The sequence below is a fragment of the Caretta caretta genome, chromosome 13 (genome assembly GCF_965140235.1).
Source record: "Caretta caretta isolate rCarCar2 chromosome 13, rCarCar1.hap1, whole genome shotgun sequence".
Taxonomy (NCBI): domain Eukaryota; kingdom Metazoa; phylum Chordata; order Testudines; family Cheloniidae; genus Caretta; species Caretta caretta.
The window spans coordinates 38,111,692-38,179,328 of NC_134218.1; the positions used below are offsets into that span (position 1 = coordinate 38,111,692).

A 67,637-nucleotide genomic window follows, 5' to 3' on the forward strand; every position below is an offset into this window, starting at 1 on the left:
CTGCAGACTCGCCAATGGATTCAGTCATGAGTTGTGTCACGGACTCACGCTCCTCGGCTCCGCACGGTCCCTGGGAGGAAATCCCCTTTAGAGGGACAGCCTTCCATGAAGGTTTCACTCTCACACAGGGGTTAGGCCTTTGTTCCCCCACAGGCTGGAACTGGCTGCTCAGGTCATTGGGGTGCTCTCTCCTCAGGCTTTTGTCCTTCCACTGGCCAGAACCGGCTGCCTTCCAACCTGGGCTGGGCCTCCCGGTCACCAGTTGCTGAGGTACCCCATCTCCAGGCCATTGTCTGGTGTCTTGACTGCTAGGCAAGGTCACCCTTGGTGTGCCACAACAACGCCCCCCCCTTCTCCCACCTCATTAAACACACAGAACACAGGGAAACTGAGGCACACACAGTGTTCATGCAAAACACTAAGAAAATTCCCCACTTCGTCACACTCCCCCCTTCATGTCTGAACTGAGCGGGGTCACTCCAGCCAGTGACCTGGGGAAATTCAGGTACCCCTCTCCAGGACAAAGCATTGCCTGTAACATTTGAACTCCCATCAACATGGACCACTTCCATGTCATAACCCTGGAGGATCAGACTCCATCTCAGGGCTTGAAATTAGCCCCTTTCACTTGGTGCAGCCCTGCCCTGCATCTGAGGCCTCGTTGGACACCCTGAAGGCATGTCCAAGTCTGGGTTTACCTGCCCCAGCCCAAGCATTAGCGCCTCCTTTACCACACAGAGCGCCCTCTGGCACTGCTTGGTCCAGACTTCCTTGTCTGGCTCGACCTCCCTACAGAGCTCTATGATGGGAGCTGAAGTGGGGTACAAACCTCCAATAGTGCCCTGCCACCCCACCAGCGCCTGTTCCTTGTGTGAGGAATGGGCCAATCTCTGCTCACCTCCACCTTGGCCAGCTCTGGCTTTAGACAGCCACTTCTCACCTTGCGGCCCATGTACGGCACCTCTGCCATCACCACCTTACTGTTTCCGGCCTCTATCATCCGTCCTGCATCCTGGAGGTGTCCCAGCCCCCTCCTCACCTGGTCACATGGTCTTTGCAGGTCGGACTGAAGACACAGATATCATCAATATACGCTAGGGCAAAGTCCTCCATCCCCCTTAGTAATTGATCCACCAGGCGCTGGAAGGTGTCAGGTGCCCCATTGAGGCCGACAGGTAGGACCAGGAATCCAAAGAGCCTATAGGGGTGATGAGAGCAGATTCCAACCCGGCATCTAGGTCCAAAGGCACCTGCCAGTAGCCCTTGGTGAGATCCATGGTAGCGAGGTCATGCCCCCCGCCCCAACTTGTCTAGGATCTCATCAGTCCTAGGCATGGGGTAAGGCATCAAATGTGGTGACGGCACTGAGCTTCCGATAGTCCACACAGAGTCAGATCGACCAGTCTTTCTGGGGGACCAGCACCGGGGGCGAGGCCCAGGGCTGGTGGATGGCTGGATCGCCCCTAAAGCCAGCATGTCTCTGACCTCTCTCTCTCTGGGTCCTGGGCTGTTTTCCCGGTGACTGTGAATGGGGAACATCTCCCCTCCCCCCATGGACAGCGCGATTAGTGAGCCCAGGCTGGCTGGCTGGCACCCGGCTGCAGGGACGAACACAGCCCCTCTGATCTCTGCCTGCGGATAGGGGTTAGCTGGTCAGAGAGGGGGATTGATTCCAGCAGGAGGCCAGCTCCTGGCTTAGGGCAGAGGTTTACTTTCCCCTTCTCCTTCCCCTGCCCACGCACATGGCCACAGCAACGTCTCCCTGTCAAAGCATGACCTGGTGCACTCGCCCAATCGGGCAGCCCCAGCACACGACTCACCCCCTTGCGCTGGCTGATGATTTCACAGGGCCCCCCCCCAGGCACCCTTGGCACTGAGCCGAGATCCCTTCTCCTGCTCCCCAGTGCCATAGGAGCCGGCAGACTGTTGTACCAGCTCTTTGGCTTTTCCTGGGCCCCGGCTAGGTTCTTCCTGGCCAAACTCAGGAGTTCAGTGAGCTTTCCCCAGAACGTCCTCCACCACCGGTTTCCCATTCATCTTCCCCTTCCATTCGTCTCCCGTCGAGTCCGGGGGTCATAGAACTGTAGGACTGGAAAGGACCTCGAGAGGTCATCTAGTCCAGTCCCCTGCACTCATGGCAGGACTGAGTATTATCTAGACCATCCCCGACAGGTGTTTGTCCAACCTGCTCTTAAAAACCTCCAATGATGGAGATTCCACAACCTCCCTAAGCAATTTATTCCTGTGCTTAACCACCCTGACAGTTAGGAAGTTTTTACTAACGTCCAACCTAAACCTCCCTGGCTGCAATTGAAGCCCATTGCTTCTTGTCTCATCCTCAGAGGTTAAGAAGAACAATTCTTCTCCCTCCTCCTTGTAACAGTCTTTGATGTACTTGAAAACTGTTATCATGGCCCCTCTCAGTCTTGTCTTCTCCAGACTAAACAAACCCAATTTTTTCAACCTTCCCTCATAGGCCATGTTTTCTAGACCTTTCATCATTTTTGTTGCTCTTCTCTGGACTTTCTCCAGTTTGTCCACATCTTTCCTGAAATGTGGTGCCCAGAACTGGACACAATACTCCAGCTGAAGCCATATCAGCACGGAGTAGAGCAGAATTACTTCTCGTGTCTTGCTTACAACACTCATAGAATCATAGAAATCATACAATATCAGGGTTGGAAGGGACCTCAGGAGGTCATCTAGTCCAACCCCCTGCTCAAGGCAGGTCCAATCCCCAGTTTTTGCCCCAGATCCCAAATGGCTCCCTCCAGGATTGAACTCACAACCCTGGGTTTAGCAGGCCAATGCTCAAACCACTGAGCTATCCCTCCCCCGCAAAACTTCTTCTGGCAGCAATGGGATTCAAACCCACAACCCCAGAGAGACTGGAGCCTAAATCCAGTGCCTTAGACCACTCGGCCACGCTACCACCAGCTACTCCTTCTAGTACATCCCAGAATGATGTTTGCCTTTTTAACAACAGTGTTACACTGTTGACTCATATTTAGCTTGTGGTCCACTATGATCCCCAGATCCCTTTCGGCAGTACTCCTTCCTCGGCAGTCCCCTCACCCTCCTTCCACACAACAACTCAAAAGGGTGGACCCCTGTGAATTCCTGGGGCAGTAAAAGTTCTGCAGAAGACCTCACCTGGTGTGCTTGACCCCTCTAGGGTGACCAGATAGCAAGTGTGAAAAATTGGGACAAGGGGTGAGGGGTACTAGGTGCCTATATAAGGAAAAGCCCCAAATATTGGGACTGTCCCTATAAAAGCAGGACATCTGGCCACCCTCGGGACTTCTGGGGAACCACCAGCTGCCCTCTAAAAACACAAGGTTCAATTTTCCCTCAGGGAGCCTTTTTCTGAGACTGGGTCCCTTCTCTCACATGGATCTTTCCCTGCAATCCTTCCCCAGGATCTTGCAACACTGTGGCCCACAAGGGCCCTCAGCTTCTTCCAGGAGGGATCCTTCTGCTGCTCGGTCTGGAATTCAGCTGCTGGGTTTGGGGCCCAGCCCTCTTGGCTGTGCCTTAGTTTCCCCACCTTGGGACAGGGCCTTAGTCTGAGCCCTGTTAAGTCCTGTCTCTGCTAACTCACTCCCCCCTGTTGGAGGCGTTACATCCCCTATAGGGTAGATCGCTGGTGCCACTGAGGGGATGCCGTCCGGTCCAGTTCTCCAACCCATCCCCCATCAGCACCTCCGCTGATCGGGCACCCAACCTCTTTGGGACCCCCATTTTAGCTGTATCCTCACTACAGACACTTTAACCCGGGGTATCCGAGCACCCCGCCAGGGTTAGGTTTGCACCGAGCACTCCCTGGTCCGGGCCCACCACTTCGGCCATGCCATCATCACCTCAGGGCCCATGTCCCAGTGCCCCTGGACTTCCCTCCCATCTACTTCTGGGGGGGGATGAGGTGGCAATTGCCCCATCGGGCTCCTCCCTGCGATCCTCTTGCCAGCGGAGACCTCCCCGATCCTGCCTGTGTCTGCACGGGGATCTGAGCCAAAGGCAGGGTGAATGGCTTTATATTTGGGAGCCTTCCCCCAAGTTACACGGCCCCTCAGCAGCCGGTGGGGTTGCCCCACACCAACAAGGGTCTCTTGCTCCCAGAATCTCTCCACCCCATGACTGTATCCCCGTTGACTCCCACCTTCCGCTCCCACTGGGGATCAGAGGGGCCTGCACCCAGGAGAGCACAAGAAGACATATCTGCTGGGCTTGGGGTGGACGCCCGTCTGGCATGCCTCCCCTCCCCGGCCAGCCTGCCACCAGGCCCTGCTTCTCCCAGGGGATAAACACACAACTCCCTCTCTGGCCTGCCTTATAGGCTGTCTTCCCTTGGCCACGTTAACCCTTCGAGGGGTCTCCTGGCTGAAGATTCCCTGTGTCTTTGAGTATGGTACCGCAGTAATTACATCTCAGGCCCCATGGAGGTGGTCTGCCTGTTCTGGCATTCATGAGCACCCCCTGCATGGGGCTTGCTAGTCCCCCCTTGCAGAGATATTTCCCCCAGCTGGGTGGTGACCTCTTTGTACGTGATGCCTGGGGGCTTCTCGTACACCCCGAGATCTTTTCCTATCTGCCTCAGGAGTCCATTCAAACTTAAGCGGAAAAGCCTGTTTGAACATTCATAGTCCCCAGCCTCTGCACTGCCCATTTGGCTGAACTCCCCTCCATCATAGAATATCAGGGATGGAAGGGACCCCAGAAGGTCATCTAGTCCAACCCCCTGCTCAAAGCAGGACCAGTCCCCAACTAAATCATCCCAGCCAGGGCTTTGTCAAGCCTGACCTTAAAAACCTCGAAGGAAGGAGATTCCACCACCTCCCTCGGTAACCCACTCCAGTGCTTCACCACCCTCCTAGTGAAATAGGGTTTCCTAATATCCCACCTAGACCTCCCCCACTGCAACTTGAGACCATTACTCCTTGTTCGTCACCTGCCACCACTGAGAACAGTCTAGATCCATCCTCTTTGGAACCCCCTTTCAGGTAGTTGAAAGCAGCTATCAAATCCCCCCTCATTCTTCTCTTCCGCAGACTAAACAATCCCAGTTCCCTCAGCCTCTCCTCATAAGTCATCTGTTCCAGTCCCCTAAACATTTTTGTTGCTCTCCGCTGGGCTCTCTCCAATTTGTCCACATCCCTTCTGAAGTGGAGGGACCAAAACTGGACACAGTACTCCAGATGAGGCCTCACCAGTGCTGAATAAAGGGGAATAATCACGTCCCTCGATTTGCTGGCAATGCCCCTACTAATGCAGCCCAATATGCCGTTGGCCTTCTTGGCATAAGGGCACGCTGCCGACTCATATCCAGCTTCTCGTCCACTGTAACCCCTAGGTCCTTTTCCACAGAACTGCTGCTGAGCCATTCGGTCCCTAGTCTGTAGCGGTGCATGGGATTCTTCCGTCCTAAGTGCAGGACTCTGCACTTGTCCTTGTTGAACCTCATCAGATTTCTTTTGACCCAATCCTCCAATTTGTCTAGGTCACTCTGGACCCTATCCCTACCCTCCAGCATATCTACCTCTCCCCCCAGCTTAGTGTAATCTGTGAATTTGCCGAGGGTGCAATCCATCCCATCCTCCAGATCATTAATGAAGACGTTGAACAAAACCGGCCACGGGACCCAGCCCTGGGGCACCCTGCTTGATACCAGCTGCCAACTAAACGTCGAACCATTGATCACTACCCGTTGAGCCTGACAATCTAGCCAGCTTTCTTGGTCCCTATGGCCTTGGGACCAAGCCGGGGTTTAGACAGCAGAGCCTGTCCGTGGGGTCAACCTGGTTCAGGTCACAGGTCTTCACGCAGGCAGTGAGGTCGGCATCGATATCTCCGCTGGGCACACTTTAGGATCTAGGTTTCCTGCAGAATTGGCATCTTGGGGTCCTTCCCCACTTACCGCATGGCAGGTCCTCTTGGCCCACCTCTCCTCCAACTCCAGTTCGTGTTATCGCTGCTCCAAGCGGTCTGCTAGCCTCCGCTGTTCCAGCTCCATCACTCTTAGCTCCAGTTTCCATCTCTTCACCTCCACCGGGGGGCAGGCAGAGGGGACTCAGCTTGGGAAGTCGCCCTCCTGGCTGGGGAACCGGGTCCCCCTACTACTCCCAGTTTGTCCAGGTGCCCTGCTGGGATCTGGATCTTGCTCCTTGGACTGGTCACTCTCCACCAGCCGGGTAATCAGCTGCCCCTGAGTGAGCCCCCCAATGCGGCTCAGCCTTCTCTCCCTGCACAGGGGTGCAAGGTGCCTGTTAGGGAACTGGTTATAGGCCATTTCCTTGCTGGTTCCTTTAATTTCCTTGTTTTATCGCTGGCAGCCACTCACTGCAAGCCCCTCCGCTCGCAGCCAACTGTCTACAAGGTGCATCCACCAACCATCTTCTGCTGCCAAGTTGTCCTAGACTCACAGGATTCATGCTTCCCAGCTCCGCACAGCTCCTGGGAGTAACCCTCCTTTGGCATGACAGCCTTCCATGAAGGGTGCACTCTCTCTCGCTGGGGTTAGGCCCTTTGGCCCCACCGCCTCCTGGGCCAGACCTCTGAGCCTTAGCACGCCTGTCTCTCGCCATGGGCCCCCTCAGAAAGTCCACACACCCTGGCCCCCGCGGGGCCTCCACGCCCAGAGGGAATAATGCCACCCTGATCTCGAGACTGGAGTGACTCTCAGCCAGCAGAAAACAGGAGGTTTAATGAACGTCTGAACCCAGCACAGGAAACTTTCCGGGCCCTCGGGCCTAGTAACCCTCAGCCCAGTTCATCTAGCTCTCCCCCACATCCAGATGGGCTCTGGCTGCTCTCTCTCCCCCCAGTCCAGCTGCCCCCTCCTTCCTGCCTGTATCCGTGGTTCTCAACTAGGGGCTCACATGCCGTTGGGGGTACGCAGAGCTCTTCCAGGGGGGACATCAACTTATCTAGATATTTGCCTCGTTTTACAACAGGCTGCATATGAGGCATTAGCAAAGTCACCGGCTGGAACCGGCTACTCTGGTCGCTGGGGTCCTCTCTCCTCCGCCCACTATCCTCCCACTGGCCAGGACCGGCTGACTTCCAAGCTGGGCTGGGCCTCCTGGTCATCACTTGCTGGGGTACCCCATCTCCTGGCCGTTGTCTGGGGTCGACTGCTAGGTGAGGTCTCCCCAGTCCTCTGCAACAACAAACTCCCCTCTCCAACCCCCTCGTTACACATGCAGCACATGGGGAAACTGAGGCACACACCGTGTTCCTGCAAAAGACTAAGAAAATCTCCCACTGCGTCACAGGTTGTTAAGCTCGCTAAAGTAGGTGGGTGTAGATGCTGCCTTGTACTCAGGCTCAATGTACAGAAGCCAGCCCACCAGGGTCTTTCCCCTGCAGGGGGTGCCGGCCTTGGCCTGGCCCCAGGGTGGGGAACTGGCTGGCTCCGGGGCAGGGGCTCTTGCATTTCTTACTGCAGGTTGCAGTTACAATGAGCTGCCGTCACCAACACGTCCTCCCAGATCAGGAACCCAATTTCGCCTTACCTCTATGCTCACGATGGCCATGTAGGATCTGGTGTGAGGCCGGGTTTCCTGTCCCCCGATGATCTCCCCTGGCAGATCCCCCAAGAGAAGGAGTTAGTTCGGGCCCTTGATCCAGCCAGCTGGTGAAACCCACCCCTGACCGAGATCAGGGCCCCTGGGGCTGGGCACATTTGGAGCACTGATGCCCCCCCCCCCGCCCCCACTCACCAGCCTGAGCCCCTGGAGCAGCAGTAGGAGCAGCACTGTCAGGGCCCAGCTGGGAGGGAGGGGGGCATCTGTCTGGAAGGTGGGTTCCAGGCCTGGCTGTGCAGCGGGGATGCAAGGCGGGAAACCTCAGGGCCATGCGCTCTAGGGCGTGAGTGGGGGGATCTGCCGTCTTAGCACTTGGCCCGCTCACCACACCAGCTGGGTCCATCCTGGTGGGGCCATGGGCATCTCAGTGCTGCGCTCACCCTGGGCAGTGCCCTGCAGCCCTGCTGAGTGGGGAGAAGTGGCTCAGACGCTCAGAGGAGGGGCCCAGTTTGAGGCCCAGGCTGTGGTTAACTCGGTCTCATCTCAGTGTCTCTCTGCACCGGGAGGGCTCCTGTGTCCTGCTGGGACCTTCACAAGCCGCAGGCTCACAGACTCGCTGGCCTGCTGTCCGGCAAAGCAACGCCACCCCCGCCCCCTCCCGCTTCCCGGCCAGGTGAAAGAGCAGGAGGAAGGTTCCCCTGCAGCCAGGCGCCCTCCACAGCTGGGGCTGGGGCACATCTGGGCACTGGCCCAGTCTGGAGCCGTGCACATCTGGGGTGGAGCTGAGCCCTGATGCACCTTGCACAGCCCCCCTCACCCCACTGCTCCATGCACTTGCCTGGTGGGGTGTGGGGCTAGGGCTGAATCAACTGCCAGGATCGGAGCAGAGATGGGGGTGGGGGGATGTGATGTTTCCACCCGGCAGGTGGGATCTCGGCCATTTCCGTTTCTGGAAACCCCACCACACAGTCTCGGGGGCGGGGGGGAAGATCAGGCCCAGCTGGGTCATGGCCCCCCCACGGCTCTGCCCAGATGGGGGCTGCCCGCTCCGAGGCCAGGCAAAGCTGGGGACAGACCTATCTGGGACCCCTCCGTGCCCCCGGCAGCCATGCACCACTGGGTATCATTCACCCCTGAAGCGGAGCTGGGGGAGGGGGCTCAGCACCTCTGCAAATCCCCTCTTGCCCCACCAGGCAGCATTACAGCCCCTCGATGGAGATGGGGGAGAACAGGAGCAAAGCCGAAGGAGGTTGGAGGGATTCTCCCCGGCCTGGGCCCGCCCTGCTCTGCGGGGCCCTGGGGTCAGGGAGCAGCCGGTGCAGGGCTCAGCAGCAGGAAGGAAATCTGGAGCCATGGGTCTGCACCAGCTCGGGGCGTGGGCGCTTATCGGCCAGCCAGGCCCTTCCTGTGACGTATGGGAAACTGGCAGGGGAATCAGGGACCGGGTGGGACCCTCACTCCCAACCCGCAGCCCCCTGCCAGCCCAGCCCTGCCCCCCCACCCCCAGCTCTGCCGGTGCCCCTCACTCCCAACCCGCAGCCCCTGCTAGTGGGCACAGTACCAGCCCCGGCGGCTTGGCAGACACTGGCTGCGATTCCCAGGGGGCAGGGGTGGAAGCAGTGAGAGAGTGGGAGTGGCAGGCGAGGGCCAGGAGGGGCCACGGGGGAGGGGGGTTCTGGGGACGTGGCCTCCATGGGGGACCCCTATCCCGCTGTAAGAGGGGATGCAGGGAAGAGTTGGGAGTGGAGGAACGGGGGGGAGGTGGGGCCCATGGGGTGAGAAGGGAGGGGGTTTGCTCCCGGCGCTGAGCTAAGGGGAACCAGCCCAACCAGCTTTTCAGCTCTGGATCAGCTTCTTCTCAGTCCCACTCCCCCCCCGCCCCCAGGCCTTCCTCCAACTACCCCACTCTGACCACTAGACCCCACTCCCCTCCCAGAGCCAGGGAGAGAACCCTGGAGTCCTGGTGCCCAGCCCCCCCCCCGCTCTAACCACTAGACCCCACTCCCCTCCCAGAGCCAGGGAGAGAACCCCGGAGTCCTGGCGCCCAAACCCCCTGCTCTGAGCACTAGGCCCCACTCCAGGCCAGGTTACCCAGCCAATTGGTCTACCCAGTACAATGGCCTTGTGGCCATGTAGGGGGCGGGGCCTGGGTGAACAAAGACGCCCCCTGGGGGTTAAATGGGGAAGAGGCGCTTTGCTGTGTCTGTGTCAGGAATTGGACTCCATTAGAGGATTCCTGGTGGGGCGGTGAATTTCCAGGAAACCATTATAGCCCAGTGGCTGCCTCCCCTAAGTGGGGAGTGGATCACGCTGATGGGCTAATCTACTCCGAGCCGCAGAGAGACAAATGAGTCTGCTGGGCCTTGGCCAACCTGCTGGAGGATGGGAGAATCTGGCTGCGGGTCGGGAGTGAGGGGTGTCGGCAGGGCTGGGCTTGCAGGGGGGCTGCAGGTCGGGAGTGAGGGGCATTGGCAGAGCTGGGGGGAGCCCAGGGCTGGGCTAGCAGGGGGCTGATGTTCCCCCTGGGGGTTCAGGCTGCAGGTCATTAGCCCACACGACCCATCCCAGCACCTTCTCTTCCTACAGTGACTCTTCCCCTTGGCCAATCTCCCAGCCCCATTCAGGCTGGAGGGGCTCTGGGGCCCAAGGGGGTTAGGCACCCAGCTCCCATTTATTTTAATGAGATTTTGGTTTCTGGTTCCCCTGAGGCCTTTTATCCCCATCATCATAAAGGGAAACAGAGGCACTTAAAGCGGTAGGGACTGGCCCAGTGTGACAGTATCCCCCCCGCTCTAACCACTAGACACCACTCTCCTTCCGGGAGCTGGGGCTAGAACCCAGGAGTCCTGGGTGCCAGCCCCCCTGCTCTAAGCACTAGACACCACTCTCCTTCCAGGAGCTGGGGTAGAACCCAGGAGTCCTGGGTGCCAGCCCCCCTGCTCTAAGCACTAGACACCACTCTCCTTCCAGGAGCTGGGGTAGAACCCAGGAGTCCTGGGTGCCAGCCCCCCTGCTCTAAGCACTAGACCCCCACTTTCGAGTTAGGAGACCAGCTGCCAGGTATCCCCGGCTCTGGGAAGGGAGTTTCATTGGGTGAACACGAACCCAGCTTTGGTCTGTGAGTGTCCTGGGCTGTTGGGGGGACGGGTGCGTCTCGGAGCTGTGTGGGGCAGGTGACCTGTGTGTGGGTCTAGCTGCGGGTGTGGGTGTTGTGTACCTGTGACTGGGGGGGCGGGGGGCTCTCTCTCTGTGAGTGATTCTGGGCATATTCCCGGCAGGGCTGGGCTAGCAGGGGGCTGCGGGTCAGGTGTGAGGGGCACCCGCGGGGCTGGGGAGGTCGCTGGGACTAGCCCCCCGCCCCCCTCTCTTTTGTCTCCCCCCCCCCCTTACCTGACTCTTGGTCCTGCAGGGAACAGCCAGTTGGGGGGAGGGGCGGATAATTTCCGCCCCTCCCCCAATCAGTTAACCCCACGGAGCCTGGGTCACAGCTCGCCGTCCCAAGCGAAGGTGGGGTGAGCATTGCCACCCCGGACTCCTGGGTCCAATTCCCCATCTTCGCTTCCCCTCCTCCTGAGATCTGAGGGGGTTGCGGAGGCTCCCTCCTGGACACCTGCGTCCAATTCCTGCTGGGAGCCGAGAGCTATGGGGCCCCTCCCGGACTCCTGGGACCCCTTCCTTCTCTTGGTTTCTTCCCCAGAAAACCCGGACTCCTGGGTCCTCTTCCCGGTCTTCCTTTCTCCCCCATGACATCTGAGGGAGTTCTGGGGGCTCCCTTCCGGACGCCTGGGTCCCCTTCCCCATGCCGGTCTCTTCCCCAGCTGACCCGGACGCCTGGGTCCCCTTCCCCATGCCGGTCTCTCCGCCCCGGCCGTGAAAGCGTTAAGGCGGAGGGATGAGGGGGAGGGAGGTGTGGGAGGGGATCCCAGCTCCTGCGGGCAGGGCGGAGAAGCGACAATCTCGGTCTTCCCCGAGCTGGAGCCGCCAGGTGAGGGGGCAGGAGATCTGGGCCGGGGTGCCCCATAGGGGAGCAGGGGTGTGTGTGGGGGGGTATAATCTATGGGGGAACGTCTCTTTAAATGGGGGGGGGCTGAGCCTATGCACCCCCCAAGCTTAACCCGCCCCCCCATCTGGGCAGCCTCCCGGAGAGACAGAGAAGGGTCCACGGTCCCCATTGTGAAAGTGGGGAAACTGAGGCGGGGGGGGGGGAATCTGGGAACCGAAGCCAGGTCACTGCTTTCTAACCACTGGCCATCCTTCCCCTTAGACAGACAGACAGACGGGTGCAGGGGGATGGAAAGATAGATAGAGCGTGTAGCCAAAATGGGGATATCTGTCTCCTAGGGCTTTAGAGAGACATTGTGGGGCAAAGGTGATGGGGGGCAGCCCTGGGCTGGCAGGAGCTGCGGGTCTGGAGGGAGGGGCACCGGCAGAGCTGGGGGGGGGCGGGGCTGGGCTATCGGGGCTGCGGGTCGGGTGTGAGGGGCCCCGGCAGGGCGGAGGGACGGGGGGAGCCCAGGGCTGGGCTGTGTGGGGTTTAGGCTGCGGGTCAGGCTTGACATTAACCCTTTCCTTTCCTTCCCCAGACTGGCGAAGATCCCCTCCCCCTCGCCGAGTGTCCTGAAGACCCCCCCTTTCTGCAACCCCAAAATTCCCTAGGAGGGGCCCCTCCCCCTTTGCCGCATTGGCCCCCCGGATAGAGGGAGGGGAGCCAGTTAACCCTTTCACGCGCGGGGTGGGGGAGCCCCCCAGGGAGGGAAGGGGGCGATCCCTCGGGGGATGCGCAGGGGGGGCCCCGAGCGGTGAGGCTGGGGCAGCCCAGAGGGGCGCGGGCTGGGGAAGGGGGGGGTCTCCCCGCGGCAGGATGGGCTGGCGGCGGCGCCCCCCGGCCCAGCGGGAAGAGCGTTTCTACGAGACCTATTACAGCCTGAGCCAGCTGTACCCGCTGCTGCTGCTGCTGCTGCTGCTGCTGGGCACCTGCCTGGCGCTCCTCGCCGCCCACCTGGCCAGCGGCAGGGTGAGGGGCCGGCCGGGGGGGCAGGAAGGGGGCCCGGGAAGGGATGGGGCACTGCCCCCCCCAGTGACCCACGGTGGAGTGTCCGCTACCGGGCCCCAGTCACGCCCCCTCCCCTTTGCTGCCCCGCTGGGACATGCTGCTCCCCCCCCTCGCTTCATCCCCACTGCCCCCCCCCAGCTTCCCCAATCCAGCCCACGCCGGCCCCTGCCCCTCTTTTCCCCACTGCCCCCACCATGCTCTCCCCGCTCCCCCCCCATCAACCCTTTCTCCACTCAAAGCACTGGTGGCCTCCGGATCCCAGAGCCCTCTTCCCCGTCCCCCCGCTGTCCCCGGCCCATGACCCGTCCCCCCGCTGTCCCCAGACCTCGGAGCCATCCTCCAGGATCCCCGTCCCTTCCACACCTCTTCTCCCCCTCCCCCGGCCCCCAACCGCGCCTCCCGCCCCTTCCCCCCCCTCCCCGGGCCCCCGACCGCGCCTCCCGCTCCTCCCCCCCTCCCCGGGCCCCCAACCGCGCCTCCCGCCCCTCTCCCCCCTCCCCGGCCCCCAACCGCGCCTCCCGCCCCTCTCCCCCCTCCCCGGGCCCCCAACCGCGCCTCCCGCCCCTCTCCCGGCCCCCAACCGCGCCTCCCGCCCCTCCCCCCCTCCCCAGGCCCCCAACCGCACCCCCCGCCCCTCCCCCCCTCCCCGGGCCCCCAACCGCGCCTCCCGCCCCTCTCCCGGCCCCCAACCGCGCCTCCCGCCCCTCCCCCCCTCCCCGGGCCCCCAACCGCACCCCCCGCCCCTCCCCCCTCCCCGGGCCCCCAACCGCGCCTCCCGCCCCTCTCCCGGCCCCCAACCGCGCCTCCCGCCCCTCCCCCCCTCCCCAGGCCCCCAACCGCACCCCCCGCCCCTCCCCCCCTCCCCGGGCCCCCAACCGCGCCTCCCGCCCCTCTCCCGGCCCCCAACCGCGCCTCCCGCCCCTCCCCCCCTCCCCGGGCCCCCAACCGCACCCCCCGCCCCTCCCCCCTCCCCGGCCCCCAACCGCGCCTCCCGCCCCTCTCCCCCCTCCCCGGGCCCCCAACCGCGCCTCCCGCCCCTCCCCCCCCTCCCCGGGCCCCCAACCGCGCCTCCCGCCCCTCCCCCCCTCCCCGGGCCCCCAACCGCGCCTCCCGCCCCTCCCCCGGCCCCCAACCGCACCCCCCCGCCCATCCCCCTTCCCCGGGCCCCCAACCGCGCCTCCCGCCCCTCTCCCCCCTCCCCCGGCCCCCAACCGCGCCTCCCGCCCCTCCCCCGGCCCCCAACCGCACCCCCCGCCCATCCCCCTTCCCCGGGCCCCCAACCGCGCCCCCCGCCCCTCACCCCCTCCCCGGGCCCCCAACCGCGCCTCTCGCCCCTCTCCCCCCTCCCCGGGCCCCCAACCGCGCCTCCCGCCCCTCCCCGGGCCCCCAACCGCGCCTCCCGCCCCTCCCCCCCTCCCCGGGCCCCCAACCGCGCCTCTCGACCCTCTCCCCCCTCCCCGGGCCCCCAACCGCCCCTCCCGCCCCTCCCCGGGCCCCCAACCGCGCCTCCCGCCCCTCCCCCGGCCCCCAACCGCACCCTCCCGCCCATCCCCCTTCCCCCGGCCCCCAACCGCGCCCCCCGCCCCTCCCCCGGCCCCCAACCGCGCCCCCCACCCCTCCCGCCCCTCTCCCGGCCCCCAACCGCGCCTCCCGCCCCCTCCCCCCTCCCCGGGCCCCCAACCGCGCCTCCCGCCCCTCCCCCCCTCCCCGGGCCCCCAACCGCGCCTCCCGCCCCTCCCTGGGCCCCCAACCGCACCCCCCCGCCCATCCCCCTTCCCCCAGCCCCCAACCGCGCCTCCCGCCCCTCCCCCCCTCCCCCGGCCCCCAACCGCGCCCCCCGCCCCCAGTCCATCCTCTGAGCTTGCAGGTGCCAGGGGAGGCAGAGGTTGAGGGGGACTGGGGGAGAGGGAGCCAGGTGACCTGGTCAGGCTGGTTAAAAGCCGACCAAGTTGGGGGGCCAGGGGTTTGTCTTCCCCTAGGCTGCCAGCCCCCAGAAATCTTTAGCTGCTCCCCAAAGGGTTAAGAGACCAACACCACCACCCAATGGCCAAAGACTGCAGCTGCACACCCTGCGGCTCAGTGTCCCCTAGTGAGCCCCCAGCAGCGCGGTGACCCCCTGTGCCCCAAAAGGGCGTTGTGGTGGCTGGAATTTCACTCCGCCATGGGTCTGATCCCCAGGAATTCTCCTCCAACCTGAGCTTCCTCATCACCTTATTCGTGGCCCTGGCTGTTTTCTCCCTCATCCTCATCCTGGTCTGCATCGAGAGCATCTTCCAGGAATGCACACGGGTCTTCTCGGCCATCATCTGGGCTTGCCTCCTAGCCATGGGCTACATCTTTGTATTCACCAGCGGCGTGGTCAGTGCCTGGGACCAGGTGAGACCTAGGGGCGGCTGTACTGTACAATGGGCACTAGGGGGCAGCAGAGGGTGGGGGTGGGGAAGGGGCGGCTATATGGTATAATGGGCACTAGGGGGCAGCAGAGGGTGGGGGTGGGGAAGGGGCGGCTATATGGTATAATGGGCACCAGGGGGCAGCAGAGGGTGGGGGTGGGGAAGGGGCGGCTATATGGTATAATGGACACCAGGGGGCAGCAGAGGGTGGGGGCGGGGAAGGGGCGGCTATACTGTATAATGGGCACTAGGGGGCAGCAGAGGGTGGGGGTGGGGAAGGGGCGGCTATATGGTATAATGGGCACCAGGGGGCAGCAGAGGGTGGGGGTGGGGAAGGGGCAGCTATATGGAAATAGGGCTCCATGCTGAGACCTGCCTGGCCTGACTCCCCCCTCTAGGTCTCATTCTTCCTCTTCATCATCTTTACTGTCTACACCATGCTGCCCGTGTGCATGCGGGATGCCGTGGTCGCTGGCCTCGCCTCCTCCCTCTCCCACATCATTGTTTTGGGTGTCTACCTGTCAGCTGGGCGGGGGTCGCGGGCTGAGCTGGCTGTGCAGGTGAGAGCCCCCTACCCGCTGCTCCCCTGCGGTCCTTTGTTCCCCCACAGCAACACCTTCCCTCTCTGCCCTGCTTCCCCCTTTCCTTGATTCCCTTCACTGCCCCCTCCCGACCCTTAGCCCAGCTCCTACCCACCCCATGTCCTATTGGTGTCCTGCATTTCCCAGAACCCCCCTTGTCTCCTGACCCCCTCCTTCTAGCTTCCCTGTCTCCCCATATTGACCCCTTTCCTAGCTGCGTCCCATCCCCTGTCTCCCACCAATTGTCCTGTAGAGGCTGCCCCCCCACACACCCTCATCCCCATCTCCATCGCCTCTCCCATCCATCCACCCCCAGTTGCCCCATAGATTCCCAAAGCCATCTCCCTTTTCATGCTCACCTCTGAGCCCCATCTCATCCTCCTCTCTACCCCCACCCCGCACAGCTGCTGGCCAACGCCGTGATCTTCATCTGTGGAAACCTGGTGGGGGCCTATCACAAGCACCTGATGGAGGTGGCTTTGCAGGAGACCTTCCAGGAGACCTTCAAACTTATCCAGTCCCGAGTCAAGCTGGAGTCTGAGAAACGGCACCAGGTGAGGACGGGGGATACCTGCATATTTGTCCCTCTGTCTCACCTTCGCATACCCACTCTGTCCTTCCATCTATCTGATTTCCACATAACCCCTCCATCCATCCACTGATATACCAGACACAGCCCTTCCATCTCTCCCCCTTCTTCATCCATCCCATCTCCAGATTCATACCTTGCAAGCCCAGAAGGGATCACTGTGACCATCTCGTTTGAGCTTCTGTACAACACATGCCAGAGACCGATTCCAAAATAATTCCTAGAGCGGATCATCTAGAAGAAACATCCCATCTTGATTTTAAAATTTTCACTGATGGAGAGTCCACCATGCCCCTCGGTCAATTACTCTCACCTTTGAAAATCTGCACCTGATTTCCAGTCTGAATTTATCTAGCTTCAACATCCAGCCATTGGATCGTGTTAGACCTTTGCTAGTCTGAAGAGCCCATTATTAAGTGTTTGTTCCCCACGTAAGTACTGAAAGACTGTGACCGTGTCACCCCTGAACTTTCTCTTTGTTAAACTCAATAGATTGAGCTCCTTGAGTCTATCAATCAAAGGCAGGTTTTCCAACCTTTGAATCATTCTTGTGGCTCTTCTCTGAGGCCTCTCCAACTTATCACCATCCTTCTTGAATGGTGGGCATCAGAAGTGGACACAGGATCCCAGTAACGGTCGCACCAGGGCCAAATCCCAAGGTAAAATTACCTCTCTGCTCCGACTCGAGATTCCCCTGTTGATGCCTCCCAGGGTCCCATTAGCTCTTTTGGCCGCAGGTGTCAGCTGACTATCCACCACAATTCTTAAATCCTTCTCCGAGTCAAATCTGTGTATCCATGCGTCCAGCCTCCATGCACTGCCCTTCCTCCCCACCCCCATCCGTGCACCCACCCACCCACCCATAGCTTTCCTTCCGTCCATCCGTCCCCATACTCAATGGTCTATCTAATCTCCATACATACCCCTCCCTCCCTCCGCCAGCCCATACACATCCATCACTCCCTCCCTCCTTCCCCATATCCACTCACCCACCTTCCCATCCATCCCTCCCCATCCCCATGCCCATCCATCCACCCACGCATATCTCTCCTTCCCTCCCTCCCTCCATATACACACCCATCTATCCATCAAACCCCATCTCCATAAATATATATCCATCCATCCATCCATCCATCCCCACCCCTGATGCCTCTCACTCATTCTCTACACCTTCCCTCCCCCCCACCCAGGAGCACCTCCTTCTCTCCATCCTACCCGCGTACATCGCCATGGAGATGAAGGCCGAGATCATCGAGCGACTGCGGGACGGGGGGCGGCAGGAAAGCGCAAACAACTTCCACAACCTCTACGTCAAGCACCACAAGAACGTCAGGTACCAAACCCCCCATCCCCACCCCACGCTACGAGGGGACAGCAGGGCGCAGGGGGGATGGGTGTTGTGAACCCATGATCCCCTTTTATAAGCACCCTATTCTCTGAGGGCTGCCAGGGCGGTGGAGCAGGGTTAGGACATGTCTCCCCAACTCTCAACGCTGCACCCAGGACCCTGATGCTGTTTCCCCGCTTCCTAACTCCCCCCACAGCATCCTGTATGCCGACATCGTGGGGTTCACAAGACTGGCCAGCGAGTGCTCCCCAAAAGAGCTGGTCCTGATGCTCAACGAACTTTTTGGCAAGTTTGACCAGATCGCCAAGGTAAGACAGCCGGATCTCCCCCCTCATCCCCCCCCCCCCCCCCAAAAAAAACCTCCAGCCTCCCAGAAGCTCCCTACACCTCTGCACCCCTCATCAGTAGACCTCTGACCCCGGCACCTCCCTGGGACCTCTCCACCCCACTGGGGGGCCCTTCCTGCGTCCTGTGGGACCCCCACCCCCAGCACCTCCAGAGACACCCCCCTGAGCTCCCTATGGATCCACCTCCTACACCGTCCCAGAGATCAGGCCCCTTCTGTGCCATCCCTACCCTCCTTCACTCCACAGGGTGCCCTTGCACCCCCATGGAAACACCTCCACTCCCTCCCCCAAGGGGGAGATGGGGACCCCTGCCTCCCAGAGATCCACTGTCTCAGACTGAGACCCCTTAGGGACTCCACACCACCTCCAGCTCAAAGACCTCCTACTTTCTCCCGGGGGCCTCCAGGGGACCCCCTCTCCCCTGCACGAAACCCAGATCTCCAAGGATCAGCCAGGGGTCGCAGGAGGGAGGGATTTCACATCTCTGTCATAGACTTGAAGGCCAGAAGGGACCATTGTGATCTAGTCGGACCTCCTGCACACCTCTGTCGTGGCTCAGAGCCCTCCCCGTCTCCAGACATTGGAGATATTTACTATTAGCCGACATGGATGAGGCCGTATGCCTTCGGACGCAACCTTGTCAGACCATCCCCTCCAGAAACTTATCCAGCTCAGTCTTGAAGCCAGTTAGGTCTTTGGCCCTACTGCTCCCCTTGGGAGTCTGTTCCAGAACTTCACTCCTCTGATGGTGAGAAACCTTCATCTAATTTCAAGCCTAACCTTGCTGGTGGCCAGTTTAGATCCATTTGTTTCTTGTGCCAACTTTGCTCCTGAACGTCAGTAACACCTCTCCCTCACCTGGTGTGTTTCTCTCGTGAGCGCTGGCAGAGCAGACCAGCAACTCAGCATGGATTCCCAGTGCAATGCTGGGGCAAACCAAGAGAACGTGATCCTTGGACGTATAGCAGAGGAGCGGCGAGTGTGGGAATGGAGGTGATTTTTGCCTCACTGGGAAGACTACCACGGGGACACTGCATCCAGTTCTGGTGCCCACCTCTTACAAAGGACATTGGGAGCTTGGACCGGGGGTAGAGAAGAGCCACAAAATAATTTCGGTGGCTGGAGAAAATGCCAGAGACATAAAGAGCTCATTCTGTTGAGCTTGGCAACAAGAAGCCTGAGAGATGTGCAAGGACCTCCCTGGGGAGCAAATGTGAGGTACTAAACCCCTGTTTAATCTACCAGGGAAGGAACAAGAACCAACGGCTGGAAGCTAAAGATGGAGAAATTCAAACTAGAAATAAGGTCTGAATTTCTAAGAGTGGAGGTGATTAACCAATGGAACAAACTCCCAAGGGAGGTGGTGAGGGGCTTCCCCACCTCTTGAAGGTTTCTGATCCAGGCTGGAAGCAACTCTGTTTTGGCCAAACCCAAGTGACTGGGTCACTGCAGGGGGAACTGGGTGAAAGTCCCTGGGTATACAGGAGATCAGACTGGGTTATCCTATGGTTGCTTCTCTCCTTGAACTCTGAATTTGGGAGGAGAGGACCAGAATTGCCTTGCTATGAAGGACAGACCCTCTCTTCCCCCTCTCTCTAGGACAATGAGTGCATGCGCATCAAGATCTTGGGTGACTGCTACTACTGCGTCTCGGGGCTGCCGGTCTCGCTCCCCAACCACGCACGCAACTGCGTCAAGATGGGATTGGATATGTGCCAGGCTATCAAGTGAGTACGGATGGCTGCCAAGAGAGATCCACACCTCTGAGAGTATGCTGTGCGGGTGGCCCAGCCCTTGGTTGCTGTGATGGGCTTCAGAGCCTGCTCCAATGGGCTGCAACCACTCCACTGGGAAGAGTGGTAGATACGTTGGAGGGGAGGGATAGGATACAGAGGGACCTAGACAAATTGGAGGATTGGGCCAAAAGAAATCTGATGAGGTTCAATAAGGATAAGTGCAGGGTCCTGCACTTAGGACGGAAGAACCCAATGCACAGCTACAGACTAGGGACCGAATGGCTAGGCAGCAGTTCTGCGGAAAAGGACCTAGGGGTGACAGTGGACGAGAAGCTGGATATGAGTCAGCAGTGTGCCCTTGTTGCCAAGAAGGCCAATGGCATTTTGGGATGTATAAGTAGGGGCATAGCGAGCAGATCGAGGGACGTGATCGTCCCCCTCTATTCGACATTGGTGAGGCCTCATCTGGAGTACTGTGTCCAGTTTTGGGCCCCACGCTACAAGAAGGATGTGGATAAATTGGAGAGAGTCCAGCGAAGGGCAACAAAAATGATTAGGGGTCTGGAACACATGACTTATGAGGAGAGGCTGAGGAAACTGGGATTGTTTAGTCTGCAGAAGAGAAGAATGAGGGGGGATTTGATAGCTGCTTTCAGCTACCTGAGAGGTGGTTCCGGAGAGGATGGTTCTAGACTATTCTCTGTGGTAGAAGAGGACAGGACAAGGAGTAATGGTCTCAAGTTGCAGTGGGGGAGGTTTAGGTTGGATATTAGGAAAAACTTTTTCACTAGGAGGGTGGTGAAACACTGGAATGCGTTACCTAGGGAGGTGGTAGAATCTCCTTCCTTAGAAGTTTTTAAGGTCAGGCTTGACAAAGCCCTGGCTGGGATGATTTAATTGGGGATTAGTCCTGCTTTGAGCAGGGGGTTGGACTAGATGACCTCCTGAGGTCCCTTCCAACCCTGATATTCTATGATTCTATGATCTCTTGTCCTCCCCCAGGAAGCTACGGGATGCCACTGGTGTGGACATCAACATGAGGGTCGGGGTGCACTCGGGGAACGTGCTGTGCGGTGTCATAGGGCTCCAGAAGTGGCAGTATGATGTCTGGTCCCACGATGTGACACTGGCTAACCACATGGAGGCTGGAGGAGTGCCAGGGTGAGAGAGGGGCATGGGGGTGCCCCCTAATGATGCACAATGCATGGAGGAACGCGTGTGTTTGTGAGTGTTGGGCCGCCACTAGATGGTGAATGGAGGTACTCCATATAGCATGTGTTTGTGTGTGTTTAATGCTGTCCCTGGTGGTGAATGGAGGAACTGCATATCGGTGTATGTTGTGTCATGCTGCCCCCTTATGAGGAATGGAGAAAGTCCATGTAGTGTGTTGTGTTATGTTGTGCTGACACCTAATGGTGCATGGAGGAACTGCATATCCATATGGCGCTGCCCCCAAGTGGCACGTGGAGGAACTATATGCCGCTGCGCTGCCGCCCTCTCTTGGTGATGGAAGGACTATCCTGCGTCTCTGCGGGGGGTGCTGCCCCCTGAAGGGGAAAGTGGGAATTATGCCGGGAATTTTCAAAGCCTCCCCAGGAGAAACGAGGCATCAGCTTGGAAAAATCACAGCCTGCATAAGTGTGTGTGTGTGTGGCAGGCTGCCCCCTACTGGTGCACAGAGGAATTGCATGCCCTCTCTTCCACAGGAGGGTGCATATAACCGAGGCCACCTTGTCTCACCTGGGAGGGGTCTATGCTGTGGAGGAAACCTGTCGCTGGCAGCGTGACCCCTTCCTGAAGGAGAACAAAGTAAAGACTTTCCTGGTCATTGACCCTTGGGTGAGTCGATGGCGACGACAGGACACTTAACTGGTGCTGATGCAAAGATTAGCGCACAAAGGGTTAATGGGGGTGGGGGTGGGATAGGGAGCCTTTCCCCTCTAGGGGGTGCTGGTTCCCATCCAGCCCCTGGGATGGGGGATGGGTTGGTTCAGGGGGGCAGGGAATGGGACACAGAGCCTGTCCCCTCGAGAGGGTGCTGGTTCCCATCCGGGCCCAGGATTGGGGACTGGTTGGCGCATGGGGGGCAGGGAATGGGATAGGGGGTGAGCGTGTCTCTCTCTGGCTGTTCTGTTGTTCTCCATGGCACCAGGTGGGAGCAGAAAGCTGCAACAACACCCTGTCCCCGGTGCCTGGGGAGGGCCAGAAGATGAGGGCGTCTGTCCGTATGACCCGCTACCTGGAGTCCTGGGGGGCTGCCAAGCCGTTTGCCAACCTCAAGCACCTCGATACCATCCCAGCCGATCAGCCAGGATTCACCAGGAACAACCATTCGGTGCGTCCAGCAGGGGGAGGTGTTTGATACGGAGTGAGCCGTGCTGAGCCGCCTCCACACCCCAGCCTTGCTCTCTGCGGCACGGCATCCCCCCAGCGACCCCCTTGGTGCCACTCCCTGCAGCCCGGCGCCCCCCTCCTGAGCCCCCCCCCCCCACCGCACTCCCTGCAGAGCGGCGCCCCCCTACCGAGCCCCCCCACCGCACTCCCTGCAGAGCAGCGCCCCCCTACCGAGCCACCCCCACCGCAGTCCCTGCAGCCCGGGGCCCCCCCCCCCACCGCAGTCCCTGCAGCCCGGCGCCCCCCTCCTGAGCCCCCCCACCGCACTCCCTGCAGAGCAGCGCCCCCCTACCGAGCCACCCCCACCGCAGTCCCTGCAGCCCGGAGCCCCCCCCCCCCCCGCAGTCCCTGCAGCCCGGCGCCCCCCTGCCGAGCCCCCCCCCACCGCACTCCCTGCAGAGCGGCGCCCCCCTACCGAGCCACCCCCACCGCAGTCCCTGCAGCCCGGAGCCCCCCCCCCCCCACCGCAGTCCCTGCAGCCCGGAGCCCCCCTGCCGAGCCCCCCCCCACCGCACTCCCTGCAGAGCGGCGCCCCCCTCCTGAGCCCCCCCACCGCACTCCCTGCAGAGCCAAGCCCCCACCCACCACACTCCCTGCAGCCCGGCGGCCCCCTCCTAAGCCCCCCCACCGCACTCCCTGCAGAGCGGCACCCCCCTCCTAAGCCCCCCCCCCACAGCACTCCCTGCAGAGCGGAGCCTCCCCCACCACACTCCCTGCAGCCCGGCGCCCCCCTGCCAAGCCCCCCCCCGCACACACTATTTAACCAACCAGTTCTCAGTTCCTTCACACATCACTAGGGGGCAGCAGCAGAGACTGAGACATGCCGTGCTTTAAAGGGGTAGCACAAGTGGGAGCTGTCTTACACTGAGTCCCCCTATAGGGGCAGCACAACACCCCATAAATCTGACCCCCCACCTTCCCTTTTCTCTCCACAGGAGAGCTCTCTGGGGTCCCTGACCCAGTCGAAGACAGTGGAGCGGTAAGGTGTATCTCCTTCCTGTCCCTTAAAATTTCAGGGGGGCATGACTATCCTGGGGGAGGCAATGAGGGGTGGACTCCTTGTTTGGCCCACAGACGCCTCCCCCTCTGAATCAGCGAACCCCAAACTGTGATGCTCATTCTTCTTCCCCCTCCTTGGCGGATTTGGGGGTCTTGGTTCCAACGGGTAGAGACGGGGGTGATTGTGGGGGGGTTGAGCCTGTCTGGGGTTCAGTGGGGATTGGAGGGTCAGTGCGGAGGTCACTTTAGGGGTCAGGCTGTGGGGAAGTGAGGAATTGGGGGTCAGTGTAGAGGCTGAATTTGGGGGGCTCAGGCTGGGGAAAGCTGGCGAATTGGGGCAGTGTGGGGGAGATATTAAGGAGTTTAGACTTGGGGCACAGTGGGCATTTTTAGGGGGTCAGTGTTGGGGTGATTTTGGAGGTAGTGGGCTGAGTTTGGGGGTTCCCTGGCACTGGTCCCCTATGGCGTATTGGGGCGACCCCCACTACGGCCTCCTGGGGTCACTGTCCCTTACAGCGGGGGTTTTCAATGTTCTGAGGCCCCCCACAACAGGGGGGGAGGGGGAACTCTGGGTCAGGGGGTGAGGTAGGGGTCAGCGGGCTTAAGCCAGCTGCCCCTGGCAGGGTCCAAGGAGGGAGCGCCACCTCCCCACCCTGACTCACCTCAGCAGGCCCCGCAGCCTATCTGGGTTGGGGTGGGGAGGGCTCAGCTCAACCAAACATTATAACGGAAAGGTTGGGGGGCTCAGCTCAAAAAGGTTGAAAACAGCTCAGGGTGCAGGCGGGAGGTTGCTAGGGGCTGTGTGTGGGCGGGGGGTAGCTCAGGGTGCAGGCGGGAGTTGCTAGGGGCTGTGTGTGGGCGGGGGGTAGCTCAGGGTGCAGGCGGGGGGTAGCTGGGAGCTGTGTGTGGGCGGAGGGTAGCTCAGGGCTGTGTATGGATGGGAGGTAGCTCAGGGTGCAGGGAGGGGGTAGGTTGGGGGCAGGGAGGGGGATAGTTAGGGGCTGTGTGCGGACAGGGGGTAGCTCAGGGTGAAGACAGGGCAGGTAGCTCAGGGTGCAGGGAGGGGCGAGCTAGGGTGTAACCGTGCCTTTGTGGGTCACAACTAAGATGCCAAATCCAGGACGAACTGCTGAGAAATAGGGCAAACGCAACCCAAAACTGATGGTTATTCTTTTATAAGATAGACCAGACCAGCCACACAAGTAAACTCCTCTTTCCCCACACTGGCTAACAGGAGAACATAACGGCAGTTTCCTCAGGCATTCCAGCTCTTACATCCCCACCAAAAGTCCTGGATTCAGAGATGAGTGGTTCTTTGCCACCAGGCTCCTCAAACAATCGGTTCTCCAGATCCCAAAGGACCAGCCACACACCCAGGTCAATCTATAATTTTGATCTTACCCAGAAATCACGCTCATGCCAGTCCTTTAGCATCTAACATTTTTAAAGGTTTATTCCTCAAAAGAACGAAAAATGAGAGTTCAAGTTGGTTGAAGGGATCCATGACACCCAGTCCTGGCCAAGTTCCTGGTTCAGGCTTGTAGCCGTGATGGGCTAAACTGCCGGCCGAAGTCAAGTCTCCATAGTGCGTCCACAGCTGGGGTGGGTCATTCAGGCCTTTGTTCCGAGCTTCCGGTTGTAGCAAAGTCCCCCCAGTGGTTGAAGCAGGACTGAAGACAAAGTGGAGAAGATGCAGCTGCCCTGTATAGTCTCTTGCCGTGCGGCCTCTGCTTCCTTTGTTTCCAACACAAGCTGGCCCGCACCTGGCTGGGAAGCCTGAGCTCTCTCCATGGGCAGGCCCCTGCAGGCCTGGCTGAGTCCCCAGGCCTGTCTGCCTTCTCTCAATGGGTCGATTGGGGAGGTGTGGTCCTCAGTGGGCATCCGGCAGGCTAGGCAGAGCTGACGCCAGCTTGTCTGGGGGTGTCACCCAGAAGCACAGCCCAAGTTTGAAACACAGACGTACCGCCATGTCTATAACTTCTAGGGCAACGGTGGTACAAACATGTAAGCTAGAGTATCATATCTGGCAAATGAGAACCTTTTTGCAGATATCTTACATGGCCTATCGGGCTGTGACAGGTGTCCCAGTGGCGGTCATTCAATTAGGGGGAACTGCCAAGAATGGGGCAGATAATCCCCATAAAGCTGGTGGGTATTCCAATACTTAGAACGTCACATACAAAAATGATACATGCATGCAGATGGCGTAGTCATAACCAGCGAATCAAACCCTGTTCACAGACACCTCTCTTGACAGCCTTTGTCCAGTATTTGCTGCAAATATAGAACAGTGGTTGCAACAATGATCTGTATGCTCGTATTCTAATCGGATAACATCACCTAGGTAGCTCAGGGTGCAGGGAGGGGGTAGCTGGGGCTTTGTATGGATGGGGGGTAGCTCAGAGTGCAGGGAGGGGGTACCTAGGGGCTGTGTATGGGCAGGGGGTGTAGCTCAGGGTGCAGGGAGGGGGTAGCTCAGGGCTGTATATGGAGGATGGTAGCTCAGGGTGCAGGGAGGGGGTAGCTGGGGCTGTGTATGGATGGGGGGTAGCTCAGGGTGCAGGGAGGGGGTACCTAGGGGCTGTGTATGGGCAGGGGGACGTAGCTCAGGGTGCAGGGAGGGGGTAGCTCAGGGCTGTGTATGGAGGCGGGTAGCTCAGGGTGCAGGGAGGGGGTACCTAGGGGCTGTGTATGGACGGGGGGGGTGTAGCTCGGGGCTGTGTATGGACGGGGCGGGGGTGTAGCTCAGGGCTATGTGCCAGGAGGGCTCCCCTGCAATCCCTCTTCCCCAAGGGCTCTGCCAGCCAGGGAGCTGGGTCCCCCACCCCAGTGGCTCTTATGGGCTGCGGGAGCAAAGGGGGCTGGGAGCTGAGGAGCAGCCTCAAAGCCCACCAGCGGTAGCTGAGGGAACGCGGCTGCCTGCCCCATGGCACCAGCCAGAGCAGCAGCTGCCCCACACTGCCCAGCTGTGGCTTCCCGCCTCTGACCGGGCCAGGGAGCGGGGTGAGAAGGAGGTGGACCAGGGGCATGGAGCTGCCTTGCTCTTGCACGGTAGCCTGGTGGGGGGCATCGCCCCCGTGTCTCCCCAACTCTGCCCATGGGCTCGGGGCTCCAGAATTCAGTCCAGCTGCTCCCGCCTCCCACCCCATGGATCCTGGCTTCAGCCCGGTGGGAGGTGCTGGGGCTCGGGCTCTGGATTCTAGCCGCGGGCCCCACGGGACCCCTGTTGAGAACTGCTGTCTTACAGGGTGCTCTCTCCCCTCCCCCACGTCTCCCTCCCCCACCCCCCGTTCTATTTTCAGGGTTCGTTCCCCCAAGGGGCCGGATGAGGAGCTCGATGGGGTAGATGAGAAATTTTTCCAGGTGTTGGAACAGCTCAACTCTCAGAAGTAGGGTCCTGGGGTGTGGAGGGGGGACCTTGGGGTAGATGGGGAGAAAAGGGTGCGGAGGGGAGAGGGAGGAGGGTCTGGGGTATTGGGGAACTGGGAAGCGGGGAGAAAGAGGGAGCAGGTGGGACATAAGAGAAGGTGCCATGGGGGGCAGGACACAGGGGGTGAGGAATCAGTGCAGGGGAAAGGCAGAGGGGGAAGGGTGCATGGGGCGGGAGGGAAGAGAGGAGCAGCGAGGAAGAGGATGGGGGCAGAGGCTGGGATTGGGTGCTGGGGCTGGGGTATGTGTGTATCTGGGGGGCGGAGGCAGGGGGGAGTCCCAGACCCCGCCCACTCCCCTCTCTCCACCCTGTTTCAGGCAGTGGAAGAAGTCGGAGGATTTTAACCGCATTACCCTGTACTTCAAGGAGAAACTCATGGAGAAGGAGGTGAGCTGGGCTTCCCGATGGGCGAGGGGGCACTGCCAGGGTGGAAGCTCGCAGCCCCCAGGGCAAGCAGGGCACCAACCCCGTGTGACGGCTGACTTGGGATGCTCTGCCCCATGGGCCCCCTGATGGCCAGTGTCCCTCCTGCAGCTCTCTCGCCCCCCCCCCCCCCCGCCGCAGGACCCACTCTCTGCCCCATGGCCCCCCTGGTGGCCACTGTCCCTCACTGCAGCTCTCTCTTTCTCACCATGTAGTATCGACTCTCAGCTCTGCCTGCCTTCAAGTACTACACGGCCTGCACCTTCCTGGTCTTCCTCTCCAACTTCCTCATCCAGATGCTGGTGGCCCACAAGTGAGGATGAGAGAGGGGTTGGGATCCCCTCAATCCTGACCTGCAGCCCCTTGCAAGCCCAGCCCTGGGCTCCCCCACCATTGCACATGGATTGTCTGAGCCAACCGGAGTCATGTCCCAGCCCTGAGCCAAGGAACCGCAGAGTCATAAATCATCCAACTGGTGCTAATGGGACAGAAATGCCTCCTGAACTTGTCATCACCAGGGCTTCCCTCTCTAACCCCCCTCCACAGCTCTGCCGGTGCCCCTCAATCCCGACCCAGAGCCCCCTGATAGCCCAACCCTGGGCTCTTCCCCCCACAGCTCTGCCAGTGCCCCTCACTCCTGACCTGCAGTCCCTGCTAGCCCAGCCCGGGGGTCCCTATTATTTCTAGTTTGTCTTCTGTTCTCCTCCAGGACCCCAGCTCTAGGAATCTCCTACGGCATCTCCTTCTTCCTTTTCATCCTCCTCCTCTTCACCTGTTTCGCTGGGAACCTGGCGGTAAGTGAGATGAGCAGGTCACTGCTGTGGGGAAGCTCACAGCTCCAGAGTTGCCCTTGTATTCTCCCCCCTCCCAACATGCCCCAGCTAGGGAAATCCCTCGTCCCTTCAGCTCCTGGCTGGGGGCTATCTAACCCTCCCCTCTCCCCGCACTCTCCCATCTGCCTGCTCTCCCAGAAGTGCTTCCAGAAAGGCCCCAAGATGCTGTACTGGGTGCCCTCCCTCTCCACGGCCGTCTGCACCCAGCCCTGGCTCCGGGTCACCCTGGGCGTCACCACCATCCTGGTCGTCCTCACCATGGCTATGTTCAACTTCGTGAGTAACCAAAGGAGGGGGCGTTCTCTCCCCAGCTCTGGGAGAGGAGTGGGGTCTAGTAGAGCAGAGGGGCTGGGCTCCAGGACTCCTGGGTTCTATCCCCGGCTCTGGGAGGGGAGTAGGGTCTAGTGGTTAGATTGGGGTGGGGATGGGAGCCAGGTCTCCTGGGTTCTATCCCCAGCTGTATCCCTCTTGCTGCTTACGATTACCTCCTCCTCTTTGAGCAGTTCTTCATACCCACGCCCTGGTGTCCTCCACCATCCCACAATCCCGCGGTGCCGGTGAACGCCACGCGGGAATCTCCCTCAACCGATTCCTTATTCAGCATTCCGGTAAGCTTCACGCCCCAGTGGGATGCTGTCGCTCTTGAAGGTGGACTTGGGAAGGTCTTTAACTCACCACCCCCTTTCTCCCTTGCCCTGCCCCCTTCCCTGTGCCCCACCCCTTCCCCCCATGCCCCTCCCCCTTGCCTCCACAGTACTACGTTTACTGTTGCATCCTGGGACTCCTCTCCTGCTCCCTCTTCCTCCACATGAATTTTGAACTCAAGCTCCTGATGCTGACGCTTTGCCTGGTGATCTACAACGTCCTCTTTCTCCACAGCCACGCCTGGCTCTCCGACTGCTACGTCGGGCGCCTCTACCCCAACCAGACCGTGCTCCGGTAACTGCTGGGGCGGTGCCCCTGCAGCGCCCCCTAGGGCAAGCACTGACCGTTGCGGGAGAGCGCCCCCAACTGCGCCCCCACCCTGCTCCCTGCAGCACAGCACCCCCTAGGGCCAGCACTGACTGTGTGGAGGGAGCGCCCTCTACTGAGTCTCCACCCCCAGCTCCCTGAAGCGCAGCGCCCCCTAGTGTCTCACTGGGGCCAGCACTGATGGCCAGGGTAGAGCGCCCCCTACATAGCCCCTGCCCCAGCAGAACCCAGAAGTCTTCCACTCAAACGCAACGCAGTCCTGCTTAGCCAGTCCGAGCTGGGCCCAGGTCTGCTCTCCGCTTAGGGTTACCAGATGTCCAGTTTTCTACCAGAAAGATGTACTGACCGGACACTACAAGTCCGGTAACCCGTGGCGGGAGGCAAGGAGGGAAGGCACCAGGTCGTCAACCCGTGCCATCCCCTGCTCAGCCACGGCCACCTCCTATGGCTTGTGAGCAGGCAGGCAGGCTCTGCACCAGACTGCAGCTCCGGAGCAGAGGGAGCCCAGGGCGGGGAGGTGGCGGAGAGGATCTGGCTAGGAGGAAGTGGGAGGAGAGAGAGGAGCGAGCAGGGCCTTGGGGGAAGAGACAGAGAAGTGGGCAGGGCTTTGAGGGAAGAAGCTGTGCGAGGGGCATGGCTGGGGTCTCGAGGAAACACATGGAGCAGGGTCAGGGCCTCGAGGGAAGAGGCGGGGCATGGGTACAGCATGGGGTACTGGTTGTCAGCAATTAGAAAGTTTGGCAACGCTCTCTCTGCTACCTGGTCTCTCTCCTTCTGCCCACAGGCCAGGGGTCCTGAAGGAACCCAAGCTGATGGGAGCCGTTTCCTTCTTTGTCTTCTTCTTCACCCTGCTGGCCCTGGCTAGACAAGTGAGTCACAGCGCCCCCTAGGGGTGGGGCACTGCCACCCCAGACACCTGGGTCCTATTCCCCTCCCAGTTTCTCCCCCTGTGGGGCTGAGAGCTGCAGGGCCCACTGGGGACCTCCCCTGGGTTCCCTTCTCTATCCTAGTTTGTCCTGCTGCGGTGCCCCTGGGGTGAGCACCTGGTACTGCAATCCAGGACACCTGGGTCCAGTCTCCCATCCCAGTCTGTTGTGGTGCAAGCCGCCTAGAAGAAAGTCTCCTGTACTGCTGTCCCGGACACCTGGGTCCCACTCTCTCCCTGGGTGCTGGGAGCTGCAGTGCCCCTACAGGTGAGTGCCCTGCACTTCCGTCCCTGGGGCCTGGGTCCCATTCCTTGTCCCAGGCTCCCCCCCCCCCCCCAGGTGCTGGGAGTTGAATGCTATCCTGGATGCCTGGGGCCCCTCCCAGTCGCTCCTACTGGGTGCTGGGAAGTGCAGGGCCCATTAGGGTGAGAACCGCCCCTCTCCGGGACTGAGGGGCCTGATGGGCCCGGCCCCTTTGTCTCTCTCTCTCGAAGAACGAGTATTATTGCCGTCTTGACTTCTTGTGGAAGAAGAAGTTCAAGAAGGAGCGTGAGGAGATCGAGACCATGGAGAACCTGAACCGTGTCCTGCTGGAGAATGTGCTTCCGGCCGACGTGGCACAGCAATTCATCGGCCAGAACCGGCGTAACGAGGTCAGCCCGGCTGCGCGCCTCCCCTTTAACGGGGGAATTTCTGACTGCCACCATTCAATTCTCCAATGCTGCCACCCGGTGGCCAAGCTGGGTACTGCAGCCAGAAGGAAGTGGGCTAATGATTCATAGAATTTCCCCAAGTTTAAGGCCGGAAGGGACTGTTAGGTCAGCTAGTCTGACTTCCTGTGGAACATAAGTCACTGATCTTCACCCAGGTACCACTGTACTGAGCCCAGCTTGGGTTAGACCAAAGTGTTTCAGTCCTTGGGAGGCTAAACTGTTGTGGCCACTGGAGAGATTGAGGTACTGCCAATGCCCGAGGACCCTGCAATGGCAGGAATTTGATTTGGTAACATGAGCCGAGGTGATGCCGGCAGGCATCCCACGCCCTATGCTTCAGAGGAAGGTGAAAACTCGCCCCAGATCCTTGCCAATCTGACCTGGAGGGAGGTTCCTTCCCCACCACAAATCTGGTGACCCAGAGCATGTGCTCCAGACTAACCAGCCAGGCATCTAGACCCAGGGTTCTCTGAACCACCTCAGAGCCCTGGTCCACCCCATCCAATGTCCCATCTGCAGCTGTGGCCAATCCCTGATACTTCAGAGAAAGGTGAAAAAATACCATGGAATGCATCTGGCTAATTATGCATTGAGGGGGGAAAAGAATCTGACCTCTGCATTCCCCATCCTGGTCCCGTCTCCCTGGGGCTGAGAGCTGCGGGTCCCATAGGGATGTCACTTTGGATGTCAGGGTCCCATTCTCCATCACACTCCCCCTGTGGGGCTGAAAGCTGTGGGACCCATGGGGATGTTGTCCCAGATCTCTGGGTCCCATTCCCCATGCTACTCCCTCACCTGTGGTGCTGAGAACAGCAGGGCCCATAGGAGAACTCTCCTGGATGCCTGGGTCTCATTCCTGAGATCCTGACATGACGTGTGTCCATATAAATTTGCCAACATATGGACACTCAGTTCCTATTGAAATTATTGGGATTTAGGACCGTAGGACTGGAAAAGGCCTCCTGGGTCACCAAATGCAGGTCCTGCTACCTCAGATAGCCCTGTCTTCCCTATTGAGCACCATCCTCACACTACTATAGGGTTTCCCCACCACCACCAGTCCTATCAGAGGCTGTTCCAGAACCTTCTTTGTCTGATGGTCAGAAACCTTCTCATCTTCTCCAGCCTCAGTTGCTCCCTTGTTAGTTTATCCCATTTGTTCTTGTGTCAGCATTGTCTTTTAGTTTCATTAGCTCTTCCCCGGCCCTGGTGTTTCCCCCGATGCATTTACAGAGAGCAATGTTTCAAGCTAAATAAACCCAGCTCTTTTTCCTCTTGTCAGACTGGCTCTCCATTCCCCCGATCATCCTTGCCGCCCTTCTCTGCATCTGGTCTAACTTGAATGAGTTTGAGCTAGCGAATCATGCTGGCTGGTTTGAGCATCTCAACAGCTGCTGTTGAATTGCTCTTGTGGGGTCTGTGTGTGGTGGTGTAGTGGAATCTTTTTGGTGTGATGTTGTTGAGTGGGGCAGTGGTTGCGTTGGGTGGGTCATAATACTGGTTGTGTTGGGTTTTGTTTCATGCGAGGTGATGGATAGGTTCAGGAGGCTATGGTGGTCTGGTGGGGTTTTGCTTTGGGTTGTGGTGTAGCAGGGGGCTGGTTGGTTGGTGGTTGGGTTTAGCGATGGGTGGGTTGTCTGGGTTTGGTGGGTAGTGTTGGTTGGGGCTGGTTGGGTTTCACTGACTGTGTTGGTTCGCTGTGGTGCACTGTGTCAGTTGGTGGTGTTTGGGTTTGATTGGTTGTGACGGTAGGTGTGTTCACTGGAGCCGGGTCGCTGGAGTGGGCTCTGCTGGCTGACTGGGATGGGCTGCGTTTGGATTAGTTGGATGGGTTTGGTGGCTGCTGTGTGTGTTGAGAATGTTTGGGTTTGGTTGGCTTTGGTGCAGTGCGTGTGTTGGGGGTGTTTGGGTTTGGCTGGCTGTGGTGAGGGGTGTGTTGCTGGAGTTGGCTAACTGTGGTGGGTTGTGTTGACTGGGGTGGTTGGGTACATGCTGGTGGCTGTGTCCGCTGGGGATGTTTGGCTTTGATTGGCTGTGGTGATCAATACGTTGGTTGAGTTTGGATAGCTGTGTTGGTTGGTGGTGGGGTCTACAATGGACGGTGGGGGTGTGGTTTGATAGGCTGTATTGTTTGGGAGTGGCTGGGTTTGTATGGCTGTGCTGCTTGGAGCTGGCTGGTCGTGGTGGGCTCTGGCTGGCTCAGGTGGGCGGTATTGATCATGGTGGCTGAGTGTACTGCCAGGGTATGATGGTTGGGGTTGGTGGACTATATTGGCTGTACTGATTGTGGTGGTTGGATAGGTTTAGTGAGGTCTGTGTTGGTTGGGGGTGGTTGCGTTTGGTTGGTGGTAGGATTGGCTGTGGTAGGTGGGTTTTGGCTGTGGTTTGATTTGCGTCTATCTGCCCTGTCCACGCTCTGTGTGAAGTTATCAGAAAGTGATGCACTGTCTCTCTCTCCCACCCACCCTCCCTTCCAGGACCTTTACCATCAATCCTATGACTGTGTCTGCGTCCTCTTCGCCTCCATCCCTGACTTCAAGGAGTTCTATTCTGAGTCCAATGTCAACCATGAAGGACTGGAGTGCTTGCGGCTGCTCAACGAGATCATTGCAGATTTTGATGAGGTCCGAGGCGGTTCAGATGAGATCTGGGCACTGAAAGTGGGCAGCATCTCAGCACATAGTTAATGGGTCATGGGGCCGATCTGGGGCAGAGGGCTTCTGTCTCGATAGAGCTGGTTGGGCTGAGGATCCAATCCAGGGGAAGTAGGGAGAGTGAGATGGGGCTGAATGGACCAATGACTTGGTTATTTCCAATCCTGCAGCTGCTCTCGAAGCCAAAATTCAGTGGCGTGGAGAAGATCAAGACCATTGGCAGCACCTACATGGCAGCTACAGGATTAAATGCCACTTCTGGCCAGGACAATCAGCAGGTACCTCCTTTTTCTCTCCTTTCCAGAGCTCCAGCCAAGTGTTCCCCAGTTTCCCAGAACCCCTTGGGGCTGGGTGACAGCTCCTGAGCTTCCCCTGTGTCCCATCTCTCTCAGACCCTTGCTCATCTCCTGGACATATGCTCTGATGGTGGGTTGACTGTTTTCTCATTGGTTGTGGGTGGGGTTAGGCATTGGTTCCCTGATTGTGATTGGTGGATTTTCCTCCTCCTCCCACTGTGGTGGTGGTGGGGTTTACCCTTCAGGATGCCGAGAGGAGCTACACCCATCTGGGCATCATGGTGGAGTTCGCGGTGGCCCTGATAGCCAAGCTGGATATCATCAATAAACACTCCTTCAACACCTTCAAACTCCGTGTGGGTGAGTCCCCTCCAACCTAGATCAGGAACTATCTCCCCCAGGCTCTGCAACCTTTGCTGTCCATTGGATGTGGCCAGCATTGGCATGGCCAACGTTGACCCTGCTGGTTGACCATGGCTGACGGCCAATGTTGGGCCTGTTGGTTGGCCTTGCAGGTTGGGCACACCAACTATGGCCAATGTTGACCTCACTCAACTGGCCGTGCTTCCCCTGTTTCCAGTGATGACCCAATCCACTTGACCACATGCGCAATGACCAGTGTTGACCCTTCTCAGATGGCTGATTTGGGGATATGTGACTGGGGAGGAACAATGTAGGGATTTGGGGAAATGTGTTTGGTATTTGGGTGTCAGGATTTCAACATTGGGTGCTGGAATGTTGATGTTCGGTGCTGGGATTTCAGAGGTGTTCCAACAGACTGTCATCCTAGATAATTTTTGAGGCTCTCATGAAATGTTCACGTGGTCTCACCCTGCACAAATCTTACTAGCTGTGTCCCCCATCCTCCTACATTTGTCTCTCTCCCACCTTCCCACATCCTTTCCAGGTATAAACCATGGCCCAGTGGTGGCTGGTGTGATTGGAGCCCAGAAACCACAGTATGACATTTGGGGAAACACCGTGAATGTGGCGAGTCGCATGGAGAGCACCGGAGTGCTGGGGAAGATCCAGGTCTGAGGAATGATGCAGTGTTGCCTACTTAGCAACTTAGTGACTTTTTAGTTTCCCTAGCGAGAAAATAAGTGTCAAAGTGACCAGTGACAAATCTAGTGACTTTCACTGCCCATTGCAGTGACATTCAGAGAAAGACGTCACCAATGTGTGTAGTCACAAAATCATTCACAAGCAGCTCGATAGTGTTAATCAAATCCATTCCATGCTCTTCTTACTACATTCTATTGCACACCAGGTCAATGTCATCAGGTCTCAGCTGAGCATGTCCTCGGAAGGAATCACATTCCAGGGCTATCAAGGTTCCTTCTCCACTCTGAACTCTAGGGTACAGATGTGGGGACCTGCATGAAAACCTCCTAAGCTTACTTTTACCAGCTTAAGTTAAAACTTCCCCAAGGTACAAACTATTTTACCTTTTGCCCTTGGACTTTCGCTGCCACCACCAAATGTCTAACCGGGTTTATTATTGGGAAAGAGTTGTTTGGACACGTCTTTCCCCCAAAATCCTACCAAAACCTTGCACCCCCCTTCCTGGGGAAGGTTTGATAAAAATCCTTACCAATTTGCATAGGTGACCACAGACCCTAACCCTTGGATCTTAAGAACAATGAAAAAGCAATCAGTTTCTTACAAGAAGAATTTTAATAGAAGAAAAAGTAAAAAGAATCATAGATTCATAGATATTTAGGTCAGAAGGGACCATTATGATCATCTAGTCTGACCTCCTGCACAACGCAGGCCACAGGATTTCACCCACCTCTGTAAAATCAGGATGGTAAATACCTTACAGGGTAATTAGATTCAAAACATAGAGAATCCCTCCAGGCAAAACCTTAAGTTACAAAAAGACACAAAAACAGGAATATCCATTCCATTCAGCACAGCTTATTTTCTCAGCCATTTAAAGAAATCATAATCTAACGCATCTCTAGCTAGATTACTTACTAAATTCTCAGACTCCATTCCTGTTCTGTCCCTGGCAAAAGCATCACCCAGACAGACCCAGACCCTTTGTTTCTCCCCCCTCCAGCTTTGAAAGTATCTTGTCTCCTCATTGGTCATTTTTCAGAGTAAGAGCCATGTTAGTCTGTATTCGCAAAAAGAAAAGGAGGACTTGTGGCACCTTAGAGACTAACCAATTTATTTGAGCATAAGCTTTCGTGAACTACAGCTCACTGAATACATCCGATGAAGTGAGCTGTAGCTCACGAAAGCTCATGCTCAAATAAATTGGTTAGTCTCTAAGGTGCCACAAGTCCTCCTTTTCTCATTGGTCATTGTGGTCAGGTGCCAGCGAGGTTATCCTAGCTTCTTAACCCTTTCCAGGTGAAAAGGTTTTTCCTCTGGCCAGGAGGGATTTTAAAGGTGTTTACCCTTCCCTTTATACTTATGACAAGGGCGTCTTGGGCTGAGATCATTATAATCTTCAGGCGAGGAACAGAAGTTCGTGGAGGCTAATTAAATACTTTGCTAAAGCCAGGGGCACTTTGGTGAGAGCAGCACATTTGCCAGGGCCTGTGTGTTCTTTCTCCCTGCTCCGTAGTAGGTAGCCCAGCCTGTGTGATGCAGGGAAAGCCGGCTAATGAAGCGAGCTGGGCGGGCGAGGCAGGTTAGCCAGCAAGGAGAGCTGCACGGATGGAAGATGGGGTGGGATGAGATGGGGCCATGTGCCCCAATGGGGCAGGGGGCACCGTTGCCTTCAGGGATGAAGCCCTTACTACAGGGTCAAAAGTGGAGCTAGCTTGATTTTGGTTCCTCTTTACTCCTTCCCTTGGCATGGCCTGGGTTTAGTGGCCCAGCTGTTTTCAGAAACGAAACCCCGGCAGTGGGGGGAAGGGGTCCGGCTAGCAGACTTTTTTGTTTTTAAATCTACTTTCTTGGCTCCCTACAGTGCTGAGCTCAGGTCAGGCAAATGCCCTCTTCCCCCTGGCTCTGGGCCCTCCCTTTCACTCACCTGCTGGCTCAAATCCAGGCTGGCAAGACGAGGCTCAGCTGAAATGAACCAACCCCAGCCGCCCTGGCTGCAGTGTACAGAGAGCTCTTCCCAATGCGCAGAGGTCTGCGGTTTCCTTCCCAATGCACAGAGGGCGCCCTCCTGATGACGACTGTACTGGTGTAGTTGCTTCTGGTGTGCAACAGAATGTAGTAAGAAGAGCCTGCAATGGATTTGATTAACACTATCAAGCTGGTTGTGAATGATTGTGTGACTATACTCACCTGTGTGTGTGTGTGATTCTCTGTTGAATTCTCTGGAAATCTGGTTCGGTGACATTTTTGACCCCTTTTGAGTGCTTCAACAGCTGCATCTAGCGACTTCTCAGGGTTTGTCTGGTGCCTTCCTGCTATATGGAGTTGGCAGCACTGTCGTGGGGGGCACTGCTGTGGGGTAGCTCACCGCACTAGGGTCCCTCGCTGGGCATGCAGTGGGGAAGCTCACACCGGAGGGAAGAAAGTGGGGGGAGCAGGGTGGAAGTGTGGTCCCCAACCTCACCTAGACCCTACCTGTCATGACCTACTCAGGGACCATGGCATCGCTGTGGGGAAGCTTGCAGCACCAGAATCCCTCCAACCTGGGAGCTCGGAGAGATGCTGAAATTACAAGGCTAATTTTCTCCCTTCCCTCCTTTACTCCTCCTCCCCCCAGGTCACAGAAGAGACAGCCAGGGCCCTGGAGACCCTGGGTTACACCTGCTACCTCCGTGGGATTATCAAGGTCAAGGGCAAAGGCCAGCTACGGACATACTACGTCTGCACCGACCTGTCCCGCTCTGGCCTGCAGGCCCCCATGCTCAGCTGAGAGCTTCCCTCCCTCTCCCTCCCCCGGACAAATGGACACAGCACGGCCTACAGAGGGCTGGTGTCCTTCTGTCCCACTGCAGTACTTCCTCTCCACCACTGGGGGGAGCTGGCACAGGAGCCTGATGGCTTTGCATTCATCCCACTCATGTCATGACTTGATGCCTGGACTCAGTCTTTCACAATGAGACAAGCGAAGGGCTGCGGGAGACTTTGGGGGCAGCTCACAGGGCGATGAACCCCACCTGAAGGAGGCATGGAAGGGGGGCTGTTTTGAGGTGGATGGGGTTCAGAAGGGAATGACACCCCTGAAGAGCTGGGTGAGAGAACATGGGGGTACAGGGAGAGTTCGGAATAACACGATCCCCCTCAGTGAGGGGCTGGGGGAGCCAGATGAGGAGAGTCCCCCCTCTTCCCCTTTAATCCCTCTTCCTTGAAGCCGGCCCACCCCCACCCCCCAGGCCCCAGATGTGCTGTGGTCTCAGCCTCATCTGTGTATGTGCTTCCTGTTACCCAAGATCAGTGGCAGGAAACCGCGGCTTCCGGAGAGACCAGAACTGGCTTCCCCGGGAAGATCATCCTTCCCCAGGGTGTGCCAGGGCCTGCAGGGCAGGGGAGGTTTAAGTGGGGATTGTGTGTGCAGAGTAGGGAGGGAGTGTGTGTGAGTGTGAGTGTGTAGGGGGAATTTCCTATAGCTTTAGTATAGGCAGGGCCATTAGTCAGCCTGATTGCCTGGCAGCCTGCCACTATAAGACCCCAGTTTCTGATGATCTTGCTGAACTCACGCTGAAATTTCCCACACCGGGCTGATTTTATTTTATTTTATTTTTTTTCTGGAAAGTTTCAGCCCACTAAGTTCAGCCGTTTCGGAGAACGAGGCGAGTGAAAAATCTACTCTGGCGAGCTTTTCTTTCAGCCGCCCTAGTGCCCCCTTGCTTCAGAGCAGGAACTTGGAAATTTGGCAGCTAAGAGCCTCTGCCCATTCGGTCTGTACCTGAGGCTCAGCAGGGTTTTCCCGGCAGTTGCAGCTCTGGGCCAAGATGATGCTGAGGACAAGCACTGGGAGCAGGGCTCCTGTCTCACTTCTGCGCTCAACGCGCCCCTGCCGGGCCCAGGAGACGGAAGCTGCCCGAGTTGAATGAAGAGGGGAGAAAATTGGGTGAGGGGAGTTAGGCAAGGGGAATGAGGCGCCAGGAGGGGAGGGAAGGGGGAACAGCTTGGAGGCGGGCAGAGTATGGCACTAGGAGCTTAGAAAGGGGACTGGGACTGGTTGGGCAAGGAGACTGGGACCAAGAGGGGAGACTGGGACTGGCTGGGCAATGAGACTGGAAGCTGAGAAGAGACAGTGGGACTGGGAGCTGCTGGGGTGGGGGATTTTTAGGTCAGAAGTGGGCAATAGATCATTTAGTCTGACTTCAGAAGACACTGGGGCTGTCTGGGCAACAAGACTAGGGCTGTCTGGGTGGGGAGCCTGGGACTGGCTGGACAAGGAGGCTGGGACTGGAAGCCAGGGAGACAAGTGGAAAATGGCAGATAGGGGAAAGGGGGCTGGGAGCCAGGAGGTGCTGGTGTGGGGAGACTGTGTGCAGACAAGGCACTGGTATGGGAGCAAACAGGTGTGCAACCAACGCTTGTCCCCCTCTAGTGCAGGCCCACATAGAGGATGACTGCCTGCTACTGCTACCCGTTATTCTGCCGATCTCTGTGCAGGGGATCCAATGATTCCAGCCCTGCTGATGGGCCACGTGCGTGCCAATAGGATGCCACAGGAGGGGATTTCTGTGCAGGGTTTTTTTTTGTTTGTTTTTTCAGTTTCCTTTTGTAAAAACCCAGGAAATCACCCACAAAAGCTACATTAAAAGAATATTATTAAGGTTCCAAAACTGAGCATGCCCAAATAAGGAAATGCCCAAAGTCAGGGGCCCTGTGCAAAATTGACTGCGGTAATGTCTTTTAACTTAGTTTTTTGTGGATGTAATTATTATATTTAAGGTCATGTAGGAATACACAGCATTACTGATTTGTAAACGGTGTCTCTGTGGCTATCTGTTACTCGCCGCACACACATTAAGCAATTTTTTCCCCCTGAGCAGGGGCTGGCAGGGACACACACACTGCAGGTCTGATCCCCTGCAGCAGGGGGACACACACACATCACACAGCAGGGCTCATTTCCTCCAGCAGGGGGCAGCAGCAGGGGCTAGTGGGTCAAAGGGCTAACGCCAACGGAACCGACCAGAATGCTAGCGCAGGTGTGAAGGAGGCACGACCTCCCAGGGCCAGCGGTGGTAACAGACTACAAAGAAACTTTCCTTTAATTAAGCAAATTAACACAGAGGGTGAATTCACAGGCTGAGGGGCTGGGTTGGAGTCAGCGCCCCCTGGCAGGGATAGGCCGTGTGTCCCATTCCCCACCCGCTAAGCCAGCCGGTCGCCCCCCCGCCACGTTGGGGCTGGATCTGAGCTGGCGCCCCCTAGGGGGGATGAATCGCATACTTACTACCCTGGTTTTAAGCAGGTGCCAGAGTTAAAAATAGCTGCTTTTAGGCGCGTCTCTACGGAACGATGGCTTGCAGTACCCGAGCTGGCCACTGGGAGCAGCCAACCTTACATCTCCGCTCAGACGGGAGACAGGAAAGCTCCCTGGTGAAATCCCAGACTCCCTTTTTATCTGGCTGTGAAAATAGACTTAGGGGAAGGATGCTTTTGTGGTTCAGGCCCCTGGACTGGGTCCCCAGACACCTGCATTCTATTCCTTGTTCTGCCACAGACTCCCTATATCACCTTTGACAAGTCGCTGCACCTCCCACGTGCCTCAGTTTCCCCATTTGCAAACTAGGGACGATAATCCTGTCTTTGCCCATTTAGACTGGAATTCCTAGAAGCAGGGGCTGTTTCACTGTGGGTTTGTGCAGTGCCTGGCACAACGGGGGCCCTGCTCCTGAATGGGGCCAGTGTAGCCTCAAGCGCCTCTTGTAACTTCCTGAAGACGTGGACTCGCCCAGCCTCAGCCTCTCAACGTTCCCTCCGTCCCTCTCGCCCTCACCCTGTTTCTCGCTGCCTCTTCCCCCTCCACCTGCCTCTGTCCCTCAGCCATTCTCCTCTACCCCTCAACTTTCACTTCCCTGCCACTTGAACAGACGGGGTGCGTCCTCTCCACAGAACAATGGCAGCGCCTTCCCTCCCTAAATCATATATCCCCACTCAGACTTGAGTCCCTGTTCCGTATTTACACAAAGTCTAATTATTCTCCTGGGTAGCTGGGCCAGTCCCTGTTGGGGTCAAGGTGGAGATATTGGAGTCTGGGTTTGATCCCGCAAAGTCACAGCTGGTGAGAAACGGGGAAATGGGTGTTGCGGGAAGGTTGTTCAGACCAGGTCAACCCCCAAATAAGAAGCAAACGAACACTCTCCCAGCAAATTCTTGACAGTTTCACCATCACTCCATGAAGGTGGGAGGGATAGCTCAGTGGTTTGAGCATTGACCTGCTAAACCCAGGGTTGTGAGTTCAATCCTTGAGGGGGCCATTTAGGGATCTGGGGCAAAAATTGGGGCTTGGCCCTGGGGTTGGACTAGATGACCTGAGGTCACTTCCAAGCCGGATATCCTATGAAGGAGCCAGTTGGAAGATTTTTTCCGTTCTTGTTCCACACGGACACAGGACTAGCCCAAGGTGTTGATGGATGAGGTGGGATTGTTAGGAGTTCCCATCCCACATGCCCTAGTGCTAGTCCAGAGTGATGGTGGATGTGCTGGGATTAGTGGTGCTCCAGTCCCACATGGCCCCAGGTCTAGTCCAGGGTGTTGCTGGATGAGGTGGGATTGTCGAAGTGGCTGTCCCACGTGGCTGAGGGCTATTCCAGGGGGTTGGTGGAAACAGTGATGCTCTCTGGGTTCCCATCCTGCAGCATCTCCAACTTGGCCTCCTCGCGCCGCTGGATGGTCCGCCCCGTCCCCTGCCGCGTGCTGGACATCTCTGAGGCCGTCCCCTCAAAGAGCTTGGCCATGAAGCCTATGCCGGCCGACTTAATCAAGGCACCGCCGGTGAAGGTATAGAGGATGGGGTTGACACTGCTGCTGAAGAAAGCCAGGGCCGTCAGGGTGGGCCGGGCCAACTTCCCGGCCATGATGAGACCCTTGGAGTGGCTCAGAGCCCCAGCCACATCTAGGATGTTCACCACGTGGAAGGGTAGCCAGAAGAGGGCGAAGGCAGCCACAATCAGCACAATGAGCCGGTTGGTGCGGCGCTTCCTCCGGAAGCGGGTCTCCTGCAGCCTGCGCCCGATGACGCAGTAGCTCCAGATGATGGCAGTGAAGGGCAGCACAAAGCCGGTCAGGGTCTCAAAAAGGTTGTGGAAGACAAGGTGGCCAGTGGCGGGATGGGACAGGTCGCAGAGCAGGTGCCTGCCCCTGTGCACCAGCTTGCGGTAGAAAATGACGGGCAAGGCAAGGAGGAAAGAGACCATCCAGATGGCCAGGACCAAGGACCTGACCACCAGGGCGGTCCGGATCTTCTGGGAGATGAAGGGCTTGGTGACAGCTAAGCAGCGGTCCAGACTCATGAGGGTGATGAGGAAGATGCTGGCGTACATGCTGACGCCGCAGACATAGTGGCACAACTGGCAGACCACAGGGCCGAACTCCCACTTTCCGACGCTCAGGAGCCGAAGGAAGAACGGGGAAGTGAGCAGCACGGCGCAGTCGGCCAAGGCCAGGTGGAGGATGAGGAGGCAGGTGACCGTGCGCTTCTGGACACGGCAGAGAGCACTCCACACCACGAAGACGTTGCCCGGGAAGCCCAGGATGAAGGCCAAGGAGAGCACGGTCAGCCCCAGCTTGGCGCCGGGCAACGGGGGCAGCGCACCTGGCTGGGCAGTGGCGTTGAAGGTGGCGTTGGTCATCGGGGCGAGAGAAGGGTCTGGAGGATAGGAAGGTGAGTGAGAACTACAGTAAGGACTCTGTACTGCATCTCCTGCCTCAGTTTCCATAATCCCAAATACAGCCCTCCATCCCCCTCCACCGCTCCACCCGTCCCCATACGCACCCCTCCATCCCCCCTCATTCCCCCCTCCATTCACCTATACACCCCTCCATCCCCCCACATACACCGCCCTATCCTCCCACTCCTCTGTCTATACATCCCCGTATGCACCCCTCCATCCACCTATACCCCCCTCCGTCCCCCAACATGCACACATCCACCCGCCCACTCCTCTGTCTATCTATCCCCATTCACAACCCTCCATCCCCCACCTATGCCCCTCCATTTCCCCACACTCCTGTCTATCCATCGCCATACACACCTCTCCATCCCCCATGCTGCTGTATCCAGCCCCATAAGCACCCCTGCCTATCCATCCCCATATGCACCCCCTCCAGCCCCCACATACACCACTCCACCCCCCATACTCCTCTGTCTATCCATCTCCATATGTACCTATCTATACCCCCATACACACCCCTCCATCCCTCCACATGCCTCGTTCTATCCATCCCTCCCACACCCATCCATCTCCCCACTTCCCTCTGTCTATCCATCCCTATGCACATCCATCCACGCCGCCATCTACTCCATACATATCCATCCCCACATAACCCCGTCTATCTCCACATCCACTCCTCCATGCACCCCACCCCATTGTCTATCCATCCTCATGTACATGTCTCCACCTCCAGCCACACCCCTCCAGCCACCCCCACTCGTCTATTTATCCCCATAGACATCCACCCCCTCTGCCTATCTGTCTACCCACCCCCGTACGTCCCCTGCATCCATCCCCCCATTCATCCCCATACACCCACCATCTACCTGTCTTCAGCCCCCCTTTGCTCCGTGGCAGTGGTGGGGGTAGGGGAGGGGTGGACGGGTGGCTCTCAAGGCGGGAAGAGGTGTATGGTTTCCTGAGGACAGTGTGGGCTGCTGATGGGGCAACTTCCTCCCTGCGCTTACACGGTGCTAATTCCACCGTCATTTCACAGCAAAAGGGGGGTAGATTGTGGGAAGGAGGAGAGGGAGACACCTCCCCGTGAAAGAGCCGACCAGGGCACTGGAGGGCAATGGGGAGGGCAGGAGTTTGGCAGCACCCCAGGACCCAGGGACCCGACTGCCCTCCACCCCCACTGACTTAGATGATGTGGTTCCCCCACATACACCCCCCCAGCTCTGCCACCGACCCGCAGCCCCCTGCTGGCCCAGCCCAGCCCCCACCCCCAGCTCTGCCAGTGCCCCTCACAGCCAAACCGCAGCCCCCTGCTAGCCCAGCCCTGGGCTCCCCCCAGTTCTACCGGTGGCCCTCACTCCCGACCCGCAGCCCCCTGCTAGCCCAGCCCTGGGCTCCCCCCAGTTCTACCGGTGGCCCTCACTCCCGACCCGCAGCCCCCTGCTAGCCCAGCCCTGGGCTCCCCCCAGGTCTGCTGGTGCCCCTCACTCCCGACCCGCAGCCCCCTGCTGGCCCAGCCCTGGGCTCCCCCCAGGTCTGCTGGTGCCCCTCACTCCCAACGCACAGACTCCTGCTAGCCCAGCCCGGTCATCCCCACAGCTCGGCATGAACTGAATGCTTACAGCTAATCCTTAGGACCTTCTTGCCCTAGTCAAAGCTTCCTCCAGCCGCATCAGCTGTGGGGCGTCTCTCAGAGCCACCCCAGCCCGTCTGGCTGCTCCGAGGTGGATGAGTCAGCGGGTACGAGCATCTAGCGGAAGCTTCAGCAGCATTGGGTAACCCACAGGCAGATCCGCCCCGCTGAGAGCTGGGTGTCTCGGGGGAGGTGACCTAAAAGCAAGTGGGGAAAATGGGGTCACTTTTTTTTCAGGGTTGGGAGGGGATAGTTGCATGTCGAAGACAAAGCTCCCTACTGTCAGGACATCGGGTCACCCTCGGGGGAGGGGAGAAGGGACCATGCTTCTTGGGACCCAGGCGTCCGGCTCTGCTTCCTCTCCCCCCTTCCCCAGAGTGGAGCCCATTGGGAGGGAGGCGAAAGGAAAGCTGGAAACCTCTATCCCCCTTCCCCCCTACCCCCACCTCCCCGGAGCCCTGGACTGGATCGGTGAGTGAAGTGACCCCCGCCCTGATGCTGGAGAACAGGTTCCCACATGAGGATCACGCCTTGTGTCGAGTCACACCCCCTGCAACGACTGTGGGGGGAGAGCGCCCCCGATGAGCCCCCTCCCCGCAGCACAGCGCCCCCTAGCACCACACAGGGGTCAGCACTGACTGTGGGGAGAGCGCCCCCTACTGAGCCCCCACTCCCTGCAGCACAGCGCCCCCTAGCGACGCACTGACAGTGGGGGGAGAGCGCCCCACTGAGCCCCCGCCCCTCCTCACTCCCTGCAGCACAGCGCCCCCTAGCGACGCACTGACAGTGGGGGGAGAGCACCCCACTGAGCCCCCGCCCCCCCTCACTCCCTGCAGCACAGCGCCCCCTAGCGACGCACTGACAGTGGGGGGAGAGCACCCCACTGAGCCCCCGCCCCCCTCACTCCCTGCAACACATCGCTCCCTAGCGACGCACTGACAGTGGGGGGAGAGCACCCCACTGAGCCCCCGCCCCCCTCACTCCCTGCAGCACAGCGCCCCCTAGCGACGCACTGACAGTGGGGGGAGAGCACCCCACTGAGCCCCCGCCCCTCCTCACTCCCTGCAGCACAGCGCCCCCTAGCGACGCACTGGGGTTAGCACTGACTGCAAGCTCTGAATCAGCTCAATGAGTCTGGTGGCACCTTACAGACTAACAGATTTTTGCGGGCATAAGCTTCTGTGGGTAAAAAAACCCACTTCTTCCGATGCATCAGCGCTGTCACTTCCCGATCTACTTCATACTGTTTGCTCGTGTGGGCTGAGGAGAGCCCAGCCCTACACATTTAAAGAAGCATAGAAATGTGGAGCGGGGAGGGACCTTGAGAGGTCACCGAATCCAGCCTCTGCATTGAAGTTTGTGATGCCTCAAAAGCAGATTGGCACCCTGACTCACAGCCTCCCCACCCCCCACAACCACTCGACCCAACTCCCCAAGCGAGCCAGGATAGACCCCCAGAGCCCTGACTCTCAGCCTCCCTACCACCACCACTAGATCCAACTCCCAAAGTGAGCCAGGATAGAACCCAGGAGTCCTGGTTCCCAGCCCCCCTCCCTGCTCTAACCACGAGACCCCACTCCCTGAGCCACAATAGAACTCAGGAGTCCTGGTTCCCGGCCCCCCCTACGCGGTCTAACCACTAGACCCCACTCCCTGAGCCCTGGGCCCCCCACGCACAACCCACTAGACCCCACTCCTCTCCCAGAGGCTGGGATCGACTCCACCTTTAATTGACCCAACCCAACTAGTAAAAGTCTGAAAGCTTTTCATGACTTCCTGAAGTTGAACAGGAACTCTGGGTGTCAGGTGAATTTTCAATACCTATGAAGTAGTTTATTACAGTTAGTTCAATGTAACATAAACATGGGCTCTTAACACACCAATGATCGATTTATCTACAGATCTACTGACCAAAGAATGAGTTTGATGTATGTAACCCTCAACCCATCACCTCATGTGGGTGTTGTTTGAGCAAAGAACTTGTTGCCCTGTGGTTCAGAGACAAGATGGTATCGGTCCATGAATTCAAAGCATGATATTTTTAGTACTGTCAGCACAAACCTGAGTCAGATCAGGCCTTCCTGTTGTGGCAGGTGCTGCAGAGATCCCCACCGAGATCAGGGCCCAGATTGTGCCAGGTGCTGCCCAGACCCCTGACTGAGATCGGGGGGCCCTCCCTTGTGTCGGGGGTTGCACAGACTCAGAAGGACAGCCAACTCCTGCCTTATTTACAAACTAAATAGACAAGGGATGGGAGGAGAAACTGAGGCAGAGAGAGAGGACGTTTCTTGCCTAAGGACTCATAGCAGATCAGTGGCAGAGCCAGGGATGGAACCCAGGAGTCCTGATGCCCAGCCCTCAATGTTCTAACCCACCACACCCCACTCCTCTCCCAGAGCCAGGGATAGAACCCAGGAGTCCTGGCTCTCAGCCACCACTGCTCTAACCACTAGACACCACTCCCCTCCCAGAGCGGGGGATAGACCCCAGGAACATTGACTGGGTAGTGCTATCCTTATAACAACCTTTGTATTACGTCAGGTGAGTAGCTGGCCTGGCCTGTCTTCTGCACGGCCTGTGGGATAAGAGGCAGTTATTGGGCAGAACGGGTGCTGCTCTGTATTCACGGCACCTACAGGTGGTAACCGCATGAGTCCATGGGGCAAGGGACAGCAGCATGTGCCCTGGGCCGCACCCGGCAGAGTCATGGAGCCAGTCTGGGAGCAGGGCAGTTCCTATGTCTTTCTCGTCTATGACCTGGAGTCGCAATGCCCACATTTCACCACAAGGAGGCAGCAGTTTGCTCCCATTAATACAACATGGGAATGGGAGTCCAGCACAAAGACATTCCCCTTTAAATGCCCCTTAAAGGGGAAGTGACCCTGAAATTTGGACTCTGGCAGTGAGAAACGGTGTCCTTAAAGGGGACATCTCCCTGAGGAGCAGAGTCTGGCAATGAGAAATTCCACTCTTAAAGGGAAAGTCTCCATGCTGATGGAGTCTGGCAGGGATAAACTGTGCCTGTGAAGGGCGTGTCCCATGACACAGGAGGGGCACAAGAACCTAAGGCAGCAGTGTTTGGCAGTAAGAAATTTCCCTTTAAGAGCAAATTAAAGGGGAAGCATCTATGAGGGCCAGAATCTGGCAGTGAGAAATGTTTGGCACAACTTCCCTTTAAAAGCAAATTAAAGGGGAAGTGTCCATGAAGACAAGTATCCAGTAGTGAGAAATGTCTGGCAGCGAGAAACTCTCCTTTAAGAGCAAATTAAAGGGGAGGTGTCCTTGAGGACCTGCTCTTAAAGGGAAAGTGTCCATGAGAAATCATGTCCAGCAGAGAGAAACTTCACCCTTAAAGGGAAAGCACCCGCAAGGGCAGTGAACAAGTAGGACTGCATAAGGGAGGGCTAAGGGGCTGCAGCTTGGTGTGGATCCTGTCCAGGGGGTGTCAACTGCCCTATGGTCCCACCCTGCTTGGCCCCCTCCCCCCATGCCTGCAGCTGCCCTATCTCCATGCCTTCCCTTGCCACTGTGTCCTTGTCTAGGTCCCTCTGGGAGGGCGACTTCTTGTGCACCTCCCCGGAGGCCCCCTCGAAGAACTGGGCAATGAACTTGGCCCCTGAGGTCTTGATCAGGTCCCCGGCGGCGAAGACGTAGAGGACGGGGTTAATGCTGCTGCTGAGGAAGGCCAGGGCGGTGGCCCCCGCCCGGCCAGCCTTCCACGCATGGCCCAGGCTCTCCGCCACCCTCCCTGAGGCCACGTTGGAGGCCACCTGCAGCACATTGACCACGTGGTAGGGCACCCAGAGGGCAGCAAAGCAGAGCACCACGGCGGCTATGAGCTTCCCCGTCCGTGCTCCCCGGCGGTGCCACCGCCGGCCCCGCAGCCGCACCAAGATGGCGGAGTAGCAGCCCACAATGACTGCAAAGGGCACCACAAAGGCCACCACCGTCTCCATGGTGAAGTGGAAGACAGCCAGGCCTGGTGTGGCATGGCACGGCTCGCAGATCAGCCACCGCCCTGACTGGTCTGACAGCAGCTGCCGGTACACAAAGGCCGGGACAGCCAACAAGACAGCCGCTGCCCAGAGGGCGGCCAAGATCTTGACCACCAGGTGCTTCTTGCGGATGGCTTGGGAGAGGTAGGGCCGGCTGACGGCCAAGCAGCGGTCCACACTCATGAGTGTGATGATGAAGATGCTGGCGTACATGTTGACGCAACAAAGGTAGTAGACGCCTTTGCAGACGGCAAGGCCGAAGAACCAGGTCTTGAAAGTGAGGAAGAGGATGAAGAAGGGCGTGAGCAGGAGGACGGCCCCGTCGGCCATGGCCAGGTTGAGGACCAGCAGGCAGGTGACTGAGCGGCAGCTGGGCTTCATCTTCCACAGGATGCTCCACACCACAAACAGGTTGCCCGGCAGCCCGATCAGAGCAGCCAGGAGGAGGAAAACGATTCCGGTCACGCTGGAGACCGAGGACGTCAGGAGGGTGACGTTGCTGGAGGTGTGCAGGCAGCTGTTCATGGTGGCATCGGGCATGGGGCCAGGACAGATTTCCCTGTGGGGGAGGGAGGAGATGAGGTTAGAAGGGTTGAGATACAACAGAGATGGAGGGGGTGGCATCTAGTGAGAGAGAGAGAGAGAGAGAGAGAGCGGGTGTATGGAGATAGATAGCTAGATTAGCTAGATAGAGGGTACGGGGATGGATGGATGGATGGATGACAAGAAAGAGATACAGGTGTTTATGGGGATAGACCAATGGATAGATGGAAGAACACAGGAGGTTCGTATGGGGAGATAGATTAGAAAAAGAAAGTGCATTAGAAAGAAAGAAAGAAAGAAAGAAAGAAAGAAAGAAAGAAAGAAAGAAAGAAAGAAAAAGAAACCCACACTCTGTCAGTACCCCTTAATCCTGACATGCAGCCCCCTTCTATCCCAGCCCTGTGCTCCCCCCCGAACTCTGCCGGTGCCCCTCACTCCCAACCCACAGCCCCCTGCTAGCCCAGCTCTGCCCCCCCCCGCCAGTGCCCCTCACTCCCGACCCAGCGTACCCCACTGAGAGGCCTCCAATCCAGGCGGGCGTGTCCTGTCCTCTCCTAGCCCAGTCCCTCCATGGCCGGGTGGGGGCTGGCTGGAAGCTCGGCACGTCTGGACTGGAGCCGCTGAGTAATGGGGCCCCAGAGCATGGGGCTGGGCCGAGGAGCAGCCAGGCGGGTTGGCAGGATCCCTCCAGCCACTTCTGTAGGCTCCCAGGGAGGGAAGGTTCGGGTGGGGGCACACCTCGGAGCGCCAGGGCTGGAAGAAGTGGCTTCTGGAGACTCTGTCATTCCTCCTGTCCCCGCCCCGCTCCCGACACCCACAGGGAAAAGATGACAGCGCAGGATGGGTGCTGGGGGCTGATAAGGTCCCCGGAGCCCTCTGCGAGAGAAAACCTGGAGGGCTCTGAGAGCTTTCACACGCCTCTGCCCCTCACTCCTGACCCGCAGCCCCTGCTAGCCCAGCCCCGGGACCCCCCCTGCCCTGCTGGTGCCCCTCCCTCCCAACCCGCAGTCCCTGCTAGCCCAGCCCTGGGACCCCCCCTGCCCTGCCGGTGCCCCTCCCTCCCAACCCGCAGCCCCTGCTAGCCCAGCCCCGGGACCCCCCCTGCCCTGCCGGTGCCCCTCCCTCCCGACCCGCAGTCCCTGCTAGCCCAGCCCCGGGACCCCCCCTGCCCTGCCGGTGCCCCTCCCTCCCGACCCGCAGCCCCTGCTAGCCCAGCCCTGGGACCCCCCCTGCCCTGCCGGTGCCCCTCCCTCCCGACCCGCAGCCCCCTGCCAGCCCAGCCCTGTCCCGCCCACAGCTTATGGGAAATGATCCCATTAAAGTGGTTTCTCTCAGAGATCCCAGGCCTCTCTGCCAACATGGTATTTCAAAAATAAGAGACTGTTTTCCAAGCACCCCCACCCCACCCTCCTCCTGATATTAATATTATTATTGCCATTATTATTAGTAACACTAATGAGCAGGACTCACCTGCATTCACCAGGGGTGTTTCCTGCTGCTGTTTGGAGCACTCGGCAACCCCTGATCTTGTTGCACAGAGATGAAAACAGAAGGGAGGCGTCTTGCAATAAGGCCACCCTGTAACATTTGCATCCGTAACTATTCAGCTGAGACTCCTTTGGGGAACCGAGGAGCCCTGGCTAACGTGCTCCAGCGGGGCCGGCGGGAGATTCCCTGGCCGGCCCGTCGAATGTGGGGCCCACCGATGTTCCAGAATGAGACTCCACACCTGGCTACTCCACCTACGCACGCCTCCGTCCTCAGCCCGGGTTGGGCGCTTCAGGGAATGTCTGTTCCCTTGTCAACTCCCCTGCCAGGCGTGCTGAGACTGGAGCTGGAAGAAAACCCCGGATTCCTGCTGGCCTGATCTCATCCTTAAAATCTTCACCACGCCCTGAGCTGGGGAGAGAACCCAGAAGTCCTGGCTCCCAGCCCCCCTTGCTCTAACTCACTAGACCCCACTCCCCTCCCAGAAGCGGCAGTAGAACCCAGGTGTCCTGGACCCCAGCTCTAACCCACTACACCCCTTTTCCTCCCCTCCCGGAGCTGGGGATACAACCCAGGAGTCCTGGCTTCCTGTTTTGTTGTGTGATTGCAGTACTGGAAAAGAGGCCCCCAGGGTGCTGAGTCACCTGCCTGCTCCCTGCACCACAGCATCCCCAGGTGCCGATGCTAATTGCGAGGGGAGAGCGCCCCCTACTGAGCCTCCCACCCAACTCCCAGCAGCACAGCGCCCCCTAGTGCTGCCCCAGGGCCAGCACTGACTCATCTCCGTCACTTCCTGTAGCATTCACTGACCTCCCTCACCCTGGTTTGCTGGGTAGGTTGAGGACAGCTCGGCCCCGCATGCAGGGCTGGGAGGGACCCTGAGAGATCACCAAGGTCAGCCCCTGCACTGAAGTGTGGGATGCCTCAGAATCCCAGCCCCTCTGCTCTAACCACTAGTCCCTACTCCCCTCCCAGAGCTAGAAGAAAACCCCGGCCTGCAGAGTTTTAGCGACAGAGAGAGGGAGAATGGGTGCCCCGCTCGGTGTGCGTGTGTGCGTGTGTGTGTCTATGCCTCCTGCTGCTGTAGTGACCACACGACAGCGAGTGTCTAGCTGTGTTCTAACACGGCCATGACCCATCTGGACTTCCTTTTGCCCAATCCCCACCGCCTCCCCGCTTGGTCATTGCCCGCCCCCTCCCTGCTGCCAGAATCCATCCCAAATACCCATCCCCAGCCTGTACTCCCCCACACAGCACCCACCTCACCTGCCACCAGGGTCCCACCCTGATCCCCTGCTCAGTCTGAGCTCTCCACTCCACCCTCCTCGCTCGTCACCGGGATCCCATCCTGATCCCCCCCATCCATGGCACTCCTGGTCTCATCAAGGGTTGCTGCTGGCCTAAGAGTGGCCAAACACCTGGGTTCTCTGCCCCTGACCCCCAATGTCTGTCCTGGGGAGGGGGTAAACACACCATCTCACAGCTAGGAAGGTCAGAGAGGCTGGGGGGCTGGCAGGGGGGCTGCAATAGAGACACTGAGACATAGAGACATACTTTTCTGGAATATCATCTGATGGTACCCAAGTATATAACACAGGGAGCTGCTCCCCCAGAGTATAATCTGATAATACTCAAGGACAGCACGATGCACGGAGATGTGTCCCTGGACCAGCTTCACCTCAGGATCTCATAGTGCTACTGAAGACGATAGTACTGTAGTATGGAAATAGTATTAAATGCAGAAAGATACTTCCCTGGAGTATCATCTGATAATACCTCATTATAGCACAGTACCACGAAGAAACCTATGCTAAGAATAACCTATGCCAGGAATAATATTGAATGCACTCAGATACCTCCCTGGAGCAACACCGACTCCGCGGTGTAATATTTGCAGTGCCGGTGCAGCTGTGTTGAATAGTAGAGCGACAAGGCAGGTGAGGCAATATCTCATATTGGACCAACTTCCGCTGGGGGATGAGACAAGCTTTCAAGCTTGCACGGAGCTGAAGGAGAGTTGGTCCAATAAAAGATATCACCTCACCTACCTTGACACTAACAAGAACATGAGAACGGCCAGACGGGGTCAGACCCAAGGTCCATCTAGCCCAGTGTCCTGTCTTCCAATGGTGGCCAATGCCAGGTGCCCCAGAGGGAATGAACAGAACAAGGAATCATCACGTGATCCATCCCCTGTCGCCCATTCCTAGCTTCTGGCAAACAGAGGCTAGTGACACCATCCCTGCCCATCCTAGCTGATAGCCACTGATGGGCTTATTCTCCATCCAGGCTGCTTTTGAACACATCAAGAGATGGAGAATCTATCACTTCCCCTAGGAGTTTGTCCCACTGGTTAATCACCCTCCCAGTTAGAAATTTGTGCCTTATTTCTAATTTGAATGTGTCCAGCTTCAACTTCCAGCTATTAGTTCTCATGCTGCCTTTCTCCCCTCGATTACCGAGGACTTCAGTAGCCAGGATTTTCTCTTATACACCGTAATCAGCTCACCTCTTTGTTTGGATGGGCCCAATTGACCATCCGTCTCCCTCCATAGAACTGCCCTAGCCTCATCCCCATTGTCCGGTCCTCCAATCTTTGTGTCCTCTGCAAATTTCGTCAGCAGTGATTTCATAGTGACTTCCAGGCCATTGTTGACACCGTTGAGTAGCGTCAGGGGACCCCACTGGAAACACCTCCTTTCACTGATGATGATTCCCCAGTGAGGACTACGTGACAACAATCTATCAATCAGCTATTCCTTAGTCCACTACCGTGTGCTCCATTGGTGTGATAAGCTGTGCTGTGCTAGGTCAAATACCTCACCAAAGCCTGTGTCTGTTACATCTACGCAGTGAACTTTACCAACCACACTTGTGATTTCACCAAACTTCTCATCAAGGAATTAAACCAGGTTTGTTTGACAAGAGCTACTTTCCATAACACCATGTTGACTGAGTTCTTGTGTGCTTGATTGGGGAATGACCCACCCACCTATCTCCACCCTTTAGCTCCTCTTTCATTCTATGCTCCTAGATGGGCAACCTCCAAGTTGTATGAGGTCTTTAAGATGTAGGATGTAGAAGGCGGTGGCAGAACCTCATCTGGAAGGCTGAGTCCAGTTTTGGCTGGAGAAAGAGGAATTCCAGCTGGAGCAGGTGCAGAGAATGGCTCCTGGGATGATCCCGGGACTGGAGAGCCAGTCTCATGAGAGGAGAATTAAAGGGAGCCTAAAATGAAAGCCAAGAGGTGGTGTTATTTCTCTCTATGAATAGAGCAGTGGCGAAACACCAGGGAGGCCGAAGAACTAGTGAAGGTAGCGGACAATGAAGGCTTGTGACCACCAGAGGAGGGAGGTTCTGGGACAGCCTCCAACAGTAGCACTGAGAGGGCAAATGACCTAACCAAAGTGAAGATGGCACTTGATAGGTTTATGAATGGAATTATGAGATGGGGCTGCATCCAATAGCAAGGGAGTGGACTCCACGGCCCAGGCAACCTTTTCCAGTTCTACGATCCTTAAGGAGATGGGGAGGACACCTTAGACCCCTCCCAGGAGATCTGATTTCCAGGTCACCAAATCAAGGCCTTTAAAATCTAGACCATTTAACTCAAGATGGGATATTTTCCTAGCTCTACCAGGGACGGATTCAGATTTGATCCGGTGTCTCAGCTGTCGGCAGCTTGTCCTGACAGACTGAGGGAATGCCTCGGGGGTCCATCTGTACCCCAGCTATAGTCCCCAGAGTTCATTGCTTCACCCCCCCCGGTGGCTTTTGTTTTTTCCCTCCATCCTGTGTCATCCACGGATTTGCTCAGACCGCCAACGGCCGTTCAGTGTGAACGATACAAGACTCCGTCAGCCAGAGTGAGATACGCATCTCCTTCCTCCCTGCTGCCACGGGTATGTGACTCAGAGAACATAATTTTCAGCATAGCTACATAACTCTCTCCATATTTTCCATACACACGTGTTGCAAAGATTACAATGACCAATGCGACACGGGCATTCACTAGATACCTCATGTGAGGTTCTTGGGTGAACCCATGGGATCCCTCTGTCAGCTGGCATCACGAGGTCTTTGGGTCCCAGCATGGGCACCATGGGGGGAAGGTTTCATCAGCTCTGATGGAAAACAGGAGAGGGGAAATGCGTGAAACAGCTACGCCACCAAGCAGAGAGGAAGCCGTAGATAACATCAGTGCACTGGCAGCAAGATGGTGCCGATACCACTAGAATGATGAGCTAGTCATGCGGAACAAGGGGTTTGCAGGATAATAAGAGCAGTGTTTACCCTTCTCCAGACTTCGCCGTTATGGGAGGGTGGCTGAGACTTTTGCCCATGTGAAATGACAACACCACAAGCCGGCAGAGGGGAAACCGAGGCATAGCCATGGCCAGTGACCTGCCCAGCGAGGGAACTAGAAGCCAGGAGTCCTAACTTCCACCCTCCCCTGCTCTAACCCATTAGTCCGCACTTCCCTCCCAGATCTGGGGATGGAACCCAGGAGTCCTGGTGTCCAGCCCCCCAGCTCTAACCCCCCTAGTCCCCATTCTGCTGCCAGCACAGGCACCAACTCCGCGGGTGCTCTGTGGCTGGAGCACCCATGAGGGAAAAATGGTGGCACCCACCATCAGCCCCCTTATCAGCTCCCCCCCACCTCCCCAAGCGCCTCCCACCTGCCAGCAGGCCCCCGATCAGCGCCTCCCCCTCCCTTCCTGCGCCTCCCAACTGCTGAGATCAGCTGTTTCGTAGCATGCAGGAGGCCTGATGGGTAAGGGAGAGGAGCAAGGAAGCGGCATGTCTGGTAGAGGGGGCGGAACTGGGTGGGAAGAGGTGGGGCGTGGGTGGAGCAACATGAGCTATTACCTGTAATCAGGGAGACTCTGCAGGGCGGCTGTAAGGGAGAAGGGAAGGGAGGGGAGAGTTCTGGGGCTGGGAATGAAGGGAGGATGGGGCTAAAGAAAAGGAGAGCGAGAGAGAGAGGGGGAAGAACGTCAGATAGACTCCAGGCTTCCTGCCTGCTCTAACCCACTGCACCCCACTCCCCTCACAGAGCCAGGGATAGAACCCCGGAGTCCTGAATCCCAGCCCCCCCCCCCACTCCCCCGCGCTAACTCACAAGATCCCATAGCCAGGAATAGAACCCAGGAGTCCTGAATCCCAACCCCCTCTGTTCTATTCAACAAGAGAGGCAGACAGAGGATGTCCAGGGGAGGTCACTCACCCAGAACAGTCAGAAGGAGAGTTAGCACCATGCTGAGCTGCTTCCCCTGGGCTTGGAGCAAGGCTCTCCTCTTAGCCACTGACCCTGTCTCCGCCCAGGAAGACTGACCCAACCCTGCCCATCTGACCAGCCCATAAGACCTGTGTGCACAGGAAATTCAGCCACGAGTCCTCATGGCCGTGATGAGCTACTTTCTGCAAAGTCTTCTGTAAGGAGCGGGAGCTGGCTGTAATATTTTTATGAAGCCGACGCATGTCTCAGTTTCCCCCTGTGTTTTGCATTACTCCTCAGTGGCATTAACTTTGCTCTCGGGGCCAACTGAGAGACATGAGGGCAGGGTGTCCCCTCGCTGTCTGAACGGACTGTCTGGGTCATTAAAAGGACCCACCCCATCTCAATGGAGAAGACAGGGACAAACCCACTGCCCAGGACCCAGAGCAGACAGATTTCCCCGCTTCTCAAAAGGGAAGCTGAGCAGAGACCCCAGCTCAGGAGCAAAGGATGGAGAGGGGGCGGGGGGGGGGGCGGGGTGTCCTCTCTGCTGGGGCTAACGAAGGAGGTCAAGGAGAGAGTCTGAGGACGCTACAGCTCGGGGTGAATTGCTGGGGCTTGACCAGCACAGAGTGTGTGTTAGCTGTTATTTCTTTGGGCTAAGCTAAGGCCTTCCCTTGGTGAGGTCCTGCTGAGCAATAACCCCGGCTCTGTTTGGGGTGGGTGTCACTGCAGAGAGGGGGCACCTGGGTCACTTCTCTGCCGTGGGGGTCTGTATCGTCTGGATTCGCTGGGCAGAGCTCATGGTGCGAAGCAAGAGGGCTGGGGTGCGGAAAGAGGAGTGGGACCCCTCAGGGGTCAGGCACACTGCTGGGGGTCCGCCAAAAGACATTTTCAAAGCTAGGGAGTAGCACGGAGCCTGTGGATCTGTGACAACATGGCTTTCTGGCTGTATTTTTCAGTAGCAACTCTAGACCCTGCCCCCCTCCTAGAGCTGTGGATAGAACCCAGGAGTCCTGGCACCCAGCCCCCCTGCTCAACTCCATTCCCCTCCCAGAACTGGGCAGAGAACCCAGGAGGCCTGGCCAGTCCCTCTGCTTTAACCCAGGAGACCTCACTCCCCATCCAGGGCTGGGGATAGAATCGAGAGTCCTGGGTCTAGTATCCCCCAACCCCCACTCTAACCACTAGACCCCACTCCCTTCTAAGGGCCAGGGATAGAACCCAGGAGTCCTGCCTCCCAGTCACCCTCCCCACCCACTAGACCCCATTCAGCTGGGAATAGAACCCAGATGTCCTGGTTCTAGGCCCTTCCCCTCTAAGCACTAGACCCCACTCCCCTCCCTGAGTCAGGGATGGACCAGACAGGCCATTATAGTGTCAGATCCCCATATATGTCCCAGCCTGGCACATAGGGGAGACAGAGGAGGGTGCGGTGAATGAATGAATGATATGGATGAGGAGACAGGGTGGCGAAAGGGAGTTCAACGTCAGGTTCAGAGGCAGGATTGGGGTCCTGAGTATCACTGAGATGATGGGGACTGTAGCAGGCCTGTTGCAATGACCAGCCCGTACCCCTCGTGGACTGCCTCTCTCTCTGACCCTCAAACTTCAGGGCTAGGTGGCGGTTTTCTGCTCCACTGGGTGGCTCAGCAATTGGTGGAAACCACCGGCCTCAGCCCCACTCAGCAGGGGAAGGAGTTGCAGTTTGTGGTCCGAAGGAGAATCACCCTTCTGTGTCAGCAGTGCAGGGCCAATGACACACACTGCGGGGTCAAAATAACCACAGTGAAGGAAACAAGAGGTCTGGTTCAGAGGCCAGAAGGGACTAAAAAAAAGTTGAATTAAAAGCTGGAGATGGGGGAATTTACAGCTTTGACTATACATAGAGAAGGAAGATCTGAGGAGAAATGAGAATAGAATCTTTCTTTCTTTCTTTCTTTCTTTCTTTCTTCTCCATCATCTTTCTTTCTTCCTTTCTTCTCAGTCCCAGAGGATGGAGTGACAGATGCAAGGCAGGCAGATGTATCTTTGAAGTCAAGATACCCACTTTATCCCACATCTCCTGCATTCTGGTGAGCTGGATATTGGAAGCAGGAAAACTTCATTGACTCTTCTGTTGAGATGTTCTAGGCACCATAGACCTCTGTATCAATACTTGGGGGTGGGGGTAGGGTGTTCCTGGGTTGCTGGATGGGTTCCGTGTGAAGCTACCGTGGCGATAAAAGGGGTGATTAGACTGCACCAGGACGGGACAGAGAGGGGTGATGGATTAAACTGCACCAGGAGGGACAGAGAGAGGTGATGGGCAAAGAGATGGAGGGCCCTGCAGGGGGCCGGCACCCCACAGAGACGTTCCCTGATCAGAGCATGGAGATGGGGGCGGGGGTTCAGAGACTGTGACAATGCCCCCTAGCATCACGCTGGGGCATTGGGGTCAGCACTGACTGCCAGGGGAGGGCTCCCTGCCACCCAGCGCCACCCAGCCGATATCAAGGAGGATGAGGAACTGACAGCCACTCACCCAGCACCAGCACCTGGACAGAGGCACTGAGCCTGGAGGGGACGTCCCCCCTGGTTACATTGACTTGTAGCATAGATGAAGAAGCCGGCCACCACAAGCTTGGCCTGGAGGCCCAGCTGGTCCCTCTGCTCCAGGGCTGGGACCTTCGCAGCCACCTAGTGCTTTCCCCTGAAGAACTAGAATTTGGTCACCTCCACCCTCTCTGGCACTGAGCAAATCAGGGTCACATGCTCTCTGGGAAGGAACGTGTGGTGTGGGGGGCCCAGGGAAAGTCAAGAGGCCAGCAGGGGGTCTGGAATAGACAGGGGAAGGTGACGAGAGACGATCCACCAGCCCCCCACATTCTTGATCTCTATCCCCGAGCACTTTGGTCTTCCAAAAGAGGGTCTTCTATGGACGAGGGAGTTTGATCCCTCCAAGCGGGAATGATGGGAATTCCCCATAGACACTGTTAGAATATAAATATTCAGGCCTGCCTGCAAAGGCCTGTACTTTGAGAACTTAGGTGTATTTTTATCACTTAGCTAGTTACAGGGGTATAAAAATAAAGAATGAAAATCACGGTCCACCTGTGTCTGGGACTTCTCTCATGAGGATATTCTGAGGCCCTGTTCTTAGGCTAAGGTCTTTGGCTAAGCAACAGAGGCAGCCATAAGCTGGGAAGCGAATGGTCGCATCCTCACATCCCAAACCAGCCACACTGAAATAAGGTGGCATTGGGCTGTTCGGAAGAGGATCCTGTCCTGATAGTGCCCATCGCCTCCAGAGAAAGAAACAGATCTTAAAATGGTTAAAGAAACCTTAGTCTGATAGCATCCTTTCTGGCAACAACTCACTTATCAGTGGTTGTGGTTGTGAAACCCTCATTTCTGTGTGTTTTATCTTTATGGCCCCCACTTCTCTCTTGTTAATCTGTCTGCTTCTCTAATTGTTTCTGTCTACTGTATAATTAATTTTGCTGGGTGTAAGTTAATTAGGGTGGGGGGATATAATTGGTTCGAGAATTATGTTACAATATGTTAGGATTGGTCGGTTAAATCTCAGTAAAATGATTGGTGAAGGTATAGCTGAGATTATTACACTATCAACTGGGGTCAAACAGGAAGTGGGGGGAAGGGAAATTGGAATCATGCTTGCTAAGGGGTGGGGAACAGGGACAAGGCTCTGGGGCATCAGAGCTGGGAAGGGGACACTGGGGAACAGACTCTATCGGCATACCGAGAGAAGCCCGACTGGTGTGAAGGGCTTTGGAATATGCTTGCTTGGAAATTAACCCCAAGAAACGTCACCTTGTCTGCACTTCGGACTTCTGGTCTGTTTGCTGCTTGCTGTCTGAGTGAGAAGAACCAGGGAAGGTGAAGCGAAAGCCCTCGAACACACACCCCATTGCTGGACCTCCAAACCCCACTGCGGGAGCAGCAGAGCTCCCCCCCACAGCCAGCCTCACCCCAAATGGGGCATCAAAGAGAGGAGGGAAGTCGGCATTATGTGCAGGGAACACTGGCCTGGCGAGAATCTCCAGAGCAGCTGTTAGAGAGAAGGGAAGGGAGGGGATGAGATTTCCGGGGCTGGGAACGAAGGCAGGATGGGGCGGCTAAAGAAAAAGAGAGAGAGACATGGGAGAACATCAAATAGAACCCAGGTTTCAGAGTAACAGCCGTGTTAGTCTGTTTTCGCAAAAGGAAAAGGAGTACTTGTGGCACCTTAGAGACTAACCAATTTATTTGAGCATAAGCTTTCGTGAGTGAGTGATCACTCTAGATAAGCTATTACCAGCAGGAGAGTGGGCTGGGAGGAGGTATTGTTTCATGGTCTCTGTGTATATAATGTCTTCTGCAGTTTCCACAGTATGCATCCGATGAAGTGAGCTGTAGCTCACGAAAGCTCATGCTCAAATAAAATGGTTAGTCTCTAAGGTGCCACAAGTACTCCTTTTCTTTTTGTAAATAGAACCCAGGCATCCTGGATCCCTGCCTGCCCCCTCCTGCTCTAATCCACTCACCCCACTCCCCTCCCAGAACCAGGAATAGAACCCAGGAGTCCTGCCTCCCAGTCATGCTCCCAACTCACTAGACCCCATTCAGCTGGGGATAGAACCCAGGTGTCCTGGCTCTTGGCCCTTCCCCCTAACCACTAGACCCCACTCCCCTCCCTGAGCCAAGGATGCCAGACAGGCCATGATAGTGTCAGATCCCCATGTATGTCCCAGCCTGGCACATAGGGGAGACAGAGGAGAGGGGGGTGAATAAAAAGACAGGGGGGCGAAAGGGAGTTCAGTGTCAGGTTCGGGTGCAGGATAAGGGCCTTGAGTATCATTGAGATGATGGGGACTGTAGCAGGCCTGCTGTAATGACAAGCGCCTTCCCCTCGTGGACTGCCTCTCTCTCTGACCCTCAAATTTCAGGGCTAGGTGGCTGTTTTCTGCTCCATTGGGTAGCTCAGCAAGTCATGGAAACTGCCGCCCTGAGCCCCACTCAACAGGGGAAGGAGTTGCAGTTTGTGGTCCAAAGGAGAATTACCATTCGGTGTCAGCAGTGCAGGGCCAATGACACACACCGTTTGAGGGACAAAATAACCACAGTGAAAGAAACAAGGGTCAGAGGCCAGAAGGGGCTAAAAAAATGGTTTAATTAAAAGCTGGAGGTGGGGGAATTTACAGGGATTCATACAGCTGTGAATATACAGAGAGAAGGAAGAACTGAGGAGAAATGAGAATATAAACTTTCTTTCTTTCTTTCTTTCTTTCTTTCTTAGTTACATTTTTTCCTCTTTCTTTCCAGTCACCTTTCTTTCTTCAAAACACACCCATCTGGTTTCTCCACATTTGTAGCAAAGAAAGCAACACACAGTAATATCTTGGTTTGCCTGTAATATTTGAGGAGCAAAACATTCTCCCCTGAAGCCAGTTGAGCTGCAGAACTGGCCAGCCATCCGCGGGCAGGGGAGGAATATTCGCAGTCAGTAGCGGAGCCTTCACACCTCTTCCTGGTACTCATTATTCCCACGGGACAGGGGGCTGGGGTTGTGGTTTGCCTTGGCGGTCGCAGAATGACCAGACTGACGAATGACCGATCGAACAGGGACTGAGTAATAATGTGATTGAAATGGGTCTGAGATGCCTGCGTGCTTCTCCTTGGAACCTGAGAATGAGAAAAGCACATGAGAAAACTCAGATAAGAAAGAAAGAAAGAAAGAAAGAAAGAAAGAAAGAAAGAAAGAAAGAAGCTTGGGGCACGTTTTGAGGGGGTATCTTTTTGGAGCAAGCAAAGTGATGAAGCCAGTAGGGGGTGAATGTGGGGTCTCAGTAGAGGGCGCTGTGCTGTAGGGCGCAGGGAAGGGTCTCAGTAGGGGGCACTCTGCCCTCACAATTAGTGCTGACCCCAATGCCCCTGTGCAGCACTAGGGGGCGCTGTGCTGCAGCTGGAGGGATGCGAGACCCTTCAGGGGGTGCTGTTCCCGCAGTGATCATGCTGGAGCTGTGGCTGAGATGTGGAGCTGCTGCAGCTTGCTAGGAGTCTGCATTCGCATTCCTTTCTGGCCTGCAGTGCTGCATCATCTATGCCCAGCTGCTAAACAGCTGCCGTGGCCCGCCCCAGAGACGGCTGCATCTGGAGGAGCGATCCCTCTGTGGCATTACGCTGTGGCTGCCCGCCGGCTGCCACGCCCCACCCCAGAAGCAGCTGCCTTTCAGCCTTGGGGACTCCTAGGCAGTGTTACTGGGTGGCGGTTACCCAGCATTTCAGCAGGTGGAGCCGAGGGGTCAGAAGAGGAGATATAATGGTGTGGCGGGTGGACAGATACTAGGCTCAGTGTTGTCTACAGCAGCAGCTGCTTTGCCAGGTGAGACTCAGAAGGAGAAATTTCAGGATTCGTTTGTTTAAGCTTCTCCAAGCTCCTGTGAAAACAGGGACGGGGGAGGGAAATGTGCGATTACCTTTGCCCTTCATGCAGAGGTGGAAGATGAGGAAGATGAGGCCATTAATGGTGAAGAAGGACCCACCCACAGCCAGCTCCCGGACCCAGAAATGTCTGCGCACTGCAAAAAAGGAGGAAATTGCCAGGAAATAATACACTGGCACGAGTGTGTCCCCCTGCTGCAAGTGTGTGTGTGTGTGTGTGTGTGTGTGTGTGCATGCATGCTCGTGTGTGCATCACTGCTGCCCCCTCCTGGAGGGGATGTGCACAATGTCTGTGATTGAGTGTGTCCCTGCTGCCCCCTCCTGGAGGGGATGTGCACAATGTCTGTGATTGAGTGTGTCCCTGCTGCCCCCTGCTGGAGGGGATGTGCACAATGTCTGTGATTGAGTGTGTCCCTGCTGCCCCCTGCTGGAGGGGATGAGCCCTACTCAGTGTGTGTGTGTGTGTGTGTGTGTGTGTGTGTGTGTGTACATTCATGACTTCTGCTCCCTTCAGGAAGCACTAGGTATATCTTAGACTGGTGAGTCTGGGGCAACTTCACCTATCATGGTAACATTCACAGCCAAGCTCCTTAGGGACAGAATCCACCTCCCACTCATGTTCTCCTTGTACGCACAGGTGAATTCCCCAGCGCTGTTGGGACCAGCTCATGGGATGCTGAACATCATAGAGCTGGTCCTGGTCTCTGTTGTGCTGACCACAGACCCCATGTCCCTGGGGATGAGCTCAGGTCCATCCTTGTAGAAGTGAAACCTCTGCTCACCAGCATTGCTGGGGGCAGTGCAGGTGATGAGCAGGGGGACCCCTTAACTCACCGCTCCGGACGGAGGATCCACACTCAGCTTTGGCCAGGGAGGGAAGTCTGAGGTTAGGAGAGGCAACAAGAATGAATCGGGGATGGGGTGGGGGGTTGACATGGGGGGAAAGCAGAGATGTTGCCCCAAACTCAACACTGGTAAGATTCAAACTGATACCTCGTGCCTCCCTACATGAGGATCTTTGTGTAGCTGCAAGTGATAGCCTAGGCTTTATTCCTTCCTCCAGATTCTACAAGGTGAGTGTTGTTAGCCATTAGTTTGTCATGTTGGAGAACAGGTTCTGGGAACTTAAATATCATAGACATATAGGACTTGATGGGACCTCGAGAGGACATCTTGTCCAGTCCCCTGCACTCCTGGCAGGATGAAGTATTATCTAGACCATCCCTGACAGCTGTTTGTCTAACCTGCTCTTAGAAATCTCCAGTGATGGAGATTCCACAACCTCCCTTGGCAATTTATTCCAGCGCTTAACCACCCTGACAGTTAGGAAGTTTTCCCTAATGTCCAACCTCAACCTCCCTTGCTGCAATTGAAGCCCATTGCTTCTTGTCCTGTCCTCAGAGGTTAAGAAGAACAATTCTTCTCCCTCCTCCTTGTAACAACCTTTTATTCGCTTTATGTATCAGGTTGTCCTGAGTGTGAGGCATATGCTAGATCTCCGTGTTATTGACAGTCAAGTAGTCATGTTGGGTGCCATGTTGTTGGCTGTTGGGTAGGCATGATGAATTGCTATATTGCTAGCTGTTGGAGAGTCATGATGAGTCTCATGTTGCTGGCCATTGGGTAGCCATGTTGAGCAGTCATGTGGGGCGGCCATGTTGTCAGCTTTTTGTCAGCCATGTTCAGTGATCCTGTTGTTAGTTGGGAAGGCATTTCAGATGACATGTTGTCGACTGTGTCTGTTAGATCGCCATAGTGTGTGGCCATGTTGTTTGTAGTTGGATACCCATATTGGGTTGCCATTTTGTTGATAGTTTGGCAGCCATTTTGGTTACCCTTATATGGGAAGTGAAGGGCATGTTTGGTGAGTATTGTTGGCAGCCTGATTTCCATAATTTGGCTCAGTATTTGTACAATGGCTGAGGGTGTTGCTAGCTTTTGGGTAAGCATGCTAATAAGTTACGTTTCTGGAAGCCTGGAGATTGTGTTGTCAATTGGTCCGACATGTTGGGAGACTATATTTTTGGCAGTCATGGCAGGGGGTGGCCCTGTAGTCAGTAGTTCGGAAGCCATATTTCTGAAAGCTGAGATGTTTGATATCAGTTTTGCAGCTGTGTAGGTTGTTGTCAGCTGTTGGGCAGCAATTATTATTTATTTGTATTATTATAGTGCCTAGCAGCTCTTGTCCAGGCACAGAATTCCAGTGTGGTAGGCGACCAATATTGGATGGCCATGTTATCAGTAGTAGGGAAACCATGTTGGAGGGCCACATAGTTGGTAGCTGGGCAGCCATGCTGGGTGTCCATGTTGTTGGCCGTTGGTCACCCATACTGTGTAGCTGTATTCACTGAGGGATTAGCCACGTTGGGCAGCCATAGTTGGGAAGTGAATGGCATGTTGGGGGACTGTGTCATTGGCTGGTTCCTTGCTATACTTTTGTCTGCTTATGTCTTTATGCATCTTGGAAGTGTTCACCTCTGACCCAAAGAAATGTTAGAGACTGTGCAGAGCTCACCTTTCACTCTAATGAGGACGGCATCACTGTCACTGGACCTGTTCCAAGAATGACCTTGGCCTATCCAGTATCTGCAATGGTATGACCCCCCGTCCTCAGGCCCTGTGAGGCTCATCTTGAAGATATGGCTTGTCCTGGATGAAGCTAGGACTGTGATGGCCTTTCCAATATCACTGAGGTACTGGAATCCTCCAACGCTATCCACCGAAGGAGGAGCAGAGCACTTGATCTCAACAGTGTCTCCGGGAAGGTACTCCTGCTTCTGGGGGTGCAGGGACAGGGATGGGGCTGCAGGGACACCTGGGAAAGAAAAGTTTCCATTGGCATTAGTTGGGAACAAGGGCAGAAGCAGCAGCCAAGAGAGAAGCCCACAGATGTCCCACATCCAACCCTCAAACAGGGGCTACCGCCAGGCCAGGCCAAAGAGTTAGGACCCACCCTCCTGGAGCATACAGGCACAGAACTGGGGGAGCAGGGGCAGGAGAAGAGGGGGATGAGGGTGGGGCAGGAGGAGAATGTTCTGCAATGATGAGGCTTGCTCCTAAACTGGCCTTTCAAGACCTCAGGGGATGATGCCCCCCAAAAAGCACACTGCCACCTGTTGATGTACCCCACCCTCCCCACTAGGGGGCAGCAGGGTACCCATCCAGCCTCTGGACTCCCTGGGCTGAGACCCCACCAACTTGTCTCACCTATGGGATCTCTGGGTGGGGCTGGCATTGGTGCTGGGCTGGACAAAGCGGGAGCTTGGTGTGTCCAGGGGGGGGGGCTAACAGGGGATCCCCACAGACCCACCCCCATGGGATTCCAAACCCCAAAGCATAAGCACAGGCGAATTCTCCTCTAGAGACAACCCACCCCAAAATGAGTCATCTAAGTGAGCACAAGAGTTGGCATTACCTGCAAGGAACACTGACCTGGGGAGAATCTTGAGAGTGGCTGAAAGATAGAAGAGAAGAGAGGATGAGTCAGAGATCTGGGGAGGGAGGAGTGTGATGGGAGTTAGGAATGCTAGAAAAAAGGCAGGGGGGTAGAGGGAGAATGGGGAGAGGGATATGTGATGGGTTCCCGCGCGGGGGCCACTTGGAACTGGGGTACCACTGATCCCACCTGACCCACCAGGCAAGCCAGCTAAGCCCTCCCTCAGGCTTCAGACTGCACTTTACCAGCACACATACAGGTAGGGACACACCCAGCTACAGCTATACACACAGATGTTGAGATCAGCCCTGCATGGGAAGGCTCAGCTAAGGAATTGCCCAGTACTCAAGTGCACACCCTCCTCTAGAGGGTAAGCCCAACACTGTACAGTCTTGCGCTGCCCAGAGAAAAGTACAGCGTAAGCTGATGAAAATCACCCCCTCCCTCAATGTGGAGAGGGATAAGCACAGCTTTCTGCCCAAGGTTAAAATCTCCACACACACACACACACTGGTTTTAGACAAAACAAAACAAGTTTATTAACTACAAAAGATAGATTTTAAGTGATTATAAGGGATAGCAAACAGATCAAAATAGATTTCAGAGTAGCAGCAGTGTTAGTCTGTATCTGCAAAAAGAAAATGAGGACTTGTGGCACCTTGGAGGTAACAAATTTATTTGACCATAAGCTTTCGTGAGCTACAGCTCACTTCATCGGATGCATGTAGTGGAAAATACAGACCTAAAAGTGGCAATTCTTCAACAAAAAAACTTCAAAAACAGACTTCAATGAGAGACAGCTGAATTTGAATTAATTTGCAAACTGGGTACGATTAACTTAGGCTTGAATAAAGACTGAGAGTGGATGTGTCATTACACAAAGTAAAACTATTTCCCCTTGTTTATTCCTGCTCCCTCCCGCACTGTTCCTCAAATGTTCTTGTCAACTGCTGGAAATGGCCCGCCTTGATTATCACTATCCCCCCCACCCCCGCTCTCCTGCTGATAATAGCTCACCTTACCTGATCACTGTCATTACAGTGTGTAGGGTAACCCCATTGTTTCATGTTCTCTGTGTATATAAAATCTCCCCACTGTATTTTCCACTACATGCATCCGATGAAGTGAGCTGTAGCTCACAAAAGCTTATGCTCAAATAAATTTGTTAGTCTCTAAAGTGCCACAAGTCCTCCTGTTCCTTTTGTAGGATCAAAGTAGATTACCTAGCAAATAAAAAAACGCAATCTAAGCTTAGTATACTAACAAAATTCGATATGAGCAGCAAATTTTCACCCTAAATGTTGTTTTAGGAAGATTACAGATATTCTTGAAGCCAAGCTGCACTTGCTTTCTGCTTAAAACTCCAGTTACCCCTTTCACAGGCTAGACAACCTCTAACCTGGGGTCATCAGCCCTTCTCCCCTAATTCAGTCTTTTTGTTTCTCAGGTGTGTTCAGCAGTCTTCTTTCTTGGGCAGGGAGGCAGTGAAGAATGAACCATGATGATGTCACTCCCCTGCCCTAAACAGTTTTTTGCATGTGGCGGGAATCCTTTGTCCCCCATTTGATCCCCACCCCCAGTCAGTGGAAAACACAAGTATTATCCTGGAGTCCAGTACCAGGTGACTTGGTTACATGACCCTGCAGCCATAACTCAGAGGTTGTTTGCAGCATTTCCAGGAAGGCTTCTCAGTGGGTGATCAGCATCTTCTAAGACCTATTGTTTTCTCTAATGGCCCTTCCCAGCAAGACATCTAGACTAACTGCATTCTGCCTAGTGGATGTTCCCCAAGTGTAAACACATTTGTAATAGATGCATAGACAATATTCATAACTTCAGTTATAAAAATGATAATGCATACAAATAGGAAAATCATATTCAGTAAACCATGATCTTTTCAATGATAGCTCACATGACCTCTCTTGTATAAAATACCTCATAGTTAGGCCATAATCATATCATAACAATATCTCTATGAAGAATATGGGGTCATAGTGTCACAGGGTAGTACAGCTCAGATGAGAAAGAAAGCAAGAAAAAGCAAGCAAGCAAGAAAAGAGACAGAAAGAAAAAGCAAGCAAGCAAGAAAGAAATCTAGAAAAGAGCTAGAACAAGAAAGCAGAAAAACAAGCAAGCAAGAAAGAAAAGTAAGAGAGAGAGTAAACAGGAGGATGGAATGCAAGCAAGACAGAAAAGAGACAGAAAGCGAATGCAAGAAAACAAACACGCAAGAAAAGAGCAAGGAAGCAAGACAGCAGTCAAGAAAGAAAGAAAGAAAGAAAGAAAAAGAAAGAAAGAAAGAAAGAAAGAAAGAAAGGAAGAAAGAAAGGAAGAAAGAAAAAGCAGGAAAGCAAGCAAGAAAAGAGAGAGATTGCAGGGAAGCGAGAAAGAAAAGAGAGAAAGCAAGCAAGCAAGAAAAGCAATTGAAGAGAATAAACAAGATAGGAAGAAAAAACAGGAAAGCGAGCAAGCAAGCAATATAGAAAAGGGGAATCAGAAAAGCAAGCTAGAAAGAAAAGCCATAGCAAGAGAAAGAAATTAAAGAGATAGAAAGAAAAAGCAAGAAACAGAGAAAAGCCAAAGAAAGAGAAAAGCAAGCAAGAAAGAAAAGCGATAGAAAGTAAAAGATGGAAAGAAGGATGGCGAGCAAGAAGCAAGGAAAGAGCTAGAGGAGAAGCAGGAAAGCAAGCAAGACAGCCCAAGAAGAGGAAGGACAGCCCAAGGACAGCCCAAGGAGATAGCCCAAGAGAGGAAGTGGGCCCCGGGAGGCTACTTACCCAGCAGCGGCAGAAGGAGAGTTAGCTCCATGCTGAGTGAGCTGATCTGCCTGGGGCTTAGAGCTGGGTTCTGAGCCACCAGCCCTGTCTCTGCCCAGGGAGGAGACTGGCTCCCTTACTGTGAGATAGCCGAACCCTGCCAT

General features: G+C 56.7%; 4 protein-coding genes, 1 long non-coding RNA gene and 1 other non-coding gene across 10 annotated transcripts in view; 1 reads left to right on the top strand and 5 right to left on the bottom strand.

Moving 5' to 3' along the window:
• Window positions 1-359: 359 nt before the first annotated feature.
• On the bottom strand, window positions 360-11,042 carry LOC125622502 (uncharacterized). The gene is made up of 3 exons (XR_007352737.2): window positions 10,914-11,042; window positions 7,512-7,579; window positions 360-1,198 (listed from the first exon to the last, which is right to left on the bottom strand). It is a non-coding gene; the product is annotated as an uncharacterized LOC125622502 (long non-coding RNA).
• TRNAL-UAG (transfer RNA leucine (anticodon UAG)) lies at window positions 2,851-2,932 on the bottom strand. The gene has a single exon. It is a non-coding gene; the product is annotated as a tRNA-Leu (tRNA).
• Window positions 11,043-11,423: 381 nt separating the features above from the next.
• On the top strand, window positions 11,424-39,069 carry ADCY4 (adenylate cyclase 4). 2 transcript variants are annotated; one of them, XM_048820323.2, is made up of 26 exons: window positions 11,424-11,508; window positions 12,107-12,537; window positions 14,755-14,952; window positions 15,368-15,529; window positions 15,955-16,104; window positions 17,330-17,472; window positions 17,684-17,795; window positions 19,434-19,561; window positions 20,573-20,731; window positions 21,277-21,409; window positions 21,723-21,905; window positions 22,900-22,943; window positions 26,266-26,352; window positions 26,711-26,780; window positions 27,032-27,129; window positions 27,526-27,610; window positions 27,788-27,925; window positions 28,153-28,257; window positions 28,404-28,588; window positions 29,406-29,490; window positions 30,042-30,200; window positions 32,738-32,884; window positions 33,085-33,192; window positions 33,456-33,570; window positions 34,118-34,242; window positions 36,890-39,069. In XM_048820323.2, exons 2-26 carry the CDS (start codon window positions 12,385-12,387, stop codon window positions 37,040-37,042), a joined length of 3,225 nt encoding a protein of 1,074 aa, XP_048676280.2. In that variant the 5' UTR covers window positions 11,424-11,508; window positions 12,107-12,384; the 3' UTR covers window positions 37,043-39,069. The 2 variants fall into 2 exon arrangements, with proteins under 2 accessions (XP_048676280.2, XP_074975029.1); XM_075118928.1 differs by lacking the exons at window positions 11,424-11,508; window positions 12,107-12,537; window positions 14,755-14,952; window positions 15,368-15,529; window positions 15,955-16,104 and adding an exon at window positions 16,667-16,798.
• A 269-nt stretch (window positions 39,070-39,338) lies between these two features.
• Window positions 39,339-43,693, bottom strand: LTB4R (leukotriene B4 receptor). The gene is made up of 2 exons (XM_048820326.2): window positions 43,604-43,693; window positions 39,339-41,959 (listed from the first exon to the last, which is right to left on the bottom strand). Exon 2 carries the CDS (start codon window positions 41,940-41,942, stop codon window positions 40,896-40,898), a length of 1,047 nt encoding a protein of 348 aa, XP_048676283.1. The 5' UTR covers window positions 41,943-41,959; window positions 43,604-43,693; the 3' UTR covers window positions 39,339-40,895.
• A 1,728-nt stretch (window positions 43,694-45,421) lies between these two features.
• Window positions 45,422-49,858, bottom strand: LTB4R2 (leukotriene B4 receptor 2). Of its 2 annotated transcripts, none has more exons than XM_075118929.1 (2): window positions 49,623-49,858; window positions 45,422-48,168 (listed from the first exon to the last, which is right to left on the bottom strand). In XM_075118929.1, the coding sequence occupies exon 2, from the start codon at window positions 48,147-48,149 to the stop codon at window positions 47,019-47,021; it is 1,131 nt and encodes a 376-aa protein (XP_074975030.1). In that variant the 5' UTR covers window positions 48,150-48,168; window positions 49,623-49,858; the 3' UTR covers window positions 45,422-47,018. The 2 variants fall into 2 exon arrangements, with proteins under 2 accessions (XP_074975030.1, XP_048676281.1); XM_048820324.2 differs by lacking the exon at window positions 49,623-49,858 and adding an exon at window positions 48,662-48,745.
• Window positions 49,859-59,978: 10,120 nt separating this feature from the next.
• LOC125622453 (alpha-1B-glycoprotein) overlaps window positions 59,979-67,637 on the bottom strand; it is a 7,717-nt gene continuing 58 nt past the window's right edge. Inside the window, exons 1-5 of one of the 3 annotated variants that reach the window (XM_048820551.2) lie at window positions 67,495-67,637; window positions 64,697-64,735; window positions 63,797-64,096; window positions 61,317-61,418; window positions 59,979-60,522 (exon numbers count right to left, since the gene is read on the bottom strand). The exon at window positions 67,495-67,637 is cut by the window's right edge and continues 55 nt beyond it. In XM_048820551.2, coding sequence (XP_048676508.1) covers window positions 60,356-60,522; window positions 61,317-61,418; window positions 63,797-64,096; window positions 64,697-64,735; window positions 67,495-67,525 — 639 coding nt within the window. In that variant the 5' untranslated portion in view covers window positions 67,526-67,637 and the 3' untranslated portion in view covers window positions 59,979-60,355. The remainder of the gene's footprint in view (window positions 60,523-61,316; window positions 61,419-63,796; window positions 64,097-64,696; window positions 64,736-67,494) is intronic. The other 2 variants (XM_048820553.2, XM_048820552.2) reach the window with 2 other exon arrangements.

Excerpts from the sequence above, each read along its gene's own strand:
- ADCY4 (XM_048820323.2), top strand. The coding sequence starts at position 12,385 with ATGGGCTGGCGGCGGCGCCCCCCGGCCCAGCGGGAAGAGCGTTTCTAC. Across the intron at positions 27,130-27,525 it reads CAGATGCTGGTGGCCCACAA|GACCCCAGCTCTAGGAATCT; the intron begins GTGAGGATGAGA and ends GTTCTCCTCCAG. Across the intron at positions 33,193-33,455 it reads CTGGCCAGGACAATCAGCAG|GATGCCGAGAGGAGCTACAC; the intron begins GTACCTCCTTTT and ends TTTACCCTTCAG.
- LTB4R (XM_048820326.2), bottom strand. The coding sequence starts at position 41,942 with ATGACCAACGCCACCTTCAACGCCACTGCCCAGCCAGGTGCGCTGCCC.
- LTB4R2 (XM_075118929.1), bottom strand. The coding sequence starts at position 48,149 with ATGCCCGATGCCACCATGAACAGCTGCCTGCACACCTCCAGCAACGTC.